Raw genomic sequence first — 60,948 nt, forward strand, 5'->3', positions numbered from 1 at the left:
ATATGGCCATCTTTAAATGTCTAGGAGGAGATAATGATTATTGCATGCTTTTTTTCTGACATTTTCTTTCTTCTTGTATCAACTTTTTATTTTTATCTTTTCAGTTCTTTCACTTCTTACATTCCAGAAATATAATATGCTCCTATGTTTATAAAAAGGAGAAGCTATCGAAAATCTAAGCATTGTTTCTATTCCATGGTCACTATTTTGCAGGGTTCCAAGGAAGACTCTGATTCGTATCAACTGGATACAAATGAAAATTTCTATGCATAATCCATAATAAGACGTACCTGCTGTGTCAAGAAATGCCAACACACATTATTCATAAAATTCTTTTTAATAAAATGTTTATCATCACTTAAGTCCCATTAAATATTCTCACTCTTAATATATTCATCTTAATATATTCAGTTTGATGTAAATTCTAACTATTCATAAAAAAATCAAATTATTCATAAAAACACACGCTACAATAAAACCATGAAATAAAAACCAATTTTTAGATAAAAAATAATTAGTTGCAATAGTAACTAAATTAGATATCATTTTAGAAACTAAAAAAAATTGGTTTCTAAATTAGTTTCTATTATTGTTAAATAGTTTCTAAACTAGTATCTAATTAGCAACCAATCTTTTAACTATCAATTATATAGTTTCTAAATTTGGTAACAAAAATCTTGGTTGCTAATTAGATATCCATTTAAAAACTATCTAACAATAATATAAACTAATTTAGAAACCAATCTTATTTTTAGTTTCTAAAATGGTCTCTAATTTAATTACTGTTGCAACTAATTATTTTGGTCTCTAAAAATTGATTTTTATTTTATAATTTTCTTATAATGACTGTAATTTACTTTCTATTTCATTATTTTCTTGTAGTGATTGTAATTTGCAATATACTACTTAGTAGGCAGTTTACTAATATTTCACAGTAGTTAAATATCTTATTATATAAAATAAGAGTATGTAATTTATGTCATAACATCTATTAAACATGTCGGGATTGGTCTCTTTATATTGTAAATTAGTTAAAAAAATATAGTAATATTTTTTACCCAATTAAAAATTTATTAATAATAGATAGTACAATTTATAAAACTAAAATTATGTCTTTTAACCGGAAGAATTGTTAAAAGTATTTGATTGACCATTAAAATAGCATTGTTGAATTTTTAATATTGAGATACTTAGTAGATATTTTTTGAAATTTGTATTAATAAAGGATCAAATTGAATAAAAAAAATTAATAGGACAAAAATGTAATTAATAATGATCATAATAATAATAATAATAATAATAATTATTAATAAAAATTGTGTCATATTACTAGTGTTAAGAAAAAAGAAGTTTGTTTTGTGTGAAATGGTTGAAAAGACTTAGAAAATAGTTTTAGAATAGAAGTGATATATTATTAACGTGAAAATAGTAATAAATAGGAAGACCACAAGTCTCATTTTAAAAAATCATCATCTCTTTAAACTTTTTTTTTTCTTCTATCTTCTCTCTAACTTTTTGAATCCCTACGTCATCAAACTGATTATCGGCGTTCATCATTGGATTCTTATAAGTGAATACTACAAGACTGCCTGATCAGATTAGATACAGTAAGTTCATTTTTGTTTCTTCTTCTTTTGAGTCAGTTTTGAACTTATTAACTTACCTTTGGTATAGGCATTTCATGTGGTGTATCTAACTTCAAGATTAGTTATGAGTCCTAGATCGTTAGATCTTTGATCAGGACTTTGTGATATAGGTTAAGCTACCCTTGGGCTTGTAGGATTTGAGCTTTTTGTAAAGGAAGCTGATTTTAATTTTCAATAGAACCAATCTCAAGTTTTCTTGCATAATTGTTTGTTGTTGAGTAAAGTAGTGCATTATTAAAAATGGTTGATTTTGTGTATTTTGTATAGTATATGTTGTTTTGATCTTAATGAGTTATCAATGGTATTTCATTTGAGATTGAAAGTGTTGAATGGTAGTATAATTTGACTTGAATTGCATTATGAATTCTACTTAAGTGTAAGACTGTATGTTATTGTTTTGTAGATATGAATGATTGGAAATTGGTTTAGAAATAATGAATATATATGTTGACAGAGTATCTCTATCATCTTAAGAAAAGAAGTATCATTTTAATGTTGTAAGTTTATAAAAATATAAGTTTTGAATGTAATTTTTGGTGAAAAATGTTAAGGAGATAAGTTGTTGGGAAACTTTCTACTGCATATCTCGCTCAAGCTAGTATGAGAGAGTGAGTTCCATACCTATTTTTGCTCAAGCGAAAAAATTCTCGCTCAAGCGAAAATAGGATGAAAAATAAGGTGTCCATTTTCGCTTGAGCGAGAATCCCGCGGTATTCTTGCTCAAGCGAAAATGGGGTGAATTTGGGGTGTTCTCGGATCCCTTTTCACTTAAGCGAGAGGATTTTCGTCATTTTTGCTGAAGCAAGATTATTTTCGCTCAAGTTAAAAAACTTAAATTTTAAGATTTGCTTCTATGTTTTTTGTTTTATTATTGTTTATTGTTTTTAACTATTTTCTATGTGAATTTTAATTATATAGTTAATTTGAAAATCCTTTAATTTTTATGTGTTTTATGTAAATTTTTGGGTTGTTTACTTTTAAGCTTTGATGTGATTAAATGGTGTGATTTTGAATAATGTAAGATGTGAAATATGAAATTATAATTGAGACATAGTATTTTCAGGAAAGAAAATATCGTATTGAGATTGTTAGGAGAGTGTATTGATTTATGAGTGCTCTGTGAAAGAGATGATTCTGATTCTACAGGTATAATGAAATAATATAGATGAAGTTATTAAGGTGATGAGAGTCGAAGGAGGTTCATATTGTTGAAGATGGATGAAGTCTCTTCTCTACCTAGTGTTAGTGTGTGTTTGATGTAGAAAATAGCTAGTTTGTTTTGAAGTTTGTAATAGGTTTAAATGATCTTGTATGTAGGCTTGTGGTTGTGTAAGGTTGCCTTTTGCTACTTGATCTATCCTAGATGCCTAACCAAGCCTAGATCAAGCACATGAAGTGGTTAAAAGTCTTTTCAAAAGCTTTTTAGAGTTTTCTCCTAAAATCAGGATACCACACAAAAATTAATCTGTTTCTCTGTAAAAGAACAGGTTTATTCTTTGGTCTGCTGAAAGGATTTTCGAAAGTTAGTTAGGGCACCAAAGGTACAACTCAGACAGTTATTTCAGTTAGCTGAGTTGGCAGTTTTCACAAAATAAATCTGTTAAGTTCAAAACTGAATCTGTTGTTTTCATAACAGCTTTTCAACTGTTTTTTGAAAAGAAGTTAGAAACTGTTTTCTATATAAAGAAAAGTCTCTCTCACATGAAAGGATGCTGAACAATTACGTTTTTGACAGAGATCAAACATTTTCTATGTGAGAAGAAGGATTGAAAGTTTTTTTAAAAGGTTTTCCAAAGGAATTTTCAAGTGTGCTTGTTCTAGGAAACCTTTGATCTTGGTGAAGGTGTTGGTGCAGTTCTGCAACAAATTGAACTACTGGTTTTGAGTTCTTGCATCTTCTTTTCAGGTGTAATATTTCCTTTATTCTGGTTTGTAAAGGTGTAAGTGTTAGTCACTCCTTGATAGGGTTTCTTGGAGTGCAAGGTGTGCTGAAATAGGGTTTTTCAGCATTGGTTGTATTGTTCTTGTAGTGTCCAAGAACTGCTGTGTGTATAAGTGATTGGTACTGTTTTTAGTGTATTCCACCTTGGGGTAAGGTGAAACTGGATGTAGCTCTGTATGAGTGAACCAATATAAAAACTTGCGTGCCTTTTCTTCTCATCCCTGCACTCATTTCTGGTTTTGCTTAATTCTGTCAAGAACTAAATCTGTTCTTTACCAATATAAAAACTTGCGTGCCTTTTCTTCTCATCCCTGCACTCATTTCTGGTTTTGCTTAATTCTGTCAAGAACTAAATCTGTTCTTTTGAAATTGAATCTATTAATTCTGGGTTTAAATAAAAATTGTTCTTCCTGATTTGTTAAAGCTCTCTGATCATAAACAAGGCAGTTGTATATGATGTTGTAACTGATCTGTGAACAAATAGTCTATTCATTAAAACCTGAGAAAGATTCATTCTCATTAAAACCTTGTGTTGAATGAATGTGATTGATTGCTTAGCATAGCTGTATTCTTCATACTCATAAAATCCAACTAAGTTATAACCCTCTGTTGATTACAATTTTAATTTGAACAAATTCAAATTGTATTAGACTGCTCTGAAGAATCAATCCGTTTCATGTAAAAACAATCTGTTCTTTTGCCTCTGATATACTGAAAATTGTGTGTTCTTGCGAAAATTTTATAAGCTCAATTCACCCCTCCCCTCTTGAACTTAGACTCTAATAGACCCAACACATATGACTTTGTTTGTGATTTGAAAAATAATCCGGCTTGACAGCTCATATGAATTAACCTTGTCATATGAGGTGATTTGATGTTGAGATTATATATTATGCGCATGGTTGTGTGGATTCACATCGAGTAGTATAACAGATGCAGGTATTTGAATGTTAATTTCAATACACGAGTCTTTCATAAGTATAGTCAAGTGTTTCTGTGTTAGTGGGTCAGTAAGTCTGACATGAGAAAGATTAACTATAAATTTGTATAGACACTTGATTTCTTTTTGAAATGTATGAGGATTGATGAATTTAAGCTTGTTAATTAAAGTTACATCTTATTAGAAGTTTTAAAAATGGCTAACTTACTTTGTTGTTTGTGTTGTGTTTGTTTTTTTTTTATGTGATGATTGTGTTTTTACACAAAAAAAGATTATGTTTAAGGTGATAGAACTTCACTCAGCGAAAGGAGCATTTGATGTTTTGTTTGTATATTTTGTTTTAACATATGTAAATATTTATTTTTGATAATAGAATGCAAGATGTAGTATTTAGATGTAATAAATAAGGATGTTACAACTGTGTTAAGCTCAATGAAGTTGAAGGCTTTGTGTTAAATTTGTAACATATTTTATGATGCAGCCAAAGGGGATAAGTGGTGTGTACACTTGATGAAACAATGAACTATACTTACAAAAAGGAAAAGGCTCAAAAGGAATAACCTCGTAGGCTTTTTGTCCCTCCAGAGTTTATCATCTCCAAAATTCTGGCTTGTCAGTCTGAGGATGATGATTGCTCCTAAAATTGTGAATTGGAAAAGTTTTTGACACTTTCTCCATCACAAAGAGTGCCTATAGCCTCCATGTTAACCATATATTTCAGGAATGGCATGGCCCACATAGTGAAGAATCTCATAATAGGTTGAAAGGACAAATGCATACTTGTGATATACCATTATTGCTGCACTCCCATCTTTTCTGCCATTATTCTTTTCGGCTTCTAGCAAATGGATATGGATACTCATTCATCCAAACCACCTTCTTTTCCTTCTGGATTCAGGGCTTCACAAACTATACTTTAACTATTAGTATTTGAACCACAAATACATTATCTCTTATCCTACTCTCCTGCTTCTAATTGTAGAAACAGTGATAGAGAGATCCCAACTTTTAGCTTTTGTGCAAATCACTCCAAATTTACCAATGCATTCACTTCCCTTTCATCAAAAGGTTTCAAAGGGGCTTAACTCGTTTATATATTAAGAAAAAACGTAACTAAATTAACTCATATATAGTTGACAAAAAAAGTACATCAATCTGTTTTAAACTACTTGTTTAGGAGCCAAACAAATATAATCCAACTCAGGGAAACCTAGCTTGATGGGTTAAGTTAGCTCAACTAAATTATAAAAAAATAGAAGAAAAAAGTACTACCTTTTATAAATCATTTAGAGAATTCAATCTTAAAAACCCAAATTAAGTGAATTAAAAATAAGAAGAGAAAGAGTTAGGTGAAGAAATTCAGCTCATAGTCACTTTGACCCAAAGTTAAGTAAACAACCTCATTTGAACTTTTTTACCAACCCAAACAATTAGTGACCAAATTAACTCAACTCGTATGACATGACACCTCTATCACCATAGAAAGTTACAATAATGCACTATATTGTTAAAATACTCTCCTCACCTTAAAATATCAGCATTCAATTTTTTGTTTTGAACAAGGTGTTTATCTCCATGACACAATCTATGGATAGTTCTTCAATTCCAACTTGTTCTGTTTAATTTCCAAAAGAGAAAGAAACTGAGGAGGTATATAGATAGAAATGAGTTCAGAAGCATAGAATACAAGGATGAATTTCTCACAGTTCTTGGCATCATGAAATTGTGGAGAAAACGTGGGAGGTAGAGTGATAACTAACAGGAAACAAGATCACATAAATTGACCTCACAAAACTCGAAACAGACGGCAGAGTAAAAAGGACATTAAAGTTGAACATGTGTAATCATTACATTATATTCTTCTCAGCAACACTAGAATGTAACTCTTTACAGTATAACTATGCAAATATATGATAAGCATATTCAAACTGTGTATGCTTGCTGAATTGTGTCTATGTCAAGTCCCTTCAATCTCACAACTGATTCTACATGACCTTTTAGTGTATGGAGTTCTCTCAACCTGCATACAATCACTAGGAAATAAATAACTGCGGTTTATAGAAAATAAATTTATCCATATAAGACTTTAGTATAAGTATTTATCCTAAAACAAAAAGATGAAATTCTTAACTCATATCTTAGGAGAATTAGTGGGAGTAGTTGTTGTTGTTTTGGTTATTGTTGTTCCACACTTCAAAACATTTTTTGCAGCTTATATTCAACTTGCATGGAGCATCTAAAGCTCCAAACTTTTGCAAATATTTTTAGATATAATTATGCAGTTGTATGCCTGCATTGCATATGGTATATATCCCCTTGAAATCGTGAATGCAATATTCTGATATTTATCCCCACCTTAATTCCTTAGAAATAAAAACAATTACCTTGCAATTTCAGCTCTCCTTTTAGCTTCTTCGGCCATTTGATTGAGTTCATTGACATGTGTGCGCTCATTGAACTTGCTGTCAGGTGGTTGTAATCCATGCAATGTTCTTTGCGCATGTGCCCATTGAAGTTCACGTTGTTCCTTCCCAAAGTCCTTTTGCCTTGTGAATGCAATCTACAAGACAGTGAAATCCATAAGCATAGAGCAAGAACTAAAACCAGCCTCGGGTTAATCACTCAATAAAACAAGCTCTGCTCACCCTTTGCTCAATGACAAGATCCCATGCCCTACCGCTGAGAGCATAGCGAATTAAAAATTTAATGATATCAAGTGGGATATAGAATATTATGTTATATAACCATATAACACCAGCCCAACCCCAACCTATTCCTTCAATTGCAGCAAAGCTCCAGTTAGCATATACTGCAATCAAAGTGGCAATCTGCACAAAACAACAAATCCATCACCAAACTTATTGCGATAAAAAAATGTACAGCAGAATTAAATGGTTTTGTGGCTTACCAGTTGAGCAACTATAAAAGCAACCACCAGCAATAAACCAGGACGCTCAACATATGACCAACCTCGTGATCGAGTTACAAATATAAGAGCCTGACTAATAGTGCTCACTTGAAGATAGATTGCAGACGCAAGTTTTCGAAAATCATGCTGAGCAGTTTTTTCAAGAGTTGAGACTCCAAAAACTTGCTGAAAATGAAAATATAGCAGACAAGATGAATAAATCAACTAGCCATCCAAAACAGCCAAACGAAGAATCTAGGTAGGTAATGAGTGAACATTGATTCAAATAAATAGGAAACATTAGATCATAACATTAATGAGTCCTAGCTAACATTGCTGCCATAAAGGGTGAAACAACGTTCACATATGTCACGATGAATTCAGATATGAAACTGAAATCATAGAAGACATACTGGGAAAAAATCTGTTTTGTATGCTGCCCAAAAGAATATGACTGTCATCATCGCCAAGTAACTTCCAAGCACAACACCAGTAGTAAATATCTCAGCTAGCTTCCAGCTATCTGGCAGAGGAGATGGTTTTACACGATCTTTAGAAATTGTCATAATAGTTCCTGCAATGTTAAATAAACATTAGTCACCAATAAAACTCAAGGTCACATACATTGAAGCATGATGCAGGAGATAGGCAACAGGAAAGAATGACAAAGAAAAGAAACAACGAACCATCATTTAGGATGGCGATAATAAGCACCATAAAGGGTGGAAAGTCAAACTTCCATATAAGAGCCAGCAACATGAAACCAAGCTGTAAGCATGTCAAACATGTAGAACATAGCAAAACAAAATTAGACCCATCTCATCGTTACATCATCCAAAATGGCATGCCAGGTAGAAAATTAAACCTGGAGTTGCAAAATGACCTACCACAATACGAATTGTAATTGAGACTGCATAAATCTGCATGATAGAAGTAATATTGATCAAATGTAAGTATAATAAACAGATTATGACAAGCGAGATGACCAAAACAAAAATATTTCCCAAACACTAATGTACGGTATAGAGGATCATAGCAGTAGAAGTAACAATGATATAGATGATTTAACAGGGGGAAGCTGTTGAGTAACAGTAATTAAATAGCTCACTGTATAATTTTTCATTCTCTGAAAGATAGCTCGGCTGGTCAAAACAGCACTAATAATAACACTTAGGCCCGGTTCTGTTAGAACAATATCAGATGCACTACGAGCTGCATCAGTAGCATCAGCGACAGCTATACCAATGTCTGCCTTCTTGAGAGCAGGTGCATCATTCACTCCATCACCAGTCATTCCACAAATATGTTTCCTAGCTTGCAAGCGTTTCACAATCTCATACTTGTGCTCTGACCAAATATACAAACCAACTAATATGAGCAAAGAATCATATAATACCAAATTACTACAATTACCAATTAACCTTCCATCCACCACATGTCAACAATAAGCAAACCAATAAATTGCAATGACAACACAGAAGCATACCAGGAAATACACCAGCAAATCCATCAGCCTTTTCTATTAGCTCATCAATTGGTAAGGCAGCAATGGATTCATCTTTGTCCTGTCCAAGCAAAGCTGATGAAGGATACATATTGGTACCCATTCCCAAGCGACGGCCTGTTTCCTTTCCTATAGCTAGCTGATCCCCTAATAGAAAAAGGAAGATACATAATTGAGTATTGGGAGGAGAAAACGGGGTTCATAATTTCATACAAGCATTATATTGTTGGCCATTTTCAGAAATAAAAACCTTTACTTTAAATGTACAAGTTAATTTCCAAAGATACCATACCATGGATTACAAATTCTTTCAGTACATAACAAAGATAATCAGATTGCGGTTTGTCAACCCATCTAAAGCAAAATCTTTCACCTACTTGTACGAATATGTAAATTTAAGTTCCATAATAACTCAGACCAATAATGTCCACAAAAAAAGAAAATAATTCTGATCAATAAGTAACAAGTTTGGTGAATAACAAGCAAGATAAATCAGGATTGTCAACATTCACGGGACTAAGATCACATCTGCTGCTTATATAATACAACAGCTTATTTCCAGTCCTTATTAAACTTGTTACATAGGCTATAAAGAATTATGATTTCATTATCATAACACAAGCAAAGCAAAGGTGTTCACTATGTTATGTTACAGACCTGTAATCATTTTGACATTTACTCCAAGGTTTAGTGCCCTCCGTATTGTTTCTGCACTATCATGCCTAGGTGGGTCAAAGAGAGACAGAAGGCCAACAAATTGCCATGGACCTCCAGCACTCTCTTTCCTTCCATCTGGAACTTCCTGTATAAAAAAATGAAGAAGCCTAAATTAACGTTTCCAACTTAAAACATTAGTATAAAAAGGCACCGATTGATTAAGCAATAAATTAATTACTTGGCATGCTACAGCAAGAGATCGTAAACCACGCTCTGCAAACTTGTCTATCACTGAATGAACTCTACGTTCAATCTCTGGCTTATTGTGTGCAAGATTCAGGATCTAAATATCATGAACAGATCACATCACAATGATAATACACAAGACCAACTGTTAATATAAAACTACACAAACAATGTTGCCAAATTACCTGTTCCGGTGCACCTTTGCTTACTCTACGCATTTTACCGTCATGATCAAGATAAGTCAATGCAGTCCGCTTATCAGTAGGATTGAAAGGAAGAAAATGTACTTCTTGTATACCAGCGCGTGCCTTAAGTGGCAGTAAGTTAAAAAAGAAAAAAGCTAGTCAGCTTGAATTTAGAAAGATGTGTCAATGTGCACGTTATAGTTGCAGGCTTGAAGCTAAAAAATATGCCTCAAGAGGAATGCAAGGGAATAATAAATGTATGAATATGACTAACCTCCTTTGGGTCAGCTAACATCCCAACTATGGCTGTATCAATTGCATCTTGATTCTCAAGCCTTGAAGCTCGGGCAGCCATCAAAATAACAGTATCTGGATCCACTCCTTTTGCAAAAACCTTGATTAAAATCAAAATTTATCAGAACAAGTGGATATCAAACACAAAAATAACCAACAAATAACACCATTCAGCCATTAATCATCCAACCTCAACTAGATTTTTGTCAACAGTAAGCTTATTTAGTGTCAGAGTCCCAGTCTTATCACTACAAAGCACATCCATGCCTGCCATTTCTTCAATGGCTGTCATCCTCTTTGTGATAGCCCCCTGCAGACATTATCTCCATTAGTTTTTACCTGCATATGTCCACCCAAACCCAAGGTGCTAAACCAAAAGAACCAGACTGACCTGCTGAGATAGCCTGTGAGAACCAATGGCCATGGTCACAGACAAAACTGTGGGCATGGCAATTGGAATTCCTCCGATCAGAAGTACAAGGAGGTTATCAATTCCAGGACGATAGGGTCTATCTTGGATGGGATACATAACAATAATCTCGATAACCATCCCAATTGCAATTGAACATATGCAAAAGTTCCCAATTGCAGTCAAGACCTGAAAAAGGAGCAAAAGAATATAACAATGAAATCTGAAATTCTATACAATTAATATCAGTAAGATTGCAAGGGAGGAGTGAAAAGTTACATTCTCTCATAAGTTACCTTTTGAAAGTGACCCACTTGATTTGTGGTATCAACAAGATGAGCAGCTTTCCCAAAGAATGTATGAACACCAGTAGCAATGACAACAGCTTCAATCTCTCCCTGTTTGCAGGTTGAACCAGAGTATACTCCATCACCAGGACCCTTTGTCACTGGAAGTGATTCACCTGTAAGTGCAGACTGAAAAGCACAAAACACAAAGGAAAAAGAGGATAATTGACCAATTAGGCATGTGGAGGATTCAAAGAACAAATAGTATGTGATAGATATTTAAAAATAATAATAAAAATAATAAACAAATAACCCACTTGATCAATTTTCAAAGGATCCCCTTCAAGAAGCCGAGCATCTGCTGGAATAATATCTCCGAGCTTGATGCTGATTATATCACCAGGAACTAGGACAGCAGCATCTTGCTCATTCCACCTACCATCTCTAAGAACCTTTACAAACACATTTATGAGAAAAGAAACTATAAAAGGAAAAAGAAAGACAAAATTCCTTTCAGATGCAAACTGGACCAATAAGAATATGGAATCCACACACCCAGGCAATATTGAGATAAAACAAAAGAAAGACAGAGTTGATACCTTCGCTTTTGGAGCGAGCCGAGCCATGAGAGCTGCTGCAGCATTACCAGCATTGTTCTCCTCGATGAAACTGATGGTTGAATTGATGACAAGCAATGTAATGATACCCACAAAGTCTTGCCAATCAGGAGCTTTCCCCTGCACAATTTTTCAAGGAACAAGTCCGAAGAATCAACCTACAAACTCATTCATTGCCAATATAAAGTCTCAAAAGCTAAGTTCACTCACCCCTCCATTTGCAAGCGCAATTGCCATTATAGCAGCAGCCTCCATAACCCATGATAGAGGATTCCACATAAATCCCAAAAACTTCAAAAATTTGCTCTCCTGAAAAGTACTCCAGAAGACAATTCACCATAAAAATTCAATTTTGGAAGTGTGATTTAATGAATGAAAAAAAAACAGAGAGAGAGAGAGTACTCTCTTCTCTTCAAGCTTGTTGTGACCAAAAATGGTAAGCCTCTCCTCAGCAGCTTCACTGCTGAGACCTTCCCTGCTACATCTCAGATTCTCCAAAACCTCCTCAATGGGTATGTTCTCCTGCATTCACAAAGTAAATAAAAATAAAGTCCCATCAGTGAAAAAAAAAAAGGCCAAGAAAGACTCAACAAGCAACAAAACAGAGATAGAGTGATTCAGATCTGTGTTAATGTTACCAAATCCACAGTTTCCTTCAACACAGCCTCCAGCACTTGGGACTTGTCCCCCATCCTGGGTTTCTTCTTCTTCTTCTCTGTGTATCTCTATAGCTACCAACTTTGCTCTCACTAGCAAAACCGTTCAGAAATCAAGAGTTAGCTTGCGTGCCTGAAGAAGTGCACCAACCGAAAGAGTTGGCACTAAGTACAAGTAAATAAAAAAAGTGTGCAAACTGCAAGAGCGTATGGTATGGTTATAGGTAGGAGTAGACAACCTAACTATGACCCCGAAGTTTGGGATCCAAGATTGAAACGATGTACAACAACAACTACTCTTCACAACACAGAAAAGCACAAACACAAACTCCTATGGATTGCATATGCATGTGAAAGAAACCATGTTAGAGTTGCAGCAGTATTAGTAGTACACACATACATTACATACTTAGAGCCACTTGCTAGGTAACATACTCACAGTCACATCTTTATTTATCTCTGCCTATCCTTCCCTTTACATTTTTTTCTTCTTCAAATTTTGCTTTTTGAATGAGATAATGTTTCAAGAAAATATAAAAGTTATCATAATTTCACCTTTTATTATGGACATAATGCCAAGCTACATTCCAAATATGAATAATTAAGATAAAATCTAAAATAAAATGCCAAAACTTATATCAATAATTTTTTTTTATGATAAAAATCCAGTAGAAGAGATAATGTCTCAGTCTTAATAAATGCAAATTTTTGTCTTGCTTCACATTATATTTGACATTGTATTTTTATATTGCTAAGTTATTTGTCTAAACTGTGATCTGTAGTTGTTCTTTTAATATAAATAGTTTTCAATAAATATGTGTTGTAAAAGTGTTTTTTTAAACATATCTGGGCTCAACAATTTTATAATTTTTATACAGTTTTATTGATGCGAAATGATAAGATTTTATAGATTTGGAGTTATCTTTGTGATTTAAATTATATTCTAAAACATTTTCATTTTTAAAAGAAACCAAAGCTCTTAATATTTAGTAACTAATATGCCTTGTTCTAAAATAATTATGGGTAAAGTTTTGATATAAAATTTTAAGAATATAAATGTTTTACTCTTAAAAACATTACTAATTTTCAAACTAGTTTTCATTATGTTACTGTTATGTCTCATTCTGTCTAGAATTTAATTAAATTGAGTAATGTACGGAGAAATAGCCTTTATAATAATTGTTTACAATATTATAATGGCCAATATTTATACTTATTGGATAAGATCTATATAAAAATTATTTCTAAATAAATGCAAGTGGATAAAAGTTCCTGAGTTGCATTATAACATTATAAGAGATGGGAAAATATATTTTGTCTCTTATAAAACAACATTGAAACATTAAAATGGCAGGCAAAGAAAAAATACAGGTGAATTAAATTGCATTTATAAATGGAACCATTTACTATTGCTATAAAAGGGGATTGGTGTGAAGAAAGAAGCATAATTGGAAGTGAATGGTTGTTCAACTAAAACTTGTATTTTGGAAAGATTTTAAAAAAAATATATCTAATCTGTTTTTTTATATTATGAATATTTATTGAAATGTTAGTGTAGATATAGGTAAAAGGTATAGAATCACTTCAAAATCTTCTATTTTAGGTTTTGTTTGTGTTTTTATCCTTTAATCATCATTGCATGTCATGGGAATCTTTCCTATTAGTGGTTTCAAGGTTATGACATGGTCCATGTAAGAAATATCATTATTTAATACTCATAAAAAATATTAAGAGTGGGTATGACAAATAAGTTAGCAAAATTAGTCCAAATTTTTTTAAGAAAATGTAATGCAAGTGCATTTCATTTGAAGAAACAGTAAAATGAAATTTCACCATTTAGAAGTGAGAGAATGTCATGCAAAGATGGACCATGTTTGCTGCAAAGCTTTTACATCACTAACAAAGTTATGAATTATAACTAAGTATCTTCTCATAAAAAATTAAGAAAAATATATACAAATAATATATAACAGTTTTATGGTAAATGTAATTACAAACTACAAATGTGATGTTTATATAATTATTAGCTTAAAAGTTACAAACTAGGTACTAATTATTTTTTGAACAAATCTTGGTACATATTGTTGAATTTAGGGAAGGTAGGGAAGGTGGAAGAGTCTTTCAGTCATCTGTTTTCCGTCTGCGACTTTTCTTAGCGTATTTGGGGTCTTGATTTTGAGTGGCTAGGCGTGTCGTTTGTTATTCACAAAGATCCTTTGGTAATTTTTCTACAATTCAGGTTAAGTCAGACTTCATATTTGGTGAATGACGTTTGGCGTGTAATTTGGGTTAGTGTTGTGAGTGAAATTTGGAAACATAGGAATTTTGTGATCTTCGATATGGGTGTGGTAGATGTGCTGGAAGTTTTCGTATTGGTACAGGTAAATGTTTGATCTTGGATTTATGCAAAGTCTCGTGGTGCTCCATTTACGTACTTTAACTGGAATTTTGAACCCCGTGATTTGTATGAGGTTGATTGTTTAATGTTTTCTAAATGTTTAGTTTAGTTTTTCCTTAGTTAATCTGGAAGTTGTCTCTAGGTCGAAGTAAGGTAAAGTTTTTGCTCTTTATGTATAAGGGTTGGACGGTTCCCATTTATTTATTTTTTATTGTGATAAAAAAATTTTATTAAATTCTATGTCTATATATGTATGTTATGGGAATATAAGGTATCCACCATCTTTTAGCAAAAGTAGTTCATCCATGACCTGAATCAAAAGATTTGTCCAATTTTTACTTGTAAAAAACAACAAGTGGAAACATTAAATGAGTATAATTTCTTTTAAGAACAATATAAGTTTTAGCATCACTTAATAAAGTAGTAGCATGGAAATGGACGTGTTTTGTGTTATTTGGTGCGGTGCGGCGCAGAAGAGAAGGTGGAGGCTGGACCAGTGGCCATTAAATCTATGCCAGCATAAGCACATGCACGCACTTACTATCAAAACTCATCTCTCTTACTTTTCTTTCTCATATATAATGTATAATTGTATAGGATGTAGACACTATATATTCTTGTTTTTAGTTGTGTTTTTTCTTTTTATTTTTATATTAAGACGTATTTTATTATTGTATAATATGTTTATTTATAAATTTTGTAATAACTTTTATTATTGATAGAGTATTTAATGTATATTAAAACTTGAATAAAATGATATGATTTATCGTGTATTATTTTTTTATGTATTTATTCTGATTGGTTGAGTGATTGCTTATCCGGTCTCAACCGATATAAAATGTAAATTGTAATATAAAAAATCAAAATATATTTTTAGTTTTTTCTCATATTCATTGATTAATATATTTTATTTTAAAAATAAATTAACAAAAAAGTTAAAAGAAAATGAAATACGCAAATTAGAGATCAAAAAATATGAGAAAACATTTAAATAAAAATAAAATATATTCTTAATATTTAATATAATAAAAAATGTAATTGAAATTCAAAAGTAAGTGAATGTTAGAAAATAGTTTTAGTTAAAGTATCTTAATAAAAGAAACAAGTGAGACAGCTTGGAATGGCTTGTTGATTCAACTTGCCGTGTCAAATAAAAAGATTGAAAGTGATTTGCGACGGTGTCCATATTCCTTTCGCTTTCCCCTACCATATGCAATTTTTTTTTCTTTTTAATTATTTATTTTTAAGCTTTATTTATATCAGAGAAGTAATTGATTCAAAAATTAAAAATTATCATTTTAATAATTAAAATTACTTATTTTAAATTTATTTATTTTAAACAAGACATGCTGCTTAAACATTACTTTTCAACCAACCAAATGTAAGATAAAAAAATATTTTATTTCAGATTATATATTTTTATCTTTTAAAAAGTACACGTATAAGTAAGAAAAAAAAGAGGAGAAAATGGGTCTATCGACAATAAAAAATTGAATAATATAAATTATTAGATGTGATATTTATGTCGCTCCCAATATCACTTTTTGTTTTTAATCAATGAGACTGTTAATATGGAATTTCTATTCAAATGAATTATCAAATGAAAATAACTTTATCATCATATAAGTTTTACAACATGTATTCTCAACCCATTGAAGAAGAGATGTGGAGAGTGATAAAGACAAGAGGAGAAAGGAATGAAGAGAAAAAGAATGCATCTCCTCTTCCATGGAAACAAAGATAACCTTATCCAGATGGGAGGCAATGAGCCACCATAGATTGTTGAAAATGAAACTATGGAAAAGTTATAATACTACACATTGCCTTAGTCCAAATTGGTGACTCAACATACCAAGCAACTTTGCACTAAAATACACTTTTTATAACTAAAATATCTAAAAGTTTGAGCCATTGATGGTTGTTTGTGTTGGTTCCTCTTCACACCAGCCATGGGCTTCAACCATTTTTTCACTTCCAAAATGCACAACCACAGAACACGTGAACCAACTCCATGCACGAATCATTACAACAGGATTCATAAAAAACCCTGCTTTTACCACCAGACTCGTTCTCTCTTTCATTTCCTCACCCCATGAGCCTCTTGTCGAGTTTGCTCGATACGTCTTCTTCAAGCACCATGCTTTTCGTCACCCCCAAGATGACCCTTTTCTCTGGAATGCTGTTATCAGGTCCCACTCTCATGGGTGTGACCCCAGAGGGGCCCTGGTCCTAATCCGCTTGATGCTCGAAAATGGGGTGTGCCTGGATGCGTACACGTTTTCCCTGACTATGAAGGCTTGTGGGAAAGTGGGTTTGGTGAGAGAGGGAATGCAGGTTTGTGGGTTGCTCTGGAAAATGAATTTTGGGACTGATGTGTTTTTGCAGAATTGTTTGATCGGGTTGTTTGTGAGATGCGGGTGTGTTGAACTTGCACGGCAGGTGTTTGACAGAATGCCTGACCGGGATATTGTTTCGTATAACTCGATGATTGGTGGGTATGTGAAATTTGGGAAGGTTGAGCAGGCGCGTGATTTGTTTGATGGTATGGAGGAGAGAAATTTGATTACTTGGAATTCGATGATTGGAGGGTATGTGATGTGGGAAGAGGGTCTGGGGTTTGCTTGGAGTTTGTTTGTTAAAATGCCGGAGAGGGACTTGGTATCGTGGAACACGATGATTGGTGGTTGTGTGAAGCATGGGAGGGTGGAGGATGCTCGGAGGTTGTTTGATGAGATGCCAGAAAGGGATTTGGTGAGTTGGGTTACCATGATAGACGGTTATGCGAAATCGGGTGATGTTCTTGCTGCCAGGCGGTTGTTCGATGAAATGCCAAGGAGAGATGTTATTTCTTGTAATTCAATGATGGCTGGATATGTTCAGAATGGTTATTGCGTTGAGGCTTTGAAAATATTTCATGATATGAAAAGGGCAGGGAATGTGTTTCCTGATGATACTACGTTGTTGATTGTTCTTACAGCGTTTGCCCAATTAGGACACGTGGAAGATGGAGTTGTGATACACCATTATTTGATGAAGAAGGGATACTCTCTGAATGGTAAGCTTGGTGTTGCTCTAATTGACATGTATTCAAAATGTGGTAGCATTGAGGATGCGATCTCAGTGTTTGAGAATGTTGAGCAAAAATGTGTTGATCATTGGAATGCTTTGATCGGTGGCTTGGCTATTCATGGAATGGGTGAGATGGCTTTTGATTTTCTCATGGAGATGGGAAGGGTTTCAGTTATTCCTGATGATATAACATTCATTGGAGTGTTGAGTGCTTGTAGGCATGCTGGCTTGTTGAAGGAGGGAATGATATGTTTTGAGATCATGCAAAAAGTGTACAAGTTGGAACCTAAAGTGCAACACTATGGATGCATGGTGGATATGCTTAGCCGAGCAGGGCATGTTGAAGAAGCCAGGAAACTCATTGAGGAGATGCCGGTTGAACCCAATGATGTGATATGGAAGGCTTTACTTAGTTCTTGCCAAATTTATGAAAACTTCTCTATGGGAAAGCCTATAGCTCAGCATTTGACTCAGCTATATTCATGCAGTCCAGGTTCCTATGTGCTCCTGTCTAATATTTATGCCAGTTTGGGCATGTGGGACAATGTAAAGAGGGTTAGGACTGAAATGAAAGAAAGACATTTAAAGAAAATTCCAGGTTGTAGTTGGATTGAACTGGGGGGTACTGTTCACCACTTCTCTGTAAAAGATAGGACACACCCTCAGGTTACTGAGATTTATTCTTTGTTAAGTAGTTTGTAAATTCCTATTTTGAAGCTCATCCATGATATATTGTTTGAGGTGGAAACTCGTGCAATGTGAATGAAAAAACAACTTGAATATAAGGTATTTATTAACATTGACGTCTAAACAAATCTATTAGTGATCATACACCGTATTAAATTGGAATTTCTTTTTATAATTATACAACTTGAATATGAAATCTTAAGTTTTTATAAGTTAGCTTCGAAAACTGGAAAATGGTGGACCAGGGAGAACAGAAGGTTAGAGTATGAGAGTAGTGTTACTGTTTGATTTATTTGTAAAACAAAACTACTTTTTAAGGGAATCAAAACAAACATCCGAAATGTGATTCCGACCATTTTGTTTTTCTCTTAGGATGAGAGATTGTGAAAGCGATTTATAAAATAATTCCCAATGACATACTTCATATGAATAATAATTATCAAAATTTCCTGTTAAATATTAACTTGCAGATGTTCTTTTTTGGACTAATCACATTTTATCCAAACTCAATGTCTTTTTATTTCCTGCTTTACTGAACATCTGTTAATTTATATTTATTGACAGATGCATTATTTCGGTTACCATCTTATTTAATTTATCGAAAATCGGAAATACTATATATATTTTGTATTGTGATAATTTAATAATATTTTTCAATGTCATTCGTATTAGAGATTTTAAGAATAAATTCAGAATATCATTAATAGTGAATATAGAAAATTGGAACCTTAACAGAGATACTTAATTAGAATTTGTACTTTATAAATATTGGATTCTTATTTTATAATAAAAATTATAAAAACTCACTTATCATAAATCATCTCATTTTATTTGACTTTTCTACTTTTTTTAATAATTTATTTTAAATAAATTATTTTATCTTCTAATAGAATTCTAACTTGAAAAATCTGATGTGAAATATGGTTATAAGTTTCAAATTTCCCTTACAATTTTATTTTTTTTGTATTTTAGTTTGAAATACTTGAAGTTTTGAGGATTATTTATTGAATTGTGAGAGAACACTGGTTATATAATTGAGCACTTTAAAGTCATGGACATTTTTTCATTGTATAAAGGTTGCAAAATATATTGAGAATAATGGATTGATATGAAATTGAGGTTATAAATAGATGAATTTTTGTTTGATTTGTGTATTAAGTATTGACATCTATAATTTAACTGGTTAATCTTTTAAGGAGGGTTTCAATTGATCTTGTGATATTTGATTAAGTTTTTAAGAGTTTTGTTTGATTTTAGTTTTTTTTTTCCTATTTTTTTGAGATACATTTAATTTATAAATTAGATAAACTATTTGAATTATAATTTAATTTGATTTTAAATATAGAATGATTATTGAATGTTATTAATATTGGAATTGTTGAATTTGTGCCTTAATAAGTTAGGTTGATTTTGATTAAGGAAACACTATGAAAAATATTATTGGTAAAAAATTTGAAATCTATACAAGTGGAAGAATGTTTTAAAATATGAAGATTTTATGTGATTTTTTGGAATTGTAACTTGGTTTTGATCTCATTAAGCTTTCCTTAACAAATGTTGTTTTAACATTTTATTTAATCATTGTAATATGATGATGACAATCGGATAAATAAATAAATAAGGCCTAAAGAGTGTGAACTCCAATAACTTAAATGCAATGTGTAATTTTCTTTTTTTATATTAAACTATGCACTTGGTTGAGTCCAAGGTGTATGACTTCTAACAAATTCTTTAAAATTAAAATTGTGATGTTATTTCTATTGTTTATTGAATGCTTTTGATTGAAAAATTTGAAAATAAATTTTACATCCGATTATAATGTCTTTGATATTGTGAAATCCAATTTTTTATTTGTTTTCCATATTCCAACAAATGAGAATTTGTCCAACAAATCTTTACTTAAGAATAGAGCTAATTTTTTATTTAGATTTGTTGAGGAAACTATACTTTACGAAAGAAATTTGTTGATTATATGTAATATTTTAAATATATTATTTGTTTATAGTTGGGAATGTTTATGTATATATGATTATGTTGAATTAACCAACTTGTATGAATGTAATTATTTGAAGGTGAAATATTTGATATTCTTGAGTTTGCATTTGAATAATTATCATCATTATTAAATAAATGAAAAGTAAGAAAAATCTGTCAAACTCAACTCCAAATATGCAAAGTATTAGAACATTCAAAAAATAAATATTGAATAGATTCTTCATATTTTTTCACAAAGAGTACACATATAACATATATGCAAACTTTTATTCTAAATATATTAATTTGTAGGAGGTCACCCATGAAAAACTTTCCAGAAAAATTTTGGAAGACTGAATAAATGAAATCAAATGAATTTACCCTAACCATGAAACTCCTAATTTATATCTATTATAGATTTTTTATTCAAATCTACCAACCTTTTCTTAATTCAACTAATCTACTTAAGAAAATATTTAAGGGAATAATTTAATAAATCTCAAAATGAAAGAAACTCTAAGCAACTAAAACTTGAAATGAAAGAGATTGATGTGATTTACCTAACTTATCTGGATGAATATATATACTTTATTTATAGTTTGTCCATAAAACTTCTCATTTGAGCGACACTAGTAAAGAAGAACAAACTTTGTAAATGAAGTTTTTTATACTAATTTAACTAAAGAAACTACTTTTACAATTAACAAAATTTCCTCCATATAATACTCAAATCAACTTATTTTAATTTAAGTAAATTCAAAACAAACAACCTATTAAAACAAAATATCCAGAAATCAAACTCATACATCAAATATAAAATATAAATAAAAAAAAAACATCCTTTAACCCGATTCAAACTAGTAAAATCCAACAATATTCATAGGTGTACATAAAGCTAATAAAATCCTCAACCACACATATATAAATTCAATATTATCATCACAAAATCCTTGCCAATTATATACTTTCTCATATCATTATCAAAACCCAATAATTGAAATCTCAATTAACAACACCACAATTAAATTCACAAGTGTCTATCATAAGATTTAAGCTATTCTAGATTTCATTCTTACCATTTTCAATATTTTATAAAGTAGTAAATCAAATTAGTTTCCCTTACTTTCCTAAACTTTTCAAAGAATTTATCTCAAAGCTTAGAAAAGTTAGTAAAGTCCTAACTTATCCGTAGGAAATTGACTCTTAAACCAAAACATATAAATATGAATGTAGATGCAATAGATTCATGTATTCGACTCATATCTCATATGCAGTAAGAAAAGCCAATTAAATATAAAACCATGAAACTTAAGATCTAAGGGAAAGAAAAATCTTAATATTTTTTTATTTAGTTACATTATCCTACATTTTGTCACTTTCTAGTCTATATGATTTAATATTAAAAAAAAAAACTCATAAACCGAGAGATAAGTAAAAAACAAATATTTTAAAGAGATTAAATTTTTAGCTAAATAAAGTACTAGTTGATTTTATACTTAATAGCTTTAAAGTAATAAATTATTTATTCTCCATTTAACTTAAATTTTCTCACCCATACCAGAACAAATTGAGATCAATTTATATTATCTAATTACCATTACCAGATTTGGTTTCTAAGTAAGTAAGACTGAAAAAAAATTACAATTATTCAACTTTATATTACTTTAAGTTTATCTTAATATATTTATCTCAAATTTCAATCCATATTTTTGGATTTGGAATAGATATAGATTAGATGATTTTATGGATTTTAAAAATCTAAACTCAAAGTAAAGTTGGGTTAAACACTATAAGAAAATCATTAAATAAAAATTAAATTTAGAGACTAAAAATAATTAGTCACTATATTGACTAGATTAGAGACAAAAAAATTCAAATTTAAAGAAGTTTATATTATTAATAAAAAAAATTAAAATAGTTTCTAAATCACTACAATAAAATATGGAATTACTTACCGATTATTATATACAGATAAAAATCTATATGTAAAGTGAATGTTACATACAAATATTTATATACGAACTTTATTTAATATTTAAATAGACATGACATACAGATTTTTTCGTATGTAAAAGGTAATTACATACGGCTATCATCTATATGTAACTTTGACGTCTTGAAGCAGAAATAATTACATACAAATATAATCCGTATGTAAAATATTTAAAATTTAATTTAAAAAATAGAAATTATTACATACGGATATAATTCATATGTAAAGCATTTAAAAATTTAATTAAAAAATTGTTACATACGAATATAATTTGTATGTTACTTATTTTAAATTTAATTAAAAAATAATAAAAAAGTGTTACATACGAATATAATTCGTATGTAATGTATTAAAAATTTATTTTAAAAAAATTGATCTGCATGTAACTTATTTCAAATTTAATTAAAAAATATCAAAAAGTAATTAAAAAAATTATTATATACAGATAAAATTTGTATGTAACTTATTTTAAATTTAATTAAAAAATAACAAAAAGTGTCACATACGGATTGCGTATGTAATTTATTTAAAATTTAATTAAAAAATATAATTTGTGAGTGATGTGATAGTTGGTAAATAATTTATAAATTATTTTAAAGATATAAAATAGATTTACAAATTTATCCTTATTATTAAAAAATATTTGAATAATAAATTATGATATATATATATATATATATTTAGTTTGAATTAATTAAATTTTTTTAATATATAATATTCATAATTACTTGTATTTTTATAAAAAAAACGAAAAATATAATAGAAAATATTATTGTGTTAAATATAAATAAATTGATTAACTATATTAAAATTTATGAAAATAATATTTATTATTATATACATTTTGTTATTTTATATGAGAATGTTTAGAGTTTATATTATAATTTTATTTTATTATTTTCATTATTTATAATTATATATTATTATTATTATTAATATAATTATATATTTTTAAAATTATCAAATAAATTTATGTAATATTTAATTTTTTATTTTATAATAAAATGTGGGATACTTTATGGTGTTTTTGCTAAGATCAAGTCTAGTGCATCTCAGAAAATAAGAAAAATAAATATTTAAAGTCCTGTAAATTTAATGCATGTTTTTTATTACTAATTATAATACCTAAAGACGATTTTGATTATTAAATTATTTTTTAAGTCTAGTTTATTTTTAAAGTTCAAAGATTAACTTCTTCTTAAGTAGTATAAGATGACGTCATTTTATACTCGAGCTAAATCAAAATAATTATTTACTCGTAATATGATCAATATTATTTGTTTACATGTGATATTTTTTAAAAATAACATTTTACTTAATTTTTCTATATATTTTTGTATCATATGTCATAAAATAAATATTTAAAATCTTGTATATTTAATGCATAAAAAATATTCTTTATTATTAATGATAATACCTAAAGATGATTTTGATTATTAAGTGATAATCCTATTAATGTATTTAATAATATTAATAATATTTAATAATATTAACAATATTAATAAAATTATTAATATAATTTATATTATTAATAATAATTATAATAAACATATTGGTTTTGGATTAAACTAAGCCTAAACATACTGGTTTTTGTTAGGTCAAGATCAAGTTGGAAATTAAAATAAATATAAATATATTTTATTAAATCTAAATGTTATATCTATTATTATTCCTAACTTTTTGTCCTAGAATATTGGTTCTAATTTTTTTATATTAATGTTTATTTTCATTTTGGTACGGTGTGTTTACTTGGTTTGGAATATCTTTTGTGTCTCATTGTTAAACTTTCATTAGTTTAGGATGTGTAATGTTTCTGTCACGGTGAATGAAGTTCGAGAAACCGTGTATTACAGTAGTTAGTTAAGTTTAGAAGCACACAAACAACGTTATTTTTTAAATTAATGTTAAGGTAATTTTTATATATAAATTAATCTTTCATTATTTTTTTATCTTTTATTTTAAAATATAAAGTATAATTTTCATGGAAGAATTTTTTTCTAATTAGAAAAGACAAAAAAAAATTATTAAACAATTTATTATTATTTTTTTACATATTATTTTCTACTTTTCAATTTTTTTCACTCATCCAAATTAAAAAATACAAATACATAAATACGAGAAGATATTTGTTTGGGCTAGTCATTAATAAGATTAGTAAATAGCCTAGTCTTACTGAATTAGCATATGCACATAGAGACAGTAAATGTGACAGAAAGGGGCCCAAAGACATGTGTAACGGGCTGAATTGGGCAATGGAAAAAGATTAGATTTAAAAGCAGATCCATAATGGTGCCCACCCCACCATCCATCCCTCACATGATGTGTGTCAGTTCAGTACCTTCCGTACTCTCCTATTCTGTCACACCTTTTTCCCAACCCTACCTCTTTCATCTTTTTCTTTCACATACTAAATAACAAAATTTTTGCTTTTTTAATTAAGTGTTACTTATATTTTAAACACTAATTAACATCAAATAAACTATAACCACAAGAAAATACCAAAGGAGAAAAACAGAGTTTCTTCAATAATTTCAATCAGTATTCAAAATCATTGTAAAACAATTTTTATATATACCACGATTATAACATTAATGGTGTATTTGGATTCACGAAGACATTTAAGGAAGTTAATTTGAAATAAAAAGTATGAAAAAAACGAGGTTAATTGGATTTAATTATTTTAGACTGCATTTGTTAAAAAAGAAATTAAAATTTGTGAATATGTTATGGTCATAGAAAAAAATTGATTTTTTTAAAATGTGTAAAATATAAGTTAGTAAAAATTATGAATGGGGCTATACCATTAATGTAGGATAGTGTTTTAAGTACATGCCTTTGTCCTTTCTCTTTAAAAAAAAATACATATACATGGTTTCTTAAAATGGGTATATATACATTCTTTCAACAACATATACATGTACATTGTTTCTTAAAAAGGGCTTTCAACAACTTTGAGATGGAGAAATGTGATTAATGAAGGGTTTAACAGATGTAGTTTTGGATTCGTATTATGGAGTTTTTAAGATGTAGTATTGTATAAAGTAGAAAAAAAGAGGGAGCTACTTAGGTTCTGTTTGGAGCATTATTGAAATCACGTTACATCCAACCATTAATGCTTCCTCACCCTATCTCTTCAACGCGACATGCTTAGGCTGGCACCCTAATCTTTCTGTCCTTTCTGTCCTTATATTACCAAACCTATCACTCAAACTCTTACATAAATATTTTCTTCTATCATTTTTTTTCGTCATAAATTTATTTCAACAAAAATCTATAAATGAAACTATCTCATCATTAATTATCAGAGCAAATCTATTTACGGTTCAGACTCAGAATTCGGTTCGCAAAATGTGAAATTACTTTCATCAATATCCAAAAATTATCAAAATTTAAATTTAAAAGAAATTAAAGAAAAACCTTACTCAGATTTATTCTCGTATATTCAATGTAGTTTCTTATTTAGAGGTTGAAGTTAAGTACATTTTATATATATATATATAATTTTTATTTTTTTATTATCTGAAAGATAAAATTGTGATATAATTTCAAACTTCAAAATAAAATAAATAATACATGATAATTAATTCTAACGATATCATCTTTATTTACTGACATATGATAATATTTTCTTTATGTGAATTTTTTTAAATGGGTTTATTGTGAAATTTTTTTATTTTCTTTATCAGAACTATTACATACATCTTCTTCTGCTATTTTACTAATATTAATTCAAAATTTATATTGAACATCATAGTATTACACTCTTTCTTTGTTTTTATATATTATGAAAAGTATTTTTGTAATTTTTATGTGTGAGATTAATCTTTGAAATAATGCAGGAGACCATTTTACCTATGGACCACATGTATTCTTTTTTGTTTATAGAAAAGATTCTCTAGGTCATATTTAATAATTACATGAAAAATGACTCGAATTCAAGAGTGTTGTCAAATTAAAAACCATCTTGTATGATTATTACTATTGATCCACATATTCAATAATGTATTAGAAAACATCTTTAGAACATATTCAAATATTATAAGAGTTTAAATTTTTATCACATAATTAATAAGATTTTTTTTATGTTTTTATTCAATAAAATATAATTTAAGTATAAATTTCAAACTAATCATTACAAAATTAACTTTTACGACACATAACTAGGCTGATTAAATAATAATGTTGCACATTTAAATTAAAATAAGGCATAATTTTAGATATGTTATATTTTATATTTCGGATATTATAAATGTTTTTCTCAAAATAAATTTATATATATATATTTTGGAGTGTATATTGAAATAATCATTCATAATTTTAAAATACTCATATATAAAAAAAATCATGAAATGTGTAAATGTGAGTGTTTGAGTTATTATCATATGTACATAAATATGAATATTTGTGTGTATGTGTCACTCTAGAGACAAATAGAGGATATCTAATGTTTTGTTTGGATGACTCAATTTATTATTGATGTGGATTGCAGTCAATATCAAGAGTAAATTGACTCATCCAAACAAATACCTTTAGGTGTGTTAAAAAAGATTATAAAAATTCAGAGAGACTTCCTTTGAGATTGGGGTCTGAGGGGAGGAAGATTGTTTGGGCTTGGGGAAAATGTGTGATTCTCGTGATGTTGGAGGACTTGGTATTATTGATATTAAGGTCTTTACACGACCTTGTTGGAAAAATGGATTTGACAGCTGGGTTAGACTAAGGTGGTTTATGAAAGGAGATTCTAAAGTTTAAGTATGAATGTTGGAGATCTCTGAAACACCCTAAGATGAACAACTGTGAATCTCTCTGGTTGAGGGACTTGAAGGAGATTTGGAAGTTGAAAGAGTGGGGTAGGAGTTTTGAAGATTGCTTTAAGTGGGAAGTTAGTAGCGGGAATGATATTTCTTTCTGAGAAGACAAGTGGGTGGGTAATGTTACTCTGAAGAGTAAATTTTCGAGGCTTTATTCCCTTAGTGTTGACAAAGATATTCCATTGAATCTTCGTGGGGATCGGAGTAACAATGTTTGGAGGTGGAATTTAATTTGGAGAAGTGGCCTCTTTGAGTGGGAGAAGCTTCAAGTGTGTCAACTTCTTGAGGTAATGCAAGGTTCAAGCTCGGTTTCGACTTTTGGTGACCGATGAACTTGGCAAAGTGGTGAGTCTCTTAAGGCGATGTTGTGGTTGATAGTATTGTTTGTTGCTTTTGTGGGACAAAAGAGGAGTCTAATAACCACTTTTTTTTTATGTATATCTTCTTGGCTTGTTTGGAATCTTTGCTTAGGGTGGTTAGGGTTGGTGTCGATTGCTCTCCAAGATTCTTACTCACATCTCCTATAGTTTAATATTTGTAATGCATCTAAATCTGTTAATTTAGTTCTAGGAAGTGTGTGGGTTATGGTGGTAAGGGAAATTTGGTGCCATAGGAATAAGGTCATTTTCAAAGGTGGTGTGGTGGATCACTCTGAAATTTTCTCTTTGGCTCAATTGAAGATTTGGTTTTGGGTCACTTCTAAAGTTTCCTCTACTTGCTTCTCATTTTCAGATTGATGTTTTGACCCCCTGGTGTGTATATTCGATTTAGTTTGTTAGTTAGTTTTTGGTTGGTGGGGTGTTGTTGCCAGGGTGTTTTTTGTTCGAATGTATGAGTGTTCTTTGGTTGTTATTTCTGTATGTTGTTGGTTTTGAGGCAATCGGTCTTTGCTTTTAAGCTTTGGTGCTTCCCTTTTGTTTGGTGTTTGCTTTGGATATTTCGATTTAGGTGGCTTCTCCTGGTGTTCTGGGATTAGTTGTTAGGTGTTAGTTTCTTTACGGTTCTGGGTTTTTTGGACGTGACATTTGTTTCTTGTGGTTTGTATAAGAGTTGATCGCCCCCCTGAAGTGATCCCTATTTATTTATTCTTTTCTGCTGATAAAAAAAACTCTTGATGTGGATTTGAGAGTTGAGAAAGGTTGGGCACTATTCATGTTTGGTTGGATAGATTGACACTAATTTGGGAGGAAAGAAAATGAGAGATGGAGTGAAAGATGACCCCTCCTAAACTGTGAAGAAATGCATGCCTCTGGATCTTCACGTACATGATATTTCTCATCCAAGTTGTCATGGTGCATAATACTTCCATAATCGATTATGAAGCCCTTAATAATCGATTACCAAGCTTTCCATAATCGGTTATGGTTTAAATAATATTTTTTTTAAAAGAGCATAAGGTTACACTATATAATAGTTGGATGTTTGGATTTGAAAGGTGGCAATAGGGTGCATGAAAAACTGGTAAAAAGCAACATTCCAACCCAATTCATCACACACAAAGAATATACACATTACTAAAGTACTTTCTACACCTCTGAGTAACAATTTGCTTTAAGGTTTTGTTTCACAATGTTTGCCTCTTCTCTTATGGTCAACATTATCTTATAGATAATCAACCTTTCATACACTTTCATGCACCTCTATTTTTCATAGGGACTCATTGTTGTTTAACCAATATAATCCTCAACACTAGTATAACTAATACGCATATACATTATGTTGATTATGTTGTTTTCTTATACTTATGTTAGTACCACAATATCCATGCACCCGTTGTCGCTACTGATTTTTTGGAAAAAAACCAATATTTACATGTTGTCGAAATTCCCATAACCGATTATGCTTGGAAGCTTAATCCATTATGGTTAGATCCATACTTGATTAGGGTGTACATCATAATTGATTATGGACTTAACCATGATCGATTAAACCTTCAAACATAATCAATTATGGATTTCTGGGAGACATATTAATTTTGTTGTTAGCCACATTGACTTATTAAAAAAATATTTTCTTAATAATTATTTATAAAATACCTAAATTTATAAAATAATTAAAACTTAATTAATTCATAATAATAATATTATTTTTATTACAATAATGACGATGATGATGAGGTGAAATATATCTCGAATCTTTGTTAATGAAAAAAGTTCAATAAATCATCTTAAATACCTTCAACCTTTTGATGAATTCGCTTAAAACTTTTCATAAAGTTATGGTCGGTTTTTTTAGAAGTAAATAGAAGTACAAGTTTTTATGAAATTGAGAATAACATTCGTTTTTTTATCGAATGGCAAAATAACCTTATTAATAAAATATACAGTCGTCAAGATATCGTTACCATCTTGTTAAGACATCCTATATTAATGCATCCTCATATTAATTACTCAATAGATGCATATTAAATTTAACTTAATGCTTATTTGAGTAAATTAATTGAATATGAACTCAATTAAGTTGGGTGTAATAATTTTTTCAGTCTGCAGTAAATCATCATTTAAAGATGGTGCGTATAGAATTACAACTTATATAAAATTTTAGTCTGCAATCGAACAATGATAAATCAAAACATATTGAAGACCATTAGCTATACTTAAAAAACAACTCAAACATGGGACAAAATATAGAAAACATAGTAAAATAGAATTATTTTTCTTCGATTCTTTAATCTCTTCTAGATCATCTTCAAAACATCACTGAATATGTAGAGAGTGAATTATATAATTACCATGTTCATATTAATCCATACCACAATATTTTGTTATCTCCCCCACAAAGTGTAATTAACATAATTATATCTAATTGCATTAATTCCTTTGCAAATTATTTAAATTAAGGTGACTTATACTCGAATTTAGGGTTATGAGCAGGAAAAGGAATCACATAATTTGATTGGAGGAAGAATATCCACAAAAAGGAATTGCTTTCCGTAAGTGGAATCCTTGGCGTACCTTCCTCATCAAATTAACATTCTACTCCACTTTATCATACTTTACACCTTTTTCATTCACCTTTGCTCAAAATCAAGAAAAAGAAAAAGAACAAAGTGTCATCAACTTTACCAAAGGAAAATACCGTTGATTTTCGTGTCTTACGTATAACTATAGTTAGAACAAGAAAAGTTCACAAGTTGTGACATATTTTGATATTTAATTATTGTTGTTATATATACTTTTCACGAGTTAATCTGTTTTATGACTTATATTTCTGGTTGTGGCACTGCCTTAGATTACATCGACGCATTACACACCAAAACGACAAAATAAAAGGCAGATGATGAAACAAAAGGTGAAAGTGAAAGATGTCAAAATATTATATGGTAGGTTGTTCATCTCATTTTAATTAGAGATCTCATTAATTATTGTATAAGTATAAATAATCTTTATTTTATAAATTAATTTTTACAGAAATTATTATAAAGTGAATTTTAAGTCTAACTCAAATCTATAAAACCAGTTCATGAGGTGAGTTTGCACCCACTTATATACAATGAATTGTCCTCATATTTAGTCGATGTGAGATCTCCAACACATCCTTTCACGCTGAGAGTGACAACTCGTGCGTGAGATAACATATTATGGGTGATCCGATAGCAGGTTGCCTGATAAACCTAACAAACACTCACTAGGATAGACTCGAAATGGCTCTGATACCATATTACGAAGTGGACTTTAAGTCTAATTCAACCCCATAAAACCGACTCATGAGATGAGGTTTGCACCTACCTATATACAATGAATTGTTCTCATCTTTAATCTCCAACAGAGATAAATTAAATTTAAATTATTTATAATATTAAAATTCATCAAGATTTATTAATCTTATCGTGTTACTCACTACCACTACGTAAGTGTAAGAGAATATACTTAAAAATGGTATATTAATTAAAAATATAATTAATTTAACGTATATAAGTATAGATAATTTCATTTTATAAATTAATGTTGTAAAAATAAAATAAATTTAAATCTATTTTCTAATACCATACAAAAAATAATCAATAATGAAGTTAGTGACTAGCTATCACTTCCATGCATGGTTTGAGATTTGATTGAGCAAATTTGTAGGCATCCAAACTTTGACTACTAGCTAGCTTTATCATGTTTGAAAAGTGAGTGAAGTGATAAGCATTATAGTTTTCATTCACTCTTATATTGACATTTTCACTATTTGAATCGCAAAAGTAAAATTGTAAGTACATGCCCCGATGTTGACTTTTATAATAATTATCTTAAAGTTATATTAAAAATATTACGTTCACTGATTATTATTTCATTTTTACATATAAATTTTACTATTATCTTTCATCTTTCACATATAACTTTATCTTATAAATTCATAAGAAATGAGTCATTTATTGATTTAAGTGGAATTAAATATTTGAATTTTAATTACTAAATGAAAAGATGTGGTGGTGATTAACTTGAAGCATGAGAATCTTAGGTTTTGTTTGAGTTACCCTTGGGGTGCTTTCAACGTAAGAGAATAGTATTTATGTAGGGTTCAACCACTTATCTATATGTAATGAATTTGGGGAGGGAAGTGGTTGTGAGCAATTCAGTAGCTGAAGTGGTGAGTTATAACCCAAGGTCCACTACTTTAACTCACTATAACATGTTGCTATTCTTAATTTATGTTGCATGCTTACATTAACAATATTAGGTATCATATTTCCCATATATAATTTATTTTTAAAACCAATTTCCATATATATTATTTTAAATATATGAACTAAAATATATTGATTGGAAAGTAAATCATAGTCAACTAACAATTTATAAAAAATAAAAAATAAAAATATCATGATAACAATAGCAGTGAATGCTAACCAAAACCGTAAAGAATTAAACAAATAAAATAAATATTTTCTGACTCATCTCCTGGCAAAAAAAAAACTTAGAAAAGCACGTTAAAGACAAATTTTTCTTATACTCCATCAATTTTGAAAAAAAAAATTATCCCTCTTAAAAATGATTTTCAAATTATTTTTTATGAAATGTTTTCAGAACATACATGAAATTCATAAAATATATTCTTGAAAAAAAAATCTAAAACTAAACTTTTGGAATAAATTTTTCATAATGTATTATATACGTTTCAAAATATGTTTTTTGGAATAATTTTTTTAGAGTATTTTCCTGAAAGAACTTTTCAGAATGATGGCAGATTAGATGAAACATTTTGATCATTTTATCAAATTGATGAGGTAGAGGGAGAAATTTCACTAGGTGCATGGAGAAACACCCTAAAAATACAGAAGAAGCACTATCTTTAAATATGGACCTTTTGGGCTTACTTCAGTGGGCTTATTCTTCCAACATCTTGGACCATGAGTCCAAGACGTAATGTTTTATGCAAACAACCGTTTGGACATTTCTACTACCTCAGCCTCCGTATTTTCATCTGCACCCTCTTAAATATTTAAATTTCTATTTTATCATTCTCAAATTGTGTTGTGTTATTCAGAAGTTAAAAGTCTTTTAAATTGTACACTACGATAGTCTTGTTTTAAAGAAAAGAATGATTTTCAAGCTATATAATTCGAAAACCAAAAATAATTTTTACAAGATAAAATGGAAGATTTCATAATTATAAGGTGCAGAATGAAATATAAAAAAGTGGAGAAATAAATGTTCCAATCATTTTCTTTATCTCAGTGATAAAAAAAATTAAAAAAAATATCTTTATCTGAAGGAAAGTTTTGAAAGCCCCCTGTCCAAACAGTAATGGCCGATTTAAAATTAAACTCGTTAAATAAATATCTATTCATGTAATGCAAGCATAACTTATTTGGAAAAGAAAAGTTTAAATCTAACTATTAAAACAACCTTTTCTCTGTTTACGCATGTAAGAAATCTTTCGGTATGGAAAATGATAGTTTGACAACTTAAGTTGTATATAATTTTTATGTCATAGGTTTAAAAATAAATATATATAATAAAAAGTAAATTTGTAATTAAATATAAAAAATATTAAAATAATAATATTAAGAGTTGTAATGTGATTATATAAAAAAATTGAGATTGTGTATATGTATCATATTGAAAAATTATGTGTCTTTATGGTATTATAAGATTTGTTTAAACTTTTTAGAAATCATTTAACATATTTTAAGTCTTTTATAACATTCTTTATCATATTGCAAATGCATTAAACTTTACAAAACTTTACAAACACAATTGAGTATAGGTACGAAGATCTCCATTTTTTTTCATGATATCTTCATATCAGTAAAATATTTTGAAACATTCCTTTTACTTTGTTTCTTTCACTGAATGTATCTCCTAAATATATTTGATATTCTAAAGTAATCCTCTTTGAATTTTTTTTATTTAAGATCTTTCCACAAATCTTTTATTGATAATGTCTATCACACTTTGCACAATTTGATAATATATGATGTGAATGATCCAAGACCACGTCATAATATTGTATATCTTTCTAGAATCATATAAAGAATCATCACTACTAGACATCACTTCAGTGTCATCAACAAATTTTAATTTATTTTTTTGAAAAAAAGAACACGCCTAATAACACAACTTCATGAATGGTAATTGTCTTTCATTAAACTGAGAATTGATTAGCATCGTAATATAAATTTAGGGGAGGATTTTGTGTATCATCCATGCTACAAAAGAAAAAATGTAGGCACCAAAACACTGAAAAAAAAAACGAGTAGAAAGAAAACAAGAATGTCTAATATAAAAAAAAATAAAAATATATATATATATATATATATATATATATATATATATATGTTGTGCTGAGCGTCTAATATCAAAGAATGTCCAATATGCTCTGCTACCATCTGCTACCATATTACATGGTATGATGCATGAATGTTGCTAAACTATTCGAACCTAGGTTGTATTCACATGAAAAACTGTGGAACCCACGACCTGCAAAAAGAAGGAAAAGTTCTTATATTGTATGCATGCAAAAACTTGTAGAAAAGCATGCTCTTAAGTTTATATAAAGTGATAATAGATAAAAAAAAAACGAAAACCATAAAACCTCCAACAGACTTTCGATTTCATATTTGGTTGATTTTAAATTAAAAGTCATTGATATTTAAGTAGTTATCACGTTTGAGTTGAAAAACCTTTCCTGTGTGTTTATATTTTTTTTATTTGTAGGTCGTGGCCCGCTGGCCCGCAAGGTGGTTGTCACGGGCCTGTAAAAGCTTATCCATTTGTTTATGTTGCGGTACTGTTTGCTCCTAAACAAAAAAAAAGAAAAAGCATCCTTCATGTCAAATCTAGATAACCTACAAAATTTATCATTTGATTGTTTTAAAAGAACACGACTAAGTGATAATGGTGTAAAACTGTGCAATCATCCCCTCCTCTCCCCTGATGCAAACTGAGCCTAAAACTTATGTGGATTGGTTATCCATCATGTTCAAAGACTGAAGTGAATAAAAAAAGTACATGAATAAAAAAAATTATTTGAATTTATTAAAATGCATCGCAGTTTTATATACATAAAAATTAAGCAATTCAAAAAAGAAAAAGAAAAACTGAGCATAAGATATCTATATTTTTGTAGGACAAATTTGAAATAGGCACTTCACATTCCCAGAAGTTCACAGCGCCAACGTGACAAACCCCAACACAAAATAAGTTAGACATATGACATTTACCAATGAAATTATGGAACTCGAACAGGACAAAGATATACAAAGAATATGTGATGTGACATTTTGAGGACAGCAACTCCTGCTGACAATCTATCAAACAGCTTTACTACGCAGCCCTCCAACGCATGCTTCAAGCTACACCCAATCCAACTGAAAAACGCTCCAACACAAAACTCCCTTGCTTTCAAGGAGAGATTACAGAAACCATGCTTTCAAGCATAGTAAGTAGAAATTAACTGAGTGAGCACTAAGGTTACAGAAAGAAATAATTCCTTGCTCAAACCACTACAGCTTGACCACTAATACCGTCTTGAAGCTGAAGTGACCCATCCTTCATCAAATTTATGCTCAAGCTCTTGAATCTCTCTCTTGAATACTGTCTAGACGCTTTTCTCCAATCAGTTCCAGTTTTCATCATGGCCACAAACTCTTCATAACTGATGCGACCATCCTGTGTAAACACAAAATTAGAAATGTGGGACTACAGGATGTAACATGATTATTCTCACCTGAGTAATTACGAGAGAAGCAGGCTTATGTGTTTTTCTTTAAATTGCATTGGCAGTGTTTCTAAGAAAAAAATAGTTATGGCATGAGTGTGAAACCTTATCAGTGTCAACTTCACGCATGATGTCATTCACTACAGCAGTGTCATTTTCTCCCGACTCATCTACTAATGCTGTCTCTAGCTCCTCAAACTCAATATAGCCACTCCCGTCTTTGTCAAAAAACATGAATGCTTTTCGGAAATATTCATCATTCTCCATTCTTTGCAAGTGAATTGTCACGGCCACGAACTCTCCATAGTCAAGTACTCCATTCCCATCAACATCGGCCTAAGCAATGGATAGCAAAGAAAACATCCTTGAATCACAAATTATTATTGCAAATCTACATTCAATTCACAATCCGGGCTTAGGGTATGAATGGCCAGTCAATTTAAATTTAGTCTATCCTCTTAGATGGATCAAGCTCAATTCAAATGAAATATTGGAGTAATATGAAGCAGTTAAGTCAATAAAAGTAAGAGGTTATATCAGCTTTAGAGCAAATTAAGGAGTGTCTGATATTCTCTCTCATTAAACCATTTTCCTCAAGCTAAGGCTTCAGAAACAAACAATCTTAACATCCAAATTGAAAGAGCCTCTCATCAATTTTTGAATAGCGAAATACTACCACAATAATCCATCGTAATGACAATTTATATTAAGAAATTACAATATAGATGGTATACACGAAAGCCTACCACATCCATCAGCATCTTAATCTCGGGCTCATCCAATTGTGAACCAACCTTCCTCAACCCAGCCTTCAGTTCCTCGTATGTTACCTTACCATCTTTATCAGTATCCATCAATGTAAACATGTCTTTGATGATTTCTACCTCTTCAACAGATAAGTGCTCTGCAATTACCTGCAGCGTTTGTTCAAAGAAACACAAATCACCACCATTCCAACTTCCTCATACTTCCAATACATATTGAACTTGAGTTAACAATTATGCACAGACTGAAATAGATGCTAACCCGAAGTGCTCTCTTTTTGAATCTATTCATGACAGAGAACTGCTTAAGCCTTGTCCTCACAATATCTCCTAACGGAACATTTGAAGCTTTCTTTGCATTTTGCAACCAGGGATGCTCTGCAAACATATTTGAGGACGGTAAACATTTAGCATCACTTTCCAAATAATTAGGCCATATGGGGCCTCCTGAGTCGTAAGGGTACAAATAAGCACCAAATTCTTATTTTCTTTTAGGAGAGGACAATGGAACAAAGGGTCCACAAGAGAATGAGAATACTCTTAGCAAACAAAAACAAAAGAACAACGTACATGGAAATTTTGAGCAGTCTAAACATTCCCATCTTGCTTCACAAACCATAAAGTACTTACCAAGCACCTCTTCAGCCGTCAAGCGCTTCTTAGGATCAGGCTCCAACATGTGGCGCACAAGGCTCTTAGCACTGTCCGAAATCTGAGGCCACGGTTCTCTCTTGAAGTCAATCACTCCCCTCAAAATCGCCAGAGCCACCCCTCGTTCGTCCTCTACACCAAATCAAACCAAACCAAAACATCTCACTAAAATTCAAACACCCCACCAGTCACCCAAACACAAACTCAACAACACATTAACAACCAACATTTATCGATGAGAAAAAAACAACACACACCTGCCCAAAACGGAGGAACCCCACACAACAAAATATAAAGAATCACCCCAGCACTCCACACATCCACTTCTGGCCCATAATTCCTCTTCAATACCTCTGGTGCCATATAGTAAGGACTCCCCACAATTTCGGAAAATCTCTCCCCTGTCCATTCATCGGAAAAAGAACATCAGCACACTTCACCGAACCCAGATAAAAAAATCAACCCACACACGTGAATCAACACTTATCCCAACTTAATTAGCAACATCGACTTCACATCTTAAACATGAAGCTGTTTTTAATGCTCAAAGCATTCATAACGGTCCTATCTGATTTGAGTAAAACGAAACAAATTCATTCACTCGCGTACCAGGTTTGAAAAACACGGAGAGACCGAAATCAATGGCTTTAAGTACAGAATTCTCCTTCTTATTCGCAAAGAGGAAATTCTCGGGCTTAAGGTCTCGATGCATGACGCCATTGGCGTGGCACATTCTGACGACCTCAGCAATGGTTCTGGCGACGTGCGCGGCCGCACGCTCGCTGTAGTGGCCACGTGCGACGATCCGGTCGAAGAGTTCGCCACCGGCACAGAGCTCCATGACGAGGTGAACGTTCTCATGGTCCTCGTAAGTGGCTTTGAGCTTGACGACGTTGGCGTGGTCCGGCAGCGTGGACATGATGGCCACCTCGCGGCGCACGTCCTCGACGTCGACGGCGGTCCTGAGCTTGCGCTTGGAGATGGACTTGCAGGCCAGCTCCTGCTTCGTCTCCCGGTCCGTGCACAGGTACGTTATCCCGAACTCACCCCGACCTAGCTCCCTACCTATCACGTACTTGTCCCCGATGAGGCTCCGCGACGTCACGTCCTTCAGCACGCGGATCGGAACGCCCGACCGGAGCGCCTCCTCCGCGTAAGGGTTGGGTTTCGTGTTCTTCTTCCTCACGCGGTTCGAGTGTGCCACGTCATCCCTCACGCACGCGTTGCAGTTCCCCATGTCACCGGCTGACGGAAACAGAGAAGAAGGTGGATAGATGATGATGATGGGGATGATGGTGAGTTGGAAGAAAAGTGGAGTTTTATTTCACTTGGAAGCTGTTTGACTGTGAAATGGCATTTATTGGTTTTGACAAAATTAAATCATTCTCTTAGTTGTTTTAAGGATTCCTTACCATTTTACATACAAATATGTGCCTCCCTACAATTATGGATAAACTGACTGTAGACGCCGCAGGTTGTCCTAAAACTGCTTTTCAGTATTCATTTCCTACTTTTTCAAACTTAACTTATCAATCCTCTCCAATTCCTACTTCAATTACTTCTCTCAAATTTAAATCAATTTGGAATCATGTTTTCTAATTGAGCTTAAAAATTGGAAGAAAAATGTTGGTGCGATTATTGTGGATCATTGCGTGGGGCAATGACACTTGGAAAATGTTTTATTTATTTATTTATTTTAATGTATAAAGTGTATGATGGGATGGGACCCATTCTTGCCTTTTGGCTGCTTGGGGCATCTGCGTTACTTTTTTTTTTTTAATTTTACATGCAAATTTATTAATCAATATTTTTATGATAAAATAGGATAAAAAGATAATTAGCTTATTTGATTTGCTTTGGTAACAAAATGTTTAATTACAAGTAACGTGGGTTGATGCAATCATATATACTTGGCACTACAATTCATATTAACCGTTGGATTGGTGTTGTTCTTGTTCATATCATTGCAAACATGTGAGCTTGAAGTTTACTTCAAAGATTCAGTGATATAATAACATTGCTACAGCTATCAATCAAAGTTAGCCACTAATTTTGTGACTTGGTCCTACTCTTTTCTTTCTCCTAACGTCACTATATCCTTTAGTGCAACCATTGAAAATCAATTTTGTATTAATTGTCACAAAACATCAATTGATTCTTCACTGATATTTGAACAAGACAATCAAATACTTCTAATTGATGTGTGTTCTTGACAAGGTCAATGTCTCAACGTTAATTAAATCCCAAAAGCTATGTTCTATTTACATTTTACATTTTACAAAAGCTATGTGATCCATGACTATGACCCACTTGGAGCAAAATAATATTCCTTCTGTGCCAAAGTCAACAAATTATGATGACTTACTTTCCCCTTTTCTATAGAAAAAAAGAGATAGAAAAAAAAGATATGATTAGCTTTTTTCTACATTGAAAGGTTATAAAGTGTTGGCTATTGGGTAATGGGCAATGTTTTTCTTCTCTCGAAAGTTATCCCTTTTAACCTTATCATTAAATTCTTAATATTCAACTCATACACAGTAAAAGCAAGTTCTTATTCTTTTTATGGTTTAACCGCTTAAGTAACTTCCTTTCCTGCATTTTTAAGTAATACGTCACATTCTTGGTCCACTTGAATAAGAAGAAATACAATAAAATAATAATAATGCATTTCTCTTGAAAAGTTCAATGAAAATTTTAATTTAACTCTTAAGAATAAAAATCATTTGTTTATTTTATCTTCAATTTAAACATTTTATTTTTTTAATTTCCTTTCTCCTGTAGCATGCAAAGTATTATAGTTTAACTATATGACAATTTTAAAGTACATTTCAGTCGCACTCGATTTGTCCAAAAAAAAGAAACACAGGGGACAAAGAGAATAGAAACAGAGGAAAGTAAAAAATAATCGAAATATAAAAGAAAATGTACTATTTTCAATGAAATCAAATAGGAAAAATTAGGTTTTTTTAATGTATTTAAATAAATAAAAGAAGTAACGTCTAAGCAAAGAATGAGAGACATAAAAGGGATAAAAATTAGAAAAACAAATGTAAATGTTCTTAAAAATAGGGTAAAAAGGGATAGGTAGAGAAAATTGTTCTGGTGAGTGAGAGGTGTGTTGGTTTTGATGTATTAAAAGAGTATTATGGTGTGAGAAAGTTTGAATGAAATGATTAGGTGTTACCTAACAAATGCAATGCACAATGAATAATGATGTAGAGAACCCATACTTTTAATCTATTCACTTCTACTTTTCCAGTTAGACCAAAAGTAGCCTAAAACCCCATCTTACACCATCATTGTGTTGGATCATAATATGCATTCAAAAAAATATTCTAATTTAGATCATTTGCTTATTTTAGATAAATATTGCAAATCAGAAAATTATATCATAGGCATTTATTTTAGGTTAGTGTGGTATCTGTTAACTTTCATGTAAAATTTCCCTACCATAAATTATAGTATCAGCCCATTATAGAAAAAAAAACATTGATAAGAAACACTCATGATTAAGTATGATTATTCGCATATTCTCTTATAAAGTCCAAGTTTTATTAGTGGTAAATTTTGTTATAATTTCGAAATAACATGAATTTTAGTTCAATTTATGAATATAGTTTAGGATTATTTTTTCTTAAACATTATTTCAAACATTTACTGTTAGATTTTTTTAATAAAATCATTATATAAGTTTCGTCCAAGAATAATAATTAGTTATTTTGAAGAATATTGAGAGAGAGAAGAAAAAAGAAAAAAAGGATATGTATTTACAAAATTGATGGAGGCGACTTTTATTTAATCGGAAATCGAAGTGATAAATTTTACCATAAATAGAACTGTGTTTAGAAACTTTGATGAATTAAAACAAATTTATTTCATGTTTACTTAGTATAACTCTCTGGTTTTTATTACACTCTTCTAGTTTCAATTGTTATTTTTAATTAAAATTTGATGATTAAACAGATATTCTAGTAACCCATGCAAAAGCTGTTTTGTAACACTGCTTACCACAAAATCAGAGAAAAAAAAAGTAAAAAGAATATGAGATGAAAAATCTAGAGCTGGAGCGAGGATAGAGTTTATAAAATAAAAAATAGCTAAAATTATAATTTATATATTAATTATAATTATAACTTTTTTATTCATTTTAAAATCGTTGAACATTAAAATTGAATTTTATGTTTTTTTAGCAAATATTAAATTAATTAAAAGAAATATTTTAGGATGATCAACCTTATACAAGTGTCAAAACAAACCACAATAAAAACATTCAAAAATATTTTCACAAACTAAAACACTTATAGAAACCAATGTTTTACAGATAAGCAACTCTTTATTTTTCAGTATTATAGAAAAAATAGAATAAAACATATTATACAACAAATATGCTATTTCCAGAACAAATACTTTAAACAGCTTTTTCACATATACACTCCAAAAAAGATTGGGTCTTATATTCCTCACATTGTATTTACTCAATAGTTCCTCTCCTTTTACTTCAATTTCATTTATGTTGTTATTCCTTTCAGTCTTTTTTATGTTTTTGAGAATAAGAGCTTGTTGAAATATTCCAAAAATAATATTTAGTGAAAATTAAGATCGTATTTGGTATCAAAGTCTACTCACTTATAAACAAATAATTAGATAATTAGAGTAACCCATTACTTACACTTTAATGTAATAAATAATCGTAGCTTTCATTTACTTCTCGCCTACAATATTTTCATCTGTAAAATTTGAAAACCAACCCTTTTCATATTTTCTTTCCTTAGTAGTTATGATACTCAATACACTTTACATCTTATTAATAATATTTTATGGGAAAACTTACTCTCAAACTTAACTATAAATAATCATTTTCACACTCAATATAACATTACAGTATATTCTAATTATAAACATATATAAAAACATACTCCTTACAATATTATATATATATATATATATAAGTAAATAAGTATATCATTCTAAAGATATAAAGTTGTTTCAACAGTATTTCTTGATAAAATAAATTAGTTTATTTACTTTTTTCACTTAAACGTTAGACCATAACAACATGTTGGTTGTTTAATACTTAGACACGCAAATGTTATTCAAGTAATATATTCATTGTTGAGTAACTAGATACCAAATAGTTTTTCTTGAGTTTTCATCTCTTAGCGAGTGACATATCCACATAAAGTGGTCATTATTACCTAATTCTAAAGGTGAAGAAAGAAGTTGAAAAAATGGGATAAGAAAGAAAAAAATATTGCAAAAAGAGGTGAGAAGTTATAGGTAGTTTTTGAATAGAGAAAAATATATTTTTTTCTTATATTTATTAAAAAGTAAATTTCAATTTTAATTCAATCTTATAAAATTAATTTATAAATTAAAATTTGTATTTACTTATATATTTTGAAATGTTGTTGTGAAATTTTTAATATGAATTAAGTTTCTCTTTAACTTACTTTCATCCTCTTTTTAAATCTAAAAAAGGAAAATATTTATTAAAAAGGCGTTATATAATTAGTTTCTTCAAATATAAAAACATCTAAAACTTATATATGTAAAGGTGCACAGTTACTACAGCAGACATAAAAAACAAGCTTGAACACATAATATTTCATACAAATTTTGCACCCAATTTTACTTCACTTTTACTTCACTTTACTCGTATGCTCTATTTGGATTGAGGAGGGGATTTGAAAGGAGGGGAGAGAGTGGATTTGTGAGGATTAGAAAGAATGTGTGAGGCTATGAGAGGTTGTTTAGATTGATGGATGATAGAGTGAATTTGTGAGGATAGTTTATTGTAAGTTTACAAATTTATTCTTATTATTAAAAAATATTTGAATAATTAATTATGATTTTTTTTGTGTAGGTTTGAATTAATTAATTTTTTTAATATATAATATTCATAATTACTTATATTTTATAATAGAAAAATAAAAAATATAATAGAAAATATTTTTGTGTTAAATTGAAATAAAATTATTAAATATATTAAAATTTAATGAAAATAATATTTATTATTATATTCATTTATTATTTTATATAACTATATATATTTTGTTAATATTATAATTTTTTTTATTTTCATTATTTATAATTGTATGTTGTTATTAATAGTATAATTAAATATTTTTTAAATTATAAATAAATTTATGTAATATTTAATTTTTATATTGTAATAAAATGCATATCCAAGGATATTTTGGTAAAATACAACCATCCTACATTAATCACACAAATCTCTTCATTTTGTGAAGAATGAAAAAAATTACTCACCATCTCCCCCATCCACTCCCCTACCCTCAAAACCCTTGAAACAAACACAAAAAAAACACTCTCTCCCCCTCCCTCCTCCCATGAAAACAAACACACCCTTATTGTCTTCATATTATTGATAAACCCCTCATCCAAATTGAAATATAATCTCCTAGTATATTTCCTTTCAAGTATAATTTAATCTTTCTCTCAAGTATTTTTTTCAAATATAATTTAAGGTATTTCTTTCTGTATTTTTACATTTTTTTTTTCTTTCACCACTACATTATTCGAAATACTCAAATTATTTTTGACAGATGTTTTTCAAAATTAAAAAAAAAACATTTTATAATATTCTTTTTGAAATTAAATTTTGTACTTTCAGAATAATAAATTTGAATTTAATAAAATGTGTTTCATAAAGTATCTATAGGAAATATTTCAGAAAAAAAAATCATAAATCATTTTTAAAAGAACAGTCTTTTCTAAAAAGAATGGAGTGTAGGAAGAAATTTGTTGGAGGTGAAGGAAGAAACACCCTATAATCTACTTTATATGCATAGGAGTCATTAATCAGTCCTTTTTTCTCCAATGCCCGTCCACAACTCCAATATTAATGTTTCCACTTTCATCACTCTTCCATCCTCTAGAATAAACTATTTTCATTCCTTATGTTTCAAAATCCAAACCAGAGTTCATTCAAAAAATAAAAGTCACTATCATTGTACACAATCATTAAAATTTTAAATATATATATATATATATATATCTACTTCAAATAAATTCATCTACAGTTAATAAAAAAACTTAAATCCTTACACTTTCAATACCTTTAATTTGAAAAAACACCTTTTATGATTTTTTAAACAATTTTTTTTTAATAAACAATTTAAAAACTAAGTAGATGTAGTTCTAGAAAAGTAATATTAAAAAATATAGCAATAAACAAATTCTTAGAATCTTTATTTGAATACACGATTTTGTCACTGTCATTATTATTAAATTTTTTTCATGAAACACATAATAATTATATAAAATTTAATTTATACATTTTAATACCATTTTGGTTGGACTTTAAAATAAATTATTCCTATTACATTTTTTGATTAAGTAACAAAACTTGTAAAATGTCTATGCATTTATTACTCTTCCTAAGATAACTTCCCCTCTTTATTCAATTGAGAGTTTCTGACACCCCATAATTTACATGTAACTATTACAATAAAAGTTCTATTATTTTTTATACAAACTTTGAGTTTTTCAAAACATTCTTAATACGTGATTATGTTTTATAGAAATACAAATATTTACATATTCATAGTTTAAAATAAAATTCTGAAACCTCTAAGACTCTCCTGCACTTGTATGGTCATTTGCTCGTGTACATAGTATAATCATCGTAGTTCAAACACAACAAGAAAAACAAGGGTAAGCTAATGAAAATAGATTTTTATAATATACACACTTAAATCTAAAGAGAAAACCAAATTACATTATCAATTTCTCAAATTATTCAATTTTCTTCAAATCTCAACAATAAAACAATCACATAGATCTCACATGGATCTACACACCCAGAATATTCAACAAACAACGTCTTCCGGAAGACCCGTATTAAGTAAGCCCTACCAGAGATTAACACCTGATCCAAAAATTATTAGCAAATCCAACATAAAGGATCAGGGTAAGTTCAGTACAACTCAAGCCGTGCATCTCATATGTCACAGTATGCATGAACTCCCCCATCAGCTTCTCACCACATGATATCTTAGTCTATGTGACTTAGATAATCAGTGAAGCTCAGAAATCTCTATTACCACATATGCATCAATACTTAATACACAACAAACATCAGTCCATTCATTATCCCAAATGTATGAATTCAATTTCATATCATTCTGTCATACAATATCATTCAAAAAGTGATCCACAATATTCAAAAGTTTATTTGACCTAAAAAAATAACACTTTAATATTAAATCATCAAAATCTAATATTTCCACAAATTTAAATAATATATAAACAACAACCCAATATATATAAACAAACAGCATCCCTGCAAAAGAAATTGAATATTGGGACAACGTCCCTTCCTCATCTAGATCTTCTAGCCTAGGATTCTATTAAAAATTAAATTTAGTTTCTCTTACCTCAATTGCTTGTTTTCCAAACAACTTCTAGAATTTTATTCCCCACCGGATAAGCTTCAAGATTTACGGGCCTAACGCAATTTATCCAAATAGAACAAAAATTCAGTATATAGTAGAATAAGTTGAGAGGATTAAACTTCTCAACTAACCCCATCAAGATTGATGACTAAATCCTAAGGAAAAAACAGAGAACAAAGGATCTTTAGAGTAAAAATGAACTTACTCTGTTTAAAAATATGATCAGATAGAAATGTTCCTTAACTCCTCAGCTAGAACGTGGTATGATCATATTCTAAAATAGATGAAGTATGAAGTGAGAAATTAAAAAAGAAGATAGAAGGGAGAGAGGGAGAGAGAAAGAAAGAGAACTTTTGTGCCTGGAGGGGGTTCTCTTTTTGTTTTTTAAAAAAAACATTGCTGTTACACAGCCGGTTATAGAATTGGTAAATTTGCCACTATTTTTCACTGTGTATCATAATTATTTGAAAATTTCATAGTTATATTTTGATTTCATCAATCTAACACTGTTGTGATTTCAATTAAATAAGCCATGGTTTGATGATTACAAGTCTATTGGTGTTAAAGATATTTAAAAAGTAATTTATAAAAGATAGTAGAAATGAATGGAAAGATTGCATACAATTTAATTAATGTAGTGTAATAATTTTTCTGATATTAATATATTTAAAGAGTAATTTATAAAAAAAATTTATAATTTAAAAAAAAGTTATTAAAATAAATTTAATATTCTTTACTTTAATATAAAAACAAATATTAAAATTATAATCGATTATAAAAAAGTTATAACTGATTATCTTTGAAATATACATTAAATTTTCACAAATCTTCTCTGTGTGAAAAATTTATAGCATCAAATTCTTCTTGTTTTATGTGATTTTTTCAGTCTTTGATATTTTCTCTTAATCTTTTCATAGTTAGAAGCAATTACTGGTTAAAGTTAAATACAATAGTCTTGAGCAACCTAGTTGAAAATCCTAACCCTTTTGTTTTGGTCCATTGTTGTGGAAATAAGTAAAAGAAAAAAAAAACACGCATTGAAGGTTGTAATCTGTTTTTCTTTCCCTTATAATAAAAAATACACATAATCAACTCGTTTAAACTTCTGTTAGACCCATTTAATATTGTAAAACGTATATGTTTTTTATGGATTCATTTAACACATGCAATACTTCCACTAAAATAAAACTAGGTCTGTTTTGATTCTATTTCTTTATAGATCCAATGACTTTACTCTATTTATTAAATGAGTAGTCATGGTATGAAATTACATTTAAATAAAAACACTACTCCAGGAAACAAGAAGAAAAAAAAAGTCATTTTTTAACCTTAGCATATTATTGACCTACTTAAAACAATAAATAAATAAATATATATATATATATATATATATTATTTATATAACATCGTTAGAATCAATAAACTCATCTAAAATATTACTATTTTAATATTTAGAGTTTCATTACAATACTTTCATTGAAAAATGAAATGTATTTAAATTCTCTATAATATCAATTCTTAAATTTGGACATGTGGAAATAATTATTAATATTAATAATTATATTATTGATATTTGTTTAATATATTTTTATATTATAAGAAAATAATTAATTATAATAATAGGTAAAATAAAATAATTTAATTGAACATTTTATTAATATAACTTTTATATTACAGACAAAAATAAAATAAAAAAAATATTTTATTAATTATTACGTTTTATATCATAAGGTAATAATTAAAATAAAATTTATTAATTTAAATTTTGATATTTTATTTATTTTAGTATATTTTTATTTTGAAATATAACTTTTTTATTTATTAAAACTTTATAATAATTTATTTTTTATTTTAAAATTATTTTATATCAAATTACTTTTGTTTTTTTTCACAATTTAAAAAATATTAATACACAAGAAAATATTTTATTACATCCATCAAATATTCACTTATTCATTTTATTCTCTATCCTATTTTTATCTATCTAAACAACTCAACTTTTCAAATTTTTTATTATTATTATTATTTTCATTTTAAAGAAAAATATTAAATATTATGTGAATGTAAATTGTTAATGACGAAAGTAATAATTTATCTTTGTTTTCAGAAAGAAAGAGTAAATTCCAACCGAATTTTTCTAATGGCTAGGCCTAAGCCACGATGCCTTGCCAGGTGTCTCTTCTAAATCAAAATCAGACAATTTTGCAAAGGTTGGTACAGAAAACAAGAGATGTTAATATCAGGTCATGATTTCCCTTGTGTCATAACCAAAGTTCCCAACTCTGTTGGAACCAGAGCCGCCACACTCTCACTCTATCTTTCTTTGTAACCCTTCAATGGTCTCCCAACAGTGCTGAGTGTTTATCCATGCAGGTACCTCTTGATTTCATTCATTTACAATCCATCTTTGCTTCACAAACTACACTGGTTTCATGGCTCAATGATGAAATTACACCCACTTCTATGCTTGGTGCTTTTAGATCACCATTGATTTGTGGGGTTGTTCCTGGGTTCATCTTTGATGTGTTAAAAATGAGTATTTCTAGCATACACCTGCATTAAGTTGTCTCTCATTGGATGTAAAAGGTTATGGAATTTTTATTTACAGTTGCCTCTGAACATGTAAATTTATTTATTCTAATTTTACCCCTTAAGCCATGGATTTTGCTAGCAACTCCGCTGTAGAATTCTTGTGCTGGTGAGTGAACTTTTGAATCATTCAACTTGGCATATTGTAGTTTTATTATACTCATTTTTGGTATTCACATGTCCTGTTTCTAATACAAGTATAACATGGAATATTGTCTCTCTCAATATTCTGACTGCTAAGCTAATCACATCAATATGATGGATAAAGGCACTTGATGTTAAAAATATTGTGGTTTGTCCCTACTGTTCTTATTATTTATGAGAAAAAGTGAACCTGATTCCTTTATATTACTTCTAAACATGTTTACTCTGACTTACTCAAAAGTAATCTGTTAGTTAGTTCACATGCTAAGAGTTTACTCATCCAAATCATAAGTAGTACTGGCGCTGAATGTTGATGCATACAAAATTTACAGCTGATGCTGCAATATTGATATATTTCTAGCTTCAGAAGTTAGAGTAGGACTTGTGTCTGGTGGCATCTGTAATTTGTAAGGGAGATTTGTTGTTTTCTTACTACAATGATGTGTTTGTACATACATAAAAAGTTTGTGAAAAGTTGGTCTCTTTTGTGTTAAGTTTCATAATTATGAACTATTTGACCATGCTACAAGCAAAGCAGATCAGTGCACTTTCTAACAGTGCCAGGCCAGGAGTTTTCTCATTAGTGGTTCCCATTGTAATGCAGCAGATGGCAGTCCATGCTCTAGCACTGAGAATGAAGTTTGTCTGTCTAGAAGACAACATATTAAAAGTGAAGTTTTACCTGCGCAGAGGCCATCCTCCTTAGTGTCCAAAGCTAAGTCTGAAGTGGATGAAACATTGATTTCAGAAAACTCAGTAAATGGGCCACCTTGCTGCAAGGTTGAGGGTGTTGATCAATCTCGTTGTATTCAGCAAATTGTGCCTGCTTCAAGGTCATCAATTAAATCAGATTCTGTAACATATGCTTCTGGTATTGATGGCGTACATGAATGTTTTGAGCACTCCTCTCCTCTCGGTGCTGACCAGTTTTACAGGGCTGACATTGCAGCTATACATTTTATTTCTGATTTAGCTAATTGTAATTTGTAAGTTTCCTTTGTCAAATGGAATGGAAATGCTAAGCTACTCTAAAAATTGTATGGTTGATACTGCTAGAACCCCAACCAACATCAGGTCTTCAAATGTGAGACAGACTAAAAAAGAGAGTTTTACTAATGTTCATCCAAGACCATCATCTGTTTCAACTGATTCAGGGTGTAAACGTACTAGTCATCATCGCAGTGGAAAGTGTAAAGTTGATAAATCAAATTTAGGTAAAAGTTTTAAGCGTCTTCCTTCTTCTGGGACAGAAAAGTTAGTTGTATCTTAAAATAATGATGAACGTGGACAGAGAACAAAAACAAAATCAAATCACATTGTGACAAATTTTGGTTCCAACTTGCATGCTTCAAGTACACAGATGGTTGGATCAATCAAGGAAAGTTACACTAAACATCCTAGGGATATGAAAATATCTCCTGGAACTGCTCCAATAAATTGGCATTTTATGACCACAAGGCTTGTTGTGGAAGTGGTTTCAGATATTCTGAGGCAGTTAAAGTGGGCGCTCCTACAGCTGAAAAGGCTCTATCTAACCTGATTTTTTCAATGGATGCATACCAAGCTAACCAGATCTTGAAAAAACTCCAAGATCACTCAGTTGCTCTTAGCTTTTTTTCAGGCATGATGAACATACTTACACTACCATGGTTGGTATCCTTGGTGGTGCTAGACAGTTTGATACGATAAGCAACTTGCTAGATCAGATGGTCAAGGATGGATGTTAACCCAATGTTGTAACATACAATCGCCTAATTCATTGTTATGGCTGTGGAAACTACCTTAAAGAAGCATTGAACGTGTTCAATGAAATGCAGGGGGTGGGATGTAAGCCTGATCGTGTCACCTACTGTAAGCTTATTGATATCCATGCTAAAAGCTGGATTTACTGATGGTGCCATGTATATGTACAAAAGAATGCTAGAAGCCGGTCTTTCTCCGGACACATTTACTTAACAGTGTTATAATCAACTGTCTTAGAAAAGCTGGCAATTTAGCTGCTGCTCACTGGCTATTTTGTGAGATGGTTGATCATGGCTGTGTTCCTAATCTGGTTACGTACAATCTCATGATTACCTTGCAAGCTAAAGCAAGGAATTACGAAATGGCATTGAAACTATATCATGACATGTAGAATGCAGCATTCCAACCTGACAAAGTTACTTATAGCATAGTAATGGAGGCACTTGGCCATTGTGGTTATTGTACCTGAGTGGAGAGATGGGGCCTAGGCACGGTCGGTTGACGTAGTGTAGTTGCTGACGTGTCGGTCTTCTTCTCTTTCGGTCGGTCGCTCCTTCTTGGTGTCTCCTTCGGTCGGGCGGGGGAGGGTACCTGCGAAGGCACTCCGACGCTCAAGTAAGTGTGAGATTCTAAGTATGGTTTAGTAACTGAATGAAAACGTACCTTTCTCTGGCTTGAGCATAGTATTTATAGGATTGCCTAATGGGCTTTCTATCTCTTGGGCTCAAGGTGGTTATGGATAGGTCTTGCCAGTCGTGCTCCAGAATACCCGGGGAACATATCTTTTTTAAACGCGTATTCCTTAATCTTCGGGAGTGTATCTTAACCACCTTAGTTTGTTACATGCCTTTACATTCATAATGCATTCGGTCGGTCGGTCGGCCACGTGTGTTCGTCCGGTACCTACCGGTACACTTGCCCCCCAGGCTCGAGGTGAATAAAAGCCGAAGAGTCGTAATGATTGTTGTGGTTTCCGAGGTGTCAGAAATTAATGGTAACGGCATGATGGAACGTTTTCTTTTTGTTGAAGGCGGCTGAGATGGATCTAGCGGTGTAGGTTGAGTGACGGTTCAGCTACCGGCTGATGGAGGCCGTAGGATGAGTGGGGATCTAACAGATGAGGGTGAGAAGGAAATCCTATAAATAGTGCTTGGATTTGTAGAGGGACCACGTTTTCTTGAGTTCGGCATCCGAATCGCTCCGAGCACCGAGTCCATATTGCGAGTTGTGTGGCTGTACGATCTGTAATTGCCGACCGAGCTGTGATTCATGAAAGGTTAGTTATGTCGTCCCAACTTTCTTCAAATAGAATAGGTAGTAGAGAGTCGAGCGAGACTGGGGAGTCATCGTCCGGTAGTAGTGAGAGTACTAGTGGGTCGTTGGGTCCGACTTATGATTGGGTTGAGATGGCCGTTAGGAATACCGCTACGATGCTTAGGAAACCTGATGACCTGGATAAGGTGATAGCTAAGGCTCCCCTTGTGCGTTCGGGTCTGCCATCGGATATTGTAGTTGCTGAGATATGTGGGTATACCGACCGTGTGTGTCATGGGAGGGTGATAGCTGTCGTTTTGCTGTCAAATTAATATGATTCTAGCGTAGACTTGTCTAACACTAGAGAGATGATAATATAGTTGTGGTCAGATGACCCCAAGTCGTCTCCCAACGAATCCAATAGTAATTTCAATGAATAGAATTCAAAACCTATCTGCAAACAATGAAAATTAGCAATAATAGTAAAGAAATAGGGGTTGTGATCGCTTAGCAAGAAAATATAAATGATGATTTGAATCAGTAAAGAATGCAGATTGACTCCCAAGTTCTTCCACCAATGAATTCTTCACAGGCTCTCTAAAGATTATTCTTTTCTCAATCCTCAGCAGAGCTAAACTAGATTGAACATGCGCCAAACCTAATTCAACTGAAGCTCACCAGTAAAGCATGCGTCTACCGGTTTAATCAATACCCACTTTGTTCCATGCGTATACTCCATTGGAATGCTTATCTCCTCTCTCTTGAATCATGCGCCCAAGAAATTAATTAGAACAATACGAACTAACTAAGAAACCAAAGTTTAAGATAAGGAAGACTCTCAATCATGCGTTCAAGTACAACCTCTCACAAAAACTAGTTTTCCAGGAGATTAGACAATAAAAACAACTGCTATAGAGAATTAAAAATAGAAACTTTTATTGATCAAAACCTCAGAACTCAATGGGGAATCACAAAGGAATCAACCAAAAGGTTTAGCTTTCCATGCGGAGGCAAAAGAATTACAAATAAGAAAAGAAACTAAGAAAACCCTATGAAACTCTCTCCCTTTCTACTTGATGCTTGTGTCCTTTTATAAGGCTTTTCTGCTCCAAGGATCTTGGGAAAATATTGCAGTTTAGATTTTGTAAACAGTTTCCACTTTCCATAATTCTTTTTATTTTGCAGAAGATTTGCTTCCAATTCTGTTTCTGGAATCTTGTAGCTTTTATTTTCTCTTTCTTCTCCAACAGAATTTGTTTTCTGTTTTGATTCAAAGAAGCAACTTGGACTTTTGCATATTTGGCCCATTCACAAAGGTAGATGCTTCAGATCATTTACCCTAAAAACACAAAATTAACAATAATAATAGTTAAGGCCTAAATAAACCCAATTATAAGAATATTAATTAAAACAATGGATTTATTAATTATTATAGTCCAATAATCTATGATTAAGGCTATTAAGTGTGAATAAATATATGCTCATCAGAGGGAAAATGCTCCGGTAGATTTTTTCTTTGTGTATAATACTTTGTTTGTCGATTTAAGAGTGACCTTGCCGTTCGATGAGTTTACAACTGATGTGCTAAGGTTTCTCAACCTAGCGCCGACTCAGCTTCACCCGAACTCGTGGGCGTGTTTACAGGCCTACCGAATGGTGTGTCAGCTCTTTGACCTGACGCCCAAAGCGGAGGTGTTTTTATTTTATTATAACACGTATCCGACCAACCCAGTAAGTTGGGTGTCGTTGGTGAGTCGTCCGGGGTGTGTTCGTTTTGCGGCCTTCACCACGTCATACAAGAATTTTAAGGAAAGGTATTTCAAAGTATTTGTGGAGCCGGACGGTCGAGAGCATTTCTATCTGGCCGAGGGTGGCACCAAATTTCCCTTTCATTGGACGCAGAATCCAACGACACTTACTGCTAATTCCCAAACGGCCGTGTCGGTGTTGGGCAAGGCTGAAATGGCAGTGTTCGATCAGCTCCCTCACAAGTTGCCCACGAGGGAGATAATTTCCTTATATACGTCGTCCGACCCTTGGGCGGATTTTGTTGGTATGTTACTTTGTAATTTGGGTTGGTCGAATTGTTTCATTAATAGTGTATAATTCCTGTATGTTTTGCAGAGATAATGACTCGGACGGACGCATCTCTTAGCGCGTACATGAACAACTTACGCCGACAAAAGAATCGGCAGGTGGGTTCGGTTGAAGCGAGCGGGGCATTGGCGGTTCAGCCGGCCACCACCGTACCTGCTAAAGGTGCGTCGGCTGCAGGGGCTGCCAAGAAAAGGGGACGTCCTGTGAAAGGGAATCAAGAAGGCCGAGCGGGGCCTTCCCGAACGGCCTCTGAGCCAACATTGCTATCGGCCGGCATGGAAGTAGCGGCTCATTTGCAGGTGGAGTTGACCGCAGAGGAAAGTGAAGTGTTTTCCACCATCCCCACAACCAAGTTAATGGTGGAAACGTTGGAGCTGCAGAATCGGGCGCTCATAGCGAGCCGGACGGTCGTCGAGGAGCTCGAGAGAGTGACGACCGTCACGGTTCCGCGTTTAAAGAAGGAAGTGACCGAGGCCAACCAAGCTTTGAAAGCGTCGACCGAGATGGCTGAAAAGTTGAAGGGCCAGATAGAAGAGAAACAGGCGGCCATAAAAGTGCATGAGGAGCAGAAAAGGGGCCTCGAGGCGCAGCTGAAGGAGGGGGCCGACCGGGAGGAGGTTCTAAAGGCTGAAGTGGCGAAGTGTCAAGACTTCATGCTTCGTATCAGTGAGGAGTACTTCCGGTTGGGCATCCAACAAGCGGCCTGTTTGCACGGGATACCGATGGAGGATGACCGGTATGATATAGAAAAGGTAGTGGTGGATGGGGAGTTGGTGTCCGACAATCCGAACGAGGAGGCCGAAGCGGGGACCCCAGGACCACAACCGAACGCCTCGTTTGATGAATTGATGAATAATATTCAGTAAAGGATTGTTGGGCCCGGCATGTGGGCAATATACACTTGTAATTTGAATATTTATATTTTGTTGGTATGATCGGTCGGGGTGGTATGTGTAGCGCCTATGCCGAACGGGTGATAATGTCTGAACAATGTGTAGTTTATAAGTAATGATTTATGCATTCGGATGCCTAACGAGGCATAGATGATTTTGATTATATCTTAGTAAAAAGTTGAGTCCGATGCCGGATGAGGCGCGGGCAGTTCTGATTACGTTAATGAGTTAATTCCGATGCCGAACGAGGCATAGATAATTCTGATTACGTTAAAGTAATAAGTTAATTCCGATGCCGAACAAGGCATATGTAATTCTTATTACGTTAAAGTAATGAGTTAATTTCGATGCCGAACGAGGCATATATAATTCTGGTTACGTTAAAGTAATAAGTTAATTCCGATGCCGAACAAGGCATATGTAATTCTGATTACGTTAAAGTAATGAGTTAAATCCGATGTCGAACGAGGCATATATAATTCTGATTACGTTAAAGTAATAAGTTAATTCCGATGCTGAACGAGGCATATATAATTCTGATTACGTTAAAGTAATAAGTTAATTCGGATGCCGAACGAGGCATAGGCTAACGTAATATGATAGTTCGGATGCCGGACGAGGCATATATGAGTAGTATATGAAAATAGGAAACAAGGATTCTGGTTTATAGTGCCTCGTTAAAACCTTCTCGGTCGTAAACCCTCTTTTAAGGAAAAACCGACCGAGCGAGGAAAGAGTACACTTATATTATATTAATTCAACTGTAATAAAATTTGAGATGCGTGGCATTCCACGTTCTCGGTATGCCCTTTCCAGATAAATGTTCTAAATAATAGGCTCCACCGGCTGTTGTATCTGCTATGCGGAATGGTCCTTCCCAATTGCTAGAAAACTTGCCGCCTTCCTTCCGGGCGGCACCTCGCATTCGCCATACTAAGTCACCTTTGTGGAACTGTCTTGGTTTAACTTTGGAGTTGTACCGTCTGGCTGCTCTGATTTTGCATGCTTCCTCGCGAATTCTACATTTGTCTTGAAGTTCGTTGATAAGATCTAGGCCGACGGAGAGACTTTCCTTGTTTAGGTCAAGATCAAGGGTTTGTGGGCGGAGGGAAGGTTCTCCAATTTCGACGGGGATCATGGCTTCAGTGCCATATGTTAGGCTGTACGGCGTTTCTTGTGTGGTCGTCTGAGGGGTACAGCGATATGCCCACAAGACTTCTAGGAGTTCTTCAGTCCAGTTACCCTTGGCTGGGCCAAGACGTTTCTTCAGCTCGTTCAGAATGACCTTGTTGGCGGCTTCTGCTTGACCGTTTGTTTGTGGGTGTTCGACTGAACTGGCGATGTGTTTGATGTGGAGTTTCTCGTAAAATTCGGCTAACGTCCGGTCGGTAAACTGCCGACCGTTATCGGTGATAATGATCTGTGGGAGGCCGAAACGACAAACAATATTTTTCCACACGAAATTTTGGACATTGCGAGCGGTGATCGCGGTCAGAGGTTCGACTTCAATCCACTTGGGAAAGTAGTCAATGCCAACCAGCAAGAATATACACTGGCCTTTACCGGGGGCGAAAGGGCCAATGATGTCCATACCCCATTGGACAAACGGCCAAGGTGATAGCATAAAATGGAGTTCCTCAGGTTTTTGGTGGGACAAAGTGCCAAACTCTTGGCATTTAAGACATTTTTGGACGAAACTGGTGCAGTCGCCTTGGACGGTCGGCCAGTAGTATCCGGCTCAGAATACTTTGGCTGCCATTGTTCGTGCGCCAGAGTGAGTTCCGCAAATTCCTTCGTGCAACTCTCGGACGACATAGGAAGCTTGGTCAGGCGTCAAACATTTAAGGAGTGGTCGGGTATACACTCGTCGGTAAAGGTCGTCGCCAATTAAGACAAAACGGGCGGCTTGCAGCTTCATGGTTTTTTCGCCGGGAGGACTACATGTGCCGTTAAGTAAATATTGCTTAATTGGGGTAATCAAAGTAGATTCCGCGTCGGTCGTTAGGCATTCCTGTAGGTCGATGCTTGGGCGTGCAAGCGTAACATGGATGACCGACCTATGCATTCCTTTACACTTCGTGGTTGCTAACCGGGACAAGGCGTCCGCGCGAGTATTGTGATCGCGTCGAACGTGCTGCATGGAAATTTCAGAAAAGGTACTCATCGACTGTTTTGACTAAGTGATAGTAGCGCTGTAGGAAGCTTTCTCGGACTTCATATTCGTCATTAAGCTGGCCGATGACAAGCCTGGAATCACTTTTACATATTAACTTTGTTATTTCTAACTCTTGAGCGAGGCGTAGACCGGCTAAAATGGCTTCATATTCCGCCTGATTGTTTGAAGCTTTGAAGTCGAATTTGAGGGCTTGCTCGATGACAATCTCGCTGGGGCCTTCCAAAACGACTCCAGCGCCGTACGACCTTTCATTGGAGGAGCCGTCAACGTATAGGATCCATGATGAGTGTGCAGTCTCGGTTGAGGAAGGAGTGAGTTCGGCTGCGAAATCAGCAAGAGCTTGCGACTTGATGGCTCCTCGCGGTTGGTACTGAATATGGAATTCGGATAGTTCTATCGTCCATCCGATCATTCGTCCGGCTAAATCTGGCTTAGTGAGAATCTTGACAATGGGGTAATTTGTCTGAACAATAATACGATGATTTTGAAAATACATACGCATTCGTCGGGCGGTGATGATGAGAGCCATTGCTACCTTTTCGATCGTTTGGTATCGGATTTCGGCGCCATGGAGGGCGCGGCTGACGAAATAAACTGGCCGTTCTTCAAAATTAATTTCTTGCACTAAGACTGAACTGACGACTTCGTGTGAAACGGCGAGGTAGACTATAATGGGCTCTCGGGCGTCCGGTTTCTGGATGACCGGCGGGGAAGATAGAAAAGTTTTCAATTGGAGGAAAATTTCTTCGCATTCGGTCAACCACTCAAAGCGGGATGCTTTTTTCAATAGTCGGACGATGGGCCTCGTTCGTTCGGCAAGTTTAGGAACAAATCTGGATAGAGCGGTGAGTCGGCCGATAAGTCTCTGAATTTCCTGAATGGAGTTGGGACTTCTCATTTCGGAGATAGCTTTACATTTCTCGGGATTAGCTTCTATGCCTCTATGAGTTAGCATAAAACCTAAGAACTTCCCCCCCTCGACGCCGAACGCACACTTGTCAGGATTGAGTCGCATCTGGTGTTGGCGGAGGGCCTGAAAAACTTCTTTTAGGTCAGCAATATGTTGTTTGCATGAGTCGGACTTGACGACGATGTCATCGACATAGACTTCAACATTCCTGCCGATCATGTTGTGGAATACATGGTCCATTAGTCTTTGATAAGTGGCCCCGACATTTTTGAGTCCGAAGGGCATAACTTCATAGTAGAAATTATTGGAATCAGTCATGAAGGCTGTCTTCTTTCGGTCGGCTGGGTGCATTTGGATTTGATTATAACTTGAGTAGGCGTCAAGGAAGCTGAGGATGTGATGTCCGGCCGCTCCATCAACGAGACGATCAACGGTAGGCAGAGGGTAAGAGTCTTTTGGGCATGCTTTATTGAGGTCCGTGTAGTCAACGCACATTCGCCATTTTCCGTTCGCTTTCTTTACCATAACCACGTTGGCTAGCCATGTGGTGTAATGGGCTTTCTGAATGAATCCAGCTTGTAACAATTTATCGGCTTCGTCACGTGCGGCTTGACGTCGTTCCTCGCCTAGGTGTCTTTTCTTTTGAGCAATTGGCCTAGCCTCTTTATACTGTGATAATCGGTGAGTGATAACCTGTGGGTCTACGCCAAGCATATCAGCGGCCTTCCAGGCGAACAGATCGGCATTTTTAACAAGTGTCGTACCGATGGCTATTCGGTCGTCCGGTTTCAGCGAAGTGCCGATATGCGTAGTGTGGCGATCATCGCGAAGCGGGAATGGATGCAAGTCTTCTCATGCTTCCATACGGGGATCGTCCGTACGAGGGTCGAGGTCAATAAGGGCTATCATCTGACGACGGGACATGTGCCGTCTGGAACGCCGAGTGGGGGATCGTCCTCGTTTTTGTGGGAGTCGGTCGTCCGGATTGGTCGTGTAGAGCCGTCGAGTTGGCTCACTTTTCAAACTTGCGACATAACATTCTCTAGCGGTTTTTTGATCGACATAGATTGTTGCAATGTCGTTATTTGCCGAAGGGAATTTCATGGCTAAGTGTGGGGTGGAAACAATGCCTTTTAATCTGTTGATGGACGGACGACCGAGCAGGATGTTGTAGGAAGTTTGGGCGTTGACCAGAAGATATCGTACGTTTATTGTTTTGTGGAGACCATCTTCCTCACCAAAGGTTGTATATAAGTCTATATACCCCTTAGTGTCAACCCGTTCACCTGAGAACCCTACAATTTGTTCGTTATAGGGTAGAATATCTGATTCTGGGATGCGCATTTTCTTGAAGATTTCCCAGTATAATATGTCGACCGAGCTACCTTGGTCGACCAAAGTCTTGGCAATTGCGAACTTGTCAATTTCTACAGTGATTACCATAGGGTCGTCCTGGGCTGGATCTATAGCTGTGAAGTCATCATCAGTGAAGGTGATCGGGGGTATGTGTGGACGCCTCCTTGTGGTAGCATGAGCGGACTGGATGTCCCGGAGATGTTTCTTTCAGGCGGAATTTGAGCACCCGCCACAGGCAAAGCCCCCGGCTATATAATTTGCTTCGTGGTTCGGTTCGCCCAAGTTAACGGGTCCAGTAATCATGTTGATGACTTTGCGGACTCGTTGGCGAGGGCGGGTGTTTCGGTCGGGACTTGTGCTGCGGGCGCCTGTACGCCGAACGGCCCTTTCACTGTGTTTTCGCAAAGCCTGGCTATGGTCGGTTCGGCGTTTGTAATCGTTACGGTATGACCAGTCGACACCACGGGATGGACGGTCGGTACTCCGTGGTGGGGATCTTGAATTCCTTGTCCTCTTGACGAACTGCCTCAAATGACCAGCCTGGATGAGCTCTTCGATTTTGTCCTTCAACGCCTGACATCCTTCGGTCGTGTGGCTGAAGTTTCGATGGTATTGACAATGCTTAGCGGTGTCTGCATTCGGTGGCGTTTGATATTGCTTCAATATCGGGATTAAGTCTGTTTGTAGTGCTTCATCTAGGGCTCGTCCCCTCGGCACAGTTAAGGGGGTGTAACTGTTAAACCTGGGGATTCGGCCTCCTCTGCTCCGGTCGGACCTTGGAGTGGTTCGGACGGTTCGTTCGGTCTCGACTTCCCTTTCTTTGTTCGGGGTTTGGTCTTTGAGGACTCTGGATCCGACGGTTTTGAACCGTTGGTGGTAATCAATGTGTTCTTCGATTTGCATGAATTTGGTTGCTCGAGTTCGAAGGTCTTCCATGTCTTGTGGCGGCTTCTTGATTAGACTCTCAGTAAAACGGCTCGGCCGGATGGCCGAGACCAAATGGTGCAATGCAACTTCCTGCTTGAGTCCTCGGATGTGCATGCATGCTTTGTTGAACCTATCTAGAAAGGTTATGAGAGATTCACTTTTTTCTTGTTGTACCGCTAGGAGAGACATGGAGGACATGTGATGCGGTCGGTTGGTGGCATATTGAGTGGAGAATTTTACGGCTAAGATGTCAAAGTCGTCAATGGAGTTCGGAGGCAGCTCTATAAACTAGGTAAGAGGTTCTCCCTGAAGGGACGTGGGGAATACTTTACACCACACATTATTATCTGTGGTATACAAAGTCATTTGTGTCTTGTAGACATTTAAATGCTCGTCCGGGTCGGTCGAGCCGTCATAGAGTTTAATAGCGAGACCTCTCCATTTGTTAGGAAGTGGTGTGGTGATAATTTCGTCTGTAAAAGGATGACCCCTTTTACTTGACTTTCTTTCGACTGTTTCAGCTCTGGAAGCAGGATTGGTGTCGGCCGGTGTAGGTATGCGAGAGGCGGTTCGGTCGGCCATATGGGATTGGCCTTCTCGTTCGGGATTATCGACCTGTCGTTGGAGTCGTGCATTCTGCTCTCTTAATAAGACGATTTCTTCTTCTTGGCGGCGTCTATCTTCTTCGTGTTGACGATGGTCTTCCATCCCCTTTTGTCGCAGTTCCTCCATCTGAGTTTGGAGGGTTTGAATCATAGTCATCTGTTCTGCCATAGCGTCGTTGTTGTTTCTTATCGCAACCATTATAGCTTCAAAAATTGAAGATTTGCCTCGGCCCCACGGTGGGCGCCAATTGTACTTGAGTGGAGAGATGGGGCCCAGGCACGGTCGGTTGACGTAGTGTAGTTGCTGACGTGTCGGTCTTCTTCTCTTTCGGTCGGTCGCTCCTTCTTGGTGTCTCCTTCGGTCGAGCGGGGGAGGGTACCTGCGAAGGCACTCCGACGCTCAAGTAAGTGTGAGATTCTAAGTATGGTTTAGTAAGTGAATGAAAACGTACCTTTCTCTGGCTTGAGCATAGTATTTATAGGATTGCCTAATGGGCTTTCTATCTCTTGGGCTCAAGGTGGTTATGGATAGGTCTTGCCAGTCGTGCTCCGGAATACCCGGGGAACATATCTTTTTTAAACGCGTATTCCTTAACCTTCGGGGGTGTATCTTAACCACCTTAGTTTGTTACATGCCTTTACATTCATAATGCATTCGGTCGGTCGGTCGGCCACGTGTGTTCGTCCGGTACCTACCGGTACAGTTATCTTGAAGAAGTTGAACCAGTTTTTGTTGAGATGAAACAAAAAAACTGGGTGCCTGATGAATCTGTTTATGGTCTTTTGGTAGACTTGTGGGGAAAGGCTGGTAATGTTGAGAAAGCTTCTGAATGGTATCGTGTTATGCTGAATGAAGGTTTACTTCCAAATATACCTACTTGCAATTCCTTTCTCTGTGATAATCTTTGAAATTTTTGCTTACACCTTTAACTTTAGAGTAATCTCCTTTCCAAACACATAGTGTATTATATATTTTGTCTTTCTTTTAATAATTTCTTTTAATATATTTACATGGTATCAACTTGTCAAGTTGTATAGTAATATGCATAAGATA

The 60,948-nt window shown here is 33.0% G+C and overlaps 3 protein-coding genes and 2 long non-coding RNA genes across 9 annotated transcripts in view; 3 read left to right on the forward strand and 2 right to left on the reverse strand.

Moving 5' to 3' along the window:
• The window catches only part of LOC137805934 (uncharacterized), a 2,325-nt gene extending 1,862 nt beyond the window's left edge, over window positions 1-463 (forward strand). Inside the window, exon 4 of the long non-coding RNA XR_011080281.1 lies at window positions 214-463. This is a non-coding gene — a long non-coding RNA (uncharacterized lncRNA). The remainder of the gene's footprint in view (window positions 1-213) is intronic.
• A 5,698-nt stretch (window positions 464-6,161) lies between these two features.
• On the reverse strand, window positions 6,162-12,828 carry LOC137807803 (ATPase 11, plasma membrane-type-like). Of its 5 annotated transcripts, none has more exons than XM_068608607.1 (22): window positions 12,731-12,828; window positions 12,274-12,384; window positions 12,038-12,157; window positions 11,846-11,944; window positions 11,618-11,755; window positions 11,336-11,470; window positions 11,028-11,207; window positions 10,714-10,920; window positions 10,513-10,632; window positions 10,303-10,422; window positions 10,029-10,151; window positions 9,836-9,940; window positions 9,598-9,742; window positions 8,923-9,087; window positions 8,545-8,783; window positions 8,324-8,356; window positions 8,123-8,204; window positions 7,850-8,010; window positions 7,437-7,622; window positions 7,174-7,356; window positions 6,913-7,088; window positions 6,162-6,548 (listed from the first exon to the last, which is right to left on the reverse strand). In XM_068608607.1, the coding sequence occupies exons 2-22, from the start codon at window positions 12,325-12,327 to the stop codon at window positions 6,452-6,454; spliced, it is 2,868 nt and encodes a 955-aa protein (XP_068464708.1). In that variant the 5' UTR covers window positions 12,328-12,384; window positions 12,731-12,828; the 3' UTR covers window positions 6,162-6,451. The 5 variants fall into 5 exon arrangements, with proteins under 5 accessions (XP_068464708.1, XP_068464710.1, XP_068464709.1 ...); XM_068608609.1 differs by having other exon boundaries at window positions 12,727-12,820; XM_068608608.1 differs by having other exon boundaries at window positions 12,701-12,816.
• A 3,426-nt stretch (window positions 12,829-16,254) lies between these two features.
• Window positions 16,255-18,555, forward strand: LOC137807804 (pentatricopeptide repeat-containing protein At2g45350, chloroplastic). The gene has a single exon (XM_068608610.1). The coding sequence runs from the start codon at window positions 16,604-16,606 to the stop codon at window positions 18,458-18,460; it is 1,857 nt and encodes a 618-aa protein (XP_068464711.1). The 5' UTR covers window positions 16,255-16,603; the 3' UTR covers window positions 18,461-18,555.
• A 16,194-nt stretch (window positions 18,556-34,749) lies between these two features.
• Window positions 34,750-38,373, reverse strand: LOC137807805 (calcium-dependent protein kinase 10-like). The gene is made up of 7 exons (XM_068608611.1): window positions 37,393-38,373; window positions 37,041-37,184; window positions 36,763-36,915; window positions 36,395-36,510; window positions 36,115-36,282; window positions 35,474-35,704; window positions 34,750-35,319 (listed from the first exon to the last, which is right to left on the reverse strand). The coding sequence occupies exons 1-7, from the start codon at window positions 38,018-38,020 to the stop codon at window positions 35,146-35,148; spliced, it is 1,614 nt and encodes a 537-aa protein (XP_068464712.1). The 5' UTR covers window positions 38,021-38,373; the 3' UTR covers window positions 34,750-35,145.
• Window positions 38,374-47,431: 9,058 nt separating this feature from the next.
• Window positions 47,432-49,166, forward strand: LOC137807806 (uncharacterized). The gene is made up of 2 exons (XR_011080601.1): window positions 47,432-47,573; window positions 48,538-49,166. It is a non-coding gene; the product is annotated as an uncharacterized lncRNA (long non-coding RNA).
• The last annotated feature ends 11,782 nt before the right edge of the window (window positions 49,167-60,948 follow it).

Source organism: Phaseolus vulgaris, chromosome 3, assembly GCF_000499845.2.
Source record: "Phaseolus vulgaris cultivar G19833 chromosome 3, P. vulgaris v2.0, whole genome shotgun sequence".
NCBI classification, from domain to species: Eukaryota; Viridiplantae; Streptophyta; class Magnoliopsida; order Fabales; family Fabaceae; genus Phaseolus; species Phaseolus vulgaris.

Excerpts from the sequence above, each read along its gene's own strand:
- LOC137807803 (XM_068608607.1), bottom strand. The coding sequence starts at position 12,327 with ATGGGGGACAAGTCCCAAGTGCTGGAGGCTGTGTTGAAGGAAACTGTG. Across the intron at positions 11,756-11,845 it reads TTGCGCTTGCAAATGGAGGG|GGGAAAGCTCCTGATTGGCA; the intron begins GTGAGTGAACTT and ends AAAATTGTGCAG. Across the intron at positions 8,357-8,544 it reads AGAGAATGAAAAATTATACA|ATTTATGCAGTCTCAATTAC; the intron begins GTGAGCTATTTA and ends TCTATCATGCAG.
- LOC137807804 (XM_068608610.1), top strand. The coding sequence starts at position 16,604 with ATGGTTGTTTGTGTTGGTTCCTCTTCACACCAGCCATGGGCTTCAACC.
- LOC137807805 (XM_068608611.1), bottom strand. The coding sequence starts at position 38,020 with ATGGGGAACTGCAACGCGTGCGTGAGGGATGACGTGGCACACTCGAAC. Across the intron at positions 37,185-37,392 it reads CTCCGTGTTTTTCAAACCTG|GGGAGAGATTTTCCGAAATT; the intron begins GTACGCGAGTGA and ends ATGAATGGACAG. Across the intron at positions 36,283-36,394 it reads TCAAAAAGAGAGCACTTCGG|GTAATTGCAGAGCACTTATC; the intron begins GTTAGCATCTAT and ends CAAACGCTGCAG.